The sequence below is a fragment of the Bos javanicus genome, chromosome 3 (genome assembly GCF_032452875.1).
Source record: "Bos javanicus breed banteng chromosome 3, ARS-OSU_banteng_1.0, whole genome shotgun sequence".
Classification (NCBI taxonomy): domain Eukaryota; kingdom Metazoa; phylum Chordata; class Mammalia; order Artiodactyla; family Bovidae; genus Bos; species Bos javanicus.
Window position 1 is genome coordinate 267,469 of NC_083870.1, and position 62,114 is coordinate 329,582.

The 62,114-nt window shown below is 40.2% G+C and overlaps 1 protein-coding gene across 5 annotated transcripts; it reads right to left on the bottom strand.

The window, feature by feature from the left end:
* Nucleotides 1-3,641: 3,641 nt before the first annotated feature.
* Nucleotides 3,642-35,063, bottom strand: TBX19 (T-box transcription factor 19). Of its 5 annotated transcripts, XM_061399290.1 has the most exons (10): nt 29,604-35,063; nt 21,950-22,214; nt 20,212-20,346; nt 17,210-17,271; nt 15,758-15,819; nt 10,227-10,460; nt 7,875-8,010; nt 4,819-4,963; nt 4,338-4,458; nt 3,642-3,922 (listed from the first exon to the last, which is right to left on the bottom strand). In XM_061399290.1, exons 1-9 carry the CDS (start codon nt 29,798-29,800, stop codon nt 4,384-4,386), a joined length of 1,311 nt encoding a protein of 436 aa, XP_061255274.1. In that variant the 5' UTR covers nt 29,801-35,063; the 3' UTR covers nt 3,642-3,922; nt 4,338-4,383. The 5 variants fall into 5 exon arrangements, with proteins under 5 accessions (XP_061255274.1, XP_061255266.1, XP_061255255.1 ...); XM_061399282.1 differs by having other exon boundaries at nt 3,642-4,458; XM_061399271.1 differs by having other exon boundaries at nt 3,642-4,963; nt 10,227-10,418.
* Nucleotides 35,064-62,114: the final 27,051 nt, after the last annotated feature.

The following is a 62,114-nucleotide window of genomic DNA, read 5'->3' on the forward strand; positions in this document are numbered from 1 at the left end:
AAAGAAGAGGTGGCAAGAATACACAGAAGAACTGTACAAAAAAAATCTTCATGACCCAGATAATGAAGGTGTGATCACTCACCTAGAACCAGACATCCTGGAATGTGAAGTCAAGTGGGCCTTAGGAAGCATCACTACGAACAAAGCTAGTGGAGGTTATGGAATTCCAGTTGAGCTATTTCAAATCCTAAAAGATGATGCTGTGAAAGTGCTGCACTCAATATGCCAGCAAATTGGGAAAACTCAGCAGTGGCCACAGGACTGGAAAAGGTCAGTTTTCATTCCAATCCCTAAGAAAGGCAATGCCAAAGAATGCTCAGACTACCGCACAATTGCACTCATCTCACACGCTAGTAAAGTAATGCTCAAAATTCTTCAAGCCAGGCTTCAGCAATAACATGAACCATGAACTTCCAGATGTTCAAGCTGGATTTAAAAAAGGCAGAGGAACCAGAGATCAAATTGCCAATATCCACTGGATCATGGAAAAAGCAAGAGAGTTCCAGAAAAACATCTATTTCTGCTTTATTGACTATGCCAAAGCCTTTGACTGTGTGGATCACAATAAACTGTGGAAAATTCTGAAAGAAATGGGAATACCAGACCACCTGACCTGCCTCTTGAGAAACCTGTATGCAGGTCAGGAAGCAATAGTTAGAACTGGACATGGAACAACAGACTGGTTCCCAATTGGGAAAGGACTACATCAAAGCTGTATATTGTCACCCTGCTTATTTAACTTACATGCAGAGTACATCATGTGAAATGCCAGGCTGGATATAGCACAAGCTAGAATCAAGATTGCCAGGAGAAATATCAATAACCTCAGGTATGCAGACGACACCACACTTATGGCAGAAAGGGAAGAAGAACTAATGAGCCTCTTGATGAAAGTGAAAGAGGAGAGTGAAAAAGTTGGCTTAAAGCTCAACATTCAGAAAACGAAGATCATGGTATCTAGTCCCATCACCTCATGGCAAATAGATGGGAACAGTGGAAACAGTGAGAGACTTTATTTTGGGGGGCTCCAAAATCACTGAAGTTGGTGATTTCAGCCATGAAATTAAAAGACGCTTACACCTTGGAAAGAAAGTTATGACCAACCTAGATAGCATATTAAAAAGCAGAGACATTACTTTGCCAACAAAGGTCCGTCTAGTCAAGGCTATGGTTTTTCCAGTGGTCATGTATATATAGAAAGCTGAGCACTGAAGAATTGATGCTTTTGAACTGTGGTGTTGGAGAAGACTCTTGAGAGTCCCTTGGACTGCAAGGAGATCCAACCAGTCCATCCTAAAGGAGATCAGTCCTGAGTGTTCATTGGAAGGACTGATGTTGAAGCTGAAACTCCAATACTTTGGCCACCTGATGTGAAGAGCTGACTCATTGGAAAAGACCCTGATGCTGGGAAACATTGAGGGCAGGAGGAGAAGGGGATGACAGAGGATGAGATGGTTGGATGGCATCACTGACTCAATGGAGTTGGCGATGGACAGGGAGGCCTGGCGTGCTGCGGTTCATGGGGTCACAAAGAGTCGGACAGAACTGAGCGACTGAACTGAACTGACTGAAGGTCACCACGTGTTTGGAGTGGCATCACTGCCAGAGATCCAGGTCCAAAAATGGAATGGCACCAGAAAACAGGCTAACTACAACATGTTAAAAGATCCTTCTCTGTAGAAAGAGCCAAGGACTCACAGTGCTGTGTTTGGATGCCCCAGGCTAAGAGTTGGCATGGGTGGGTTTTTATGGGCTCTACTGATGGAACTGTGAGAGTGATCTTGGTACCCAGCAGTGAGTGGTGACATGAAGTGAGAACTTAATTTCCTGCCCAGGAATTGAACCTGGATAGCCTGGGTGAAAACTAGAAGACTGAGCCACCAGATCAGCAAGGGCTAGAGGCTAGAAGCTATTTTTCTGGGCTCTTTCCTCCAGTGAAAAATGCATTTATTATGGAGGCAAAAACTGTAAATGCAGGTTCAAAGTTTATTATTAGAGGCACAGCACAACAACAAGTGGGGCAGCACACAGAGGAATGGTTTCTTAAGGTGGAAGCAAGGGAGAAATGCATATTCAAAGAGAAAGGGTATAGGTGTACCCCCTAGAGAGGGGGAGCACAATAAAGAAGTGGTTAAATCATTTATATATGACAGTTCTTCAGATCTTTGTTTATCTTCTGCCAATTATCTGGCTTCTTTTTCCACACCTGACCTACCCCAGAACCCTTCCCAACATGCACACACAACTGTTTTCCAAGATGGATTTCCAGTTGAGAGGCCTATGGAATCACATATTAACATCACATATTATGGGGCAGTACACCATTCTTTTGGAGAAGGCAATGGCACCCCACTCCAGTACTCTTGCCTGGAAAATCCCATGGACGGAAGAGCCTGGTAGGCTGCAGTCCATGGGGTCACTAAGAGTCGGACACGATTGAGTGACTTCACTTTCACTTTTCACTTTCATGCATTGGAGAAGGAAATGGCAACCCACTCCAGTGTTCTTGCCTGGAGAATCCCAGGGACGGGGAGCCTGGTGGGCTGCCATCTCTGGGGTTGCACAGAGTCGGACATGACTGAAGCGACTTAGCAGCAGCAGCACACCATTCTTTTTGACCCCAAGGAGCCTTTCTGCACATGTGAAATGTCTCTCTTGCCCCAAGGATGGTAAATATATAACCTCTTGATTTTTCACTCAAACAGGTTTAGCTCCTCTATGTTCCTGCCATAACTGTTACCTTAGGGTGTCCACAGGAGACAAAACTTGGCTTTTTATCCTGTTTCAGTTGTTAGTTCCATTTAGAAGAGCAAACAGGAGGCTGGTTGTAGATATCTAACCTGGAGCCCACCTATTGTCTATTTCGAGAAATGCAAACAGGTGGCTAGCTGTAAGTGTCTGGCCTGAAGCCCATCTTTTTCTTGCCTCAAGAAATGTAAACAGGAGACCAGTTATAAATGCCTGTCTCCTGCCTCAGTGGGAACAGCTGAGCCATGGCCAGGTTCCAAATGGACTCTCAGAGTCCCTCAGGAATGACCCAAGAAAGCTGCCCAGTCCATGCAGCATGCTATCGATGCTGGGAGAGCCACCTTTCATCCAGGTCTGGAGACCTCACTCCTGTAGTGATCAGCACATCCAGTAGTGGGTAGAAAAGGAAAACCAATGAAACATGATTCTGCTCATTGGCTATGGCAACGGTCTAGAATGGTGCAGAGGTTGAAACCCTTATCTGATGAGATCCCGGGAGTATTTATCATTCTGTTTCTCTGTTCCAGGCAAGTCATTTTCAAATTTGGCTCTGAGACCATTGTCTGGAACACTTGTATGAAATGCAGATTCCTGGACTCCACCTCCAAAGATTCTGATTCAAGAGTTGTGGAGTGTGCCAAAGAATTTATTTCTCAGTGTTCCATGTGGTTCAGAGGAGGGGCTCCAAGGACCAGTGTCTGGGAACAATCACCCTAGCCCACACCATCTCCTTATACAACCAATCACTGAGAAAGGGCTGCACTGCAAATGTAACACCCAGAGTGTCCCCCATCTCCCGCTTTGACCTGCTGCCCATTATGGGACATATATCTCTGAGCTCTGCCCTCCGTGAGCTCCATAGCTGTCCTTTTCACATATGCACTTCACATCCATTCAGTTCAGCCAGTGTTTATTGGGTGCTTCCTATAGGATAGGCACAGAACCAGGTGCTGCTGTGGGGAACAGAGAAGAGAAGGCTGGGCCTCACCCTCAAGGGGCTCACAGTCTAGTGGAAGAGACACAGGTACTAAAAATACAAGGGAGCATGAGATGAACTCTGTAACAGAGGCAAAACCAGTGGGAAGGCAGGGAACCCAGGCAGATCAAATGCTTGGTGCAGCAGGTGATGCTCTGGTCAGTCCATGGGAGATAAGCAGGATTCGCACAGGTGGAACTGAGCAGAGAAGGAAATTTCAGGCAGGAGAGAAGGTACAGAGGTGGGAAAGAACACTGAATGTTTAAAAGATAGAGGAAGAATGTATGCCTTGACTGAAATAGAGGATACTAATGGGGTAACAGGGAGCTAAAGCTGGAGAAATGTTTTGAGGGCAGATGGCAGAGGAGATCAACTTTGATCTGTAGGTGATGGTAAGTCACCCAAGGTTTCTGAGCCAAGGAGCAACATGATTTCATTTCCTCAATTCTCAGTGCTATAACATGTAATTAACTCTACTTCTGTTAACTTCACTCCATGGCCTTACACCCTCTCTTGGTCTCAAAGCAGAAGCTCTGTGGCTACACATACCTTTAGGACTGTACAAAGTTATGATGCAGTAGCCTTAGGCTAGGTAAATTTTTAGCTCACTTACCAGCTTTACACTATGTCCACAGAACAGGAGGGGCAGCCTTCTAGAATCATTTGAGAGTAAGGGTCAGGGCACAAGGAAGGTACTCAACGAACTTTTGTTGCCTAAGCATGGCATGGATAAGCTGCGGAAAAAAATGGGAGCACAAAGAGAAAATGGTAGAGAGATGCAGGTGACAAAATTAGTGTCATCTAAACCAAACCGTTTCCTAGGAGGCTTCTGCTACAACCCACTTCATTGGGTGGGGAGACTCTGCAGTCTGACTCACTGGGGTCAGTAGGTGGTTCTTCTAAGAGCTCTACATCTAGCAGATTCTCTACTGACACCTTCACTAGGATCCTGCTTAACTATGCAGTGAGGAGGGAGAATGGTGCCCACCCCTACCTGGGCTACCCCAGCCTGTAAAGGAATGTGAAGCCACTGCTGTCCAGGTGGACATGGCGATGCTGGTCAGCGAGGGCTCCCCCAGAACCTCCACACTAACCGAAGTGGGTGTGTGGGTGGAGACAGGTGAAGTCACAGCTGGGTTACCCAGGAGAAACGCTCCCGGGGAGTTGGCATGCACCTCTGAGCCCGACCCGGCAGGTCCCCCGCCACTGTTGTTGATGGTCCACAGGCATGGGTGTGGGCTGCAGAAACACAGAGAGAGAGAGAGAGAATGGTGATGACACTCCTAGACAGGAGTGCAGTCTGAGAGGGACGCGAGTTAGAAACAGAGTATCTAATCAGGGCTTTATTTCCAGCTCTGACACACACTGGTCCCATTTCCGCAGAGAAGCAGCAAGATGTAGTAGAATAAGCATACAATTAGGTGTCCTGAGACCTGCATTTTGATGCTGGCCCTGCCTCTAGCAAGTTGTTCAGTTTTAACACAGCATTTTATTTCTCTAGGCTTCCTTTGCCGTCTGTGTAAATGGGCAGGGGAGTTGAAAGGATATTTGGGCAGTATCATCTGTGAGTAAGATCTCTCACTGGCCAAGAGAAGTGATGTGGCCTAATAACCAGGACAGAAATCTAGGTTTAAATCCTAGCATTACAGCTTATTAGCTCTGTGACTGTAAACAAATTATTTAATAGATAAGCCTCAGTTTCCTTATCTTCAAGATTTGGAGTGATAATTAAACATATCTTACCAAATATTTTTATGAGGATTGAATAAGAAAATGACTACATGAAATCCAAAATATAGCACTCAGTAAATGGTGGTTGTATAATTAATTCTTCCATTCCAGGTTTCTACCTGTCAATTCTGGTCCCTGGTAGAAAGGCAGGGAACTGGACCACTTTCTTAGACTTTTCTATCCTACATCACTGGGTCACGAACTTGACTGTACATTGAAATCACTTAGCAAATTAAAAACATTTCTGACACTTAGGTTCTACCCCAAGAGATCTGATGTAATTAGTCTGGCATGAAGTATCAGAATTTTTTAAAGCTTTCCTATTGACTGTGATGTGCAGCCAATTTTGCACCTTAACATAGAACCTGGATTAAAATGACTGCAGTCAACAGGCAAAATAACTTCCAGTATTTTCATCATCACTTTTCAGAGTCCCTACTTTGCTTGACAATAGGCTCATTACCCAATGACAGTACTGAACACATTTTGCTTTTCTCTAGCAAAATATTTAGTCAGCAATGAGTTAAACATGCCACCGATGAAACTAGAGGTAGAAATGCACTCTGCCATATTTCAGATTCCACAGACCTCATTGGACCATATGAAGCCTGCAGAAACCTAGATAGGCCATGGGGGTTGTTGGTTTTTTTAGCCAGCTCAGCTTGCTGGGATTCTGACCCCAATTACCCAGTTTTCAAAAGAAATTCTTCTACAATAACAGTCAGAGCCCCTTTCTGAGGCTTCCTGGGCTGATTAAAAAACCATGGGCTCTGAGTTACTTTATTTACTGTCTTAGCTTCAGGCAGTTCTTAATGCCTCTGAGATTTAGTTTCTCCATCAGGAAAATAGGAATTTCAAAAGCAGCCTCATGGATGTCTTTGAATCCTATAAATGACTTACATAAAGGATCTAGTACAGAACTTGGCACATAGTAATTTGTCTAATAGCTTCAAGGACACTCTTTCCCTCACTTCCAATACAGCACCAATAAATGCATTTCCCTGAGGTCCTCTACTCAAGCACTGCCAACAGAAATAAAATGTGAGCCACAAATATGAGGCTAAATTTTCAAGAAGCCACACTTGAGGAAAGAATAAAAAGAAACAAATGAACTTATTATTAATACTATTTTATGTAACTGAAAATATTTAAAATATTATCATTTTTACATGCATCAGTATAAAAAATTATTAAGCATTTATTCTTTATTATCTACTGTCTTTAACATTCTGTGTGTTACAGCCCATCTAGTTTGGACCAGTTGCATTGCAAGAGTCCAGGAGCCAAAGCAGTTGGGGGCTGTTGCCTTAAGAGCACAGCACTAGATCCTCAAGGGCCATAGCAACATCAACATCAAAATCAAGATCACAGTTTACAGCAACATCAGCAACACCTGGAAGCTTGTTAAAAATGCAGAATCTTGGGCCCTAACCCAGACCTATTAATCAGATTGTGCATTTGAGCAACATCCCAGGTGATTCTAATGCACATTAAAGAGTGAGCAGCATTGATGTGAATCAACGTTCTATGACCCTCAAACTTTTTTAGATCTGCAACTCATAAGTCATCTAACATCTACCCCCAAAAAAGATAGGACATCTTTTAATTTTGAATTGCTTTTTGGACCTTCTCAAAACTCTGCCTAATTATGTTGAACTTAACAAGACATATATATATTGATACAATGTTATTGCTTACAGTACATATTATGCTCTTTTTAATTTTGGTGTTCACCATAACTCTACAGAGTAGCTCATATTATTGCCATGTTACAGATAAGAAAGTTTAAGCTTAGTGAGGCTAAGAAAATTTCCTAAAGTCACAGAGTCAATAAGAAGTGAAACCAGGACTGAAGGCCACATTTGTCAGATTCCAGGCCCCTTTCCTTTCTACTCATCACACCGATTTCCAACAGTCAGAACTGAATGCTGGTCTCTGGTATAAGAGTTATGCCATGGGTCCTACAAGATCCTCTCAGCCCTATTGCCTGGGTTGAGGCCGGGGGGCCCAAAATCTGCCTACCTGTTAGAATGAGTAGCTTGTGAGGATATAGACAATCAAGGGTCTTGAGGTTTCAGTGCATATTTACACTTTTCCCTTTAAATTCCCTGATGCTACCACCATTGTTCACAGTACTTCTTCCTGACTTGAGACAAACAATCCCAGGCCACAATATCTTTTCCCTCTTAAAAAAATACCAAAGTTACAAATAAAAAGAGTACAGGACTGAGTAGGTGCTTTCTCATCACACTTTTTCCAGAGGCGAAGAGTTGACCTTGTTATTTTCACTTCTTAGTGGCTTAGAAGTCAGGACAAAAGCTTAGACCAAGGCATTCCAGGAAAAATATATGAATTCGAGGTCCCATGCCAAAAAGTAAACCTCCAAGAACAATGAGCAAGTTGATTGTGTTGGTCTTACCTAGGCCCTGGATTGACTGGTCCGCTGGTGTGGGGTACAGACAGGATGCTGGCGTGGGGTGTGGAGGATAAGGAAGTCCAATTGTCAGCTCCAGAGAAAACTTGCAGATTATTGCTGGAGCTTTCTATCAAATTCACTTTGGGGAAATAACAACAGTTCAATTTATGAAGCATGGAAAATATAAAGATGGTGACCAATGACATTATCCTAGGTCAAAATACAACCATGGCTTGTGCCACATGTGCCAACAGTGTGTTGATACTTTCTGAAGGAAACATGAGGGAGGAACTTAGGTTTATTGAAGTTTATTGAACGTCAACCATATGTCATGTACTGAAAGTGAAAGTTTCTCAGTCATGTCCAACTCTTTGCGACCCAATGAACTATACAGTCCATGGAATTCTCCAGGCCAAAATACTGGAGTGGCTAGTGTTTCCCTTCTCCAGGGGATCTTCCCAACCCAGGAGTCAAACTCAGGTCTCCTGTATTGCAGGCAAATTCTTTACCAGCTGGGTCATGTACTGTTCATCTTTTAATCTTTATAACAACTTCTCACCTCCATTTTATAGATGAGGCTCAGACAAGTGGAATGATTTTCCCTTTTTGACACAGATCTAACTCAGGTCACCATGCTTACATCCCCTTTAAAATGGGCCATGTCATCATCCCCTCAAAACAAGCCTAAGGCCACCAGTGCTTCAGATGAAATTCTGAGGATCAGGACCTATTTTTCTCAGCAACCCCAGGGAGATTTAAACATTTCAGGAATAGTGTCTTCTATGTATTTGAATCTTCATTTGCACAAATAGTGCATATATAATAGAGAGGAAGAAGGGAAAGAAGATGGGAAGGAAGGAGGGGAAAGATAGGAAGAGGATTTCATGTACATCCCTGGCCAAGTCACTCCTTTTCATGGTGTGGCCTTCAGCCTCAACTCCTGCATCCACCATATTGCCTCCCTCCTTCTCCACTCTTCCCAAACCATTCCCAGGTAACCTAGGTTCTCTCCTCCTTCTGTACCTTTGCTCATACCACTGTCTCACATGGAATGCCCTTCATTTCTGCCTGTATCCCATGTCATCCTTTGGATGTGTCATGCCCACTCCAACCTTTATCCTTTTCTATTCATTCTTCAAATCTCAACTTAAGCATTAAGCCCTCTGGTAAATCTAGCTGCCCTTTTCTTTCATTCCCATAGCACCATGGCTTGTGTGCTTTATAGAATGTTTCTCTAACTTTAATGTGCATAAGAATCACCTGGGGATTTTGTTAAACTGCAAACTCTTTCAGAAGGAGAACCTGAGAGTCTACATTTCTAACAAGTTCCTAGGGAATGCTACAGGTCTGAGGACCACATTAGAGTTCTCACTATACTGTATTAGGATTAATTATATATATTTGCATAACCCTAAGATCCTCCAGGGAATAAATTAAACCTTAATCACCTTCCTTACCCCCCTGCTTAGAAGAGTGCCTGGTGCATAGCAAATACTCAGATGTGTTTTGTGTGCTGACCCCAGGAAAGAATCAAGAAGTAAATGAGAACCCTGCTCAGTTTATGATATCATTAAGCTCCATTTTCTCCCTTCCTGGAAGCAGCTTGCTTCAAGGCTCCTGGGAGTAGCCAGCTATGGGGCACAGGGACAGGTAGCTGATGATCAGCAAAGTCATCTGCAGGTACAGAGCTCAGGATGTCCCTGAGGCTGGTATCCTAACACACTCCTCTATCTCCCATACCATGAACTTTACTTGTTTCCTTTAGTGTTAGTGTCCCCATATGAGAATAGAATCTCTGTGAGATGATTGGTTCTGTAATCTATTTTGTTCATGGACAAAACCTGGCACAAAGTCAACCCTTGATAAATATTTGCCAAATCAGACCAAAGCCTGGATGTAGAGTGAGCTAGCTTCCCAAAACTTCCTAATGGCTCTCCAATACTGGGCCCAATATTTTCTGGACTGAGCCATGTACTACAACTGTAGAAAAGAGTCATGTGAGGGCAATGAGCTGAGCGTCTCAGAACTCCATGACTTAACTTGGCTTTTAGAGATGCAGCCTGAAACTGCTTAGTACACCAGTGCCCTGGGAGGAGGACTTTCACACCCATTAGAAATTGGGAGACTGGTTGTCTCCCAGCTTTCATAATTATTTGAAATAATTATAAAACACTAATAATGCTATAATGATATAGTCAACTATTAGTATATAAAACATCAAAATTTTAATATATAACAATATTACATATATTAGATAAAATGGATTCTATCTTCAGATATTTACTTCTACTAGTTGTTTATCTACTTCTTACCACCATCCACACCCCCAAGGGTATTGTTAGCAGAATCACACACCTGAGGGAGGATGATTTCTATGCATGTATGCAGAAGGGTAGGGAGCCTGCCGGTGGTGTCCTCGGATGCCAGGATAGTGCTCACAGCCATGGTGGGTGTGGGGAGCAGACAGAGGCAAAGGAGTAGTATACTGGTAATTGGTGTTTCCTGCTGTGCACACTCCATCCGGATTGGAAAAGATCCAGCCTCCCACTGGAAGAGATAAGAGGAAGACACAGAGGAAGACTCTGTGAACTTCCACACCGAAAGTCAGGTTACCAGCCACTTCGCATAGTTATATTTCTGAGTGAATGGCAATGTCTACCTGTGTGGAGTTAGATACTACCACCTCCGCTGCTACTTCCCTTCCATGTTAGCAGCAAAGTTGGCTTCTTTGGAGATGGATGACAGGTCCTATCAAGTTTGGAAAATCTCTTAAGAAATGCTGGAATCACAGCTATATAAAATATTATTTGAATGTATAAGTTAATAGAAAATACAAAAGTTAAGTTGCTTCTGACTTAATTGGATTAAAAGTCAGTCCACGAAGGAGATGTCAGATGATATATTAATCATTGATTAATAGCTACTAGGGAATGTTTAATTTGGTTACCCAGAAAGAATGGAGCCCTCCCTGTTTCTGCCAAATGATAAATTATCTTTAGTTCTCACTCCAAGCAAGAGGAGACATGATGCCTCCCATCACCACCCAACAAAGAGGATTCTGAAGGCAAAGAGAGAGGGAGATGGCTAGCACAACTTGATAAGAATCTTGCAAAACATTTTGGAAAACTGCAAAATATTTCACAGAAATGTGTTTGTGAAAGACCATCTCAATTGATGCAGAAAAACCATATGACAAAATTTAACACCCTATCATAATAAAAGCGTTCAATAAAGAATACAGGAAAATTGCCTCAACATAATAAAGGCCATATAGAACAAGCCCACAGTTAACACCATGCTGCTGCTGCTGCTGCTGCTAAGTCGCTTCAGTCCTGTCTGACTCTGTGCGACCCCATAGATGGCAGCCCACCAGACTCCCCTATCCCTGGGATTCTCCAGGCAAGAACCCTGGAGTGGGTTGCCATTTCACCACCATACTCAATGGTAAAAAACTGAAAGCTTTTCCTCCAAGATCATGAGCAGAACAAGAATATCCACTCTTACCACTTCCATTCAGCATCGTACTAGAAGTCCTAGTCAGAGCAATTAGGAATAAAGAAAAAGAAAGAAAGAAAAGGCATCCAAATTGGAAACAAAGAAAATTATCTCTGTTCATAGATGACACAATCTTATATGTAGAAAATTCTAAATATTCCACAAAAAACTTTTATAATAAACAAATTCAGCAGTTGCAGGATACAAAATCAACACACAAAAATCAGTTGCATTTCTATACACTAACAATGAACAATCCAAAAAGTAACTAAGAAAACAATCCAATTTAGAATAGCACCACAATTAATAAAGCACTTTGGAACAAAATATACCTACAGGGAAAAGACTCGTACACTGAAAACTATAAAATATAGATGAAAGAAATTAAAGAAGATATAAATAAATGGAAAGACATCCTATGTTCATGGATTGAAAGGCTTAATATTATTAAAATGTCATACTACCAAAAGAAATCTCTATCAAAATCCATAAGACACTTCTGTCAGAAATGTAAAGCAATACTAAAATTCATATAGATTCTCAAAGAACTCCAAATAGAACAATCTTGAGAAATAAAAATAAAGCTGGAGGCCTCACAGTTCCTGATTTCAAAACACATTACAAACCTACAATACTGTAAATAGTATGTGCTCAGTTGCCCATTTGTGTCTGATTCTTTGCAACCCCATGGACTGTAGCCTGCCAGGCTCCTCTGTCCATGGAATTTTCCAGGCAAGAATACTGGAGTCGGTTGCCATTTCCTACTTCAGGGGATCTTCCTGACGAGGGATCGAACCCAGTCTCCTGTGTCTCCTGCACTGGCAGGCAGATAGCTTACCACTGAACTACCTGGGAAGCCCCCTAATTAGTATGGTGCTGGTATAAAGACATATAGACCAATGGAAGAAAAGAGAGCCTATAGATAAACACCACTTATATAGTCAAATAATCTTCAACAAGGGTGCCAAGAAAGGATAGTCTCTTCAACGAACAGTATTAGGAAAACTGGATATCCACATGCAAAAGCAATAAATTAAACTCATATTACACCATATAAAAATTTTGACTTTAAATGAATAAATGTAAGACCTATAAAACTCCTAGAAGAAATGCAGGGGAAAACTTCATGAAATTGGATTTGGCGATGATTTCTTAGATACGACACCAAAAGCATGGACAAGAAAAGCAAAAATAGACAAACTATTTCAAACTTTAAAACTTGTGCACAGCAAAAGAAACACTAACAGAGTGAAAGGGAAATCTATAGGATGGAAGAGAACATTGGCAAACTATAAAACTATAAAAGGGATTAGCATCTAGAATATGTAAAGATCTCTTATAACTCAACAATAAAACAACAAAAATCCTAATTAAAACAAGCAAAGGACTTGAACAGACATTTCTTCAAAGATATACAAAAAGCCAATATGTATATGAAAAGATGTTCAACATCACTATTCATTAGCAAAATGCAAAACACAAATCGAAACAAGATATCACCTCGTACTATTAGGATGGCCATTATCCAAAAAAGATTAGGAAATAATAAGCGTTGGCGAGAATGTGGAGAAATTAGAACCCTTGTGAACTGTTCATGGGGATGTAAAATGGTGCAACTGGCATGGAAAACACTATGGAGTTTCCTTAAAAAATTAAAAATAGAAGTACTGCATGATCCACCAATTCCATTTCTGGCTATATACCCAGGAGAATTAAAGACATTTGCAGATTCATATTCATTGCAGCATTATTCGCAGTTGCCAAGAGGTGTAAGTAAGCTAAATGACCATCAGCAGATTATGGGATAGGCAAATTTGGTATATACATGCAAGTGAATATTATTTCAGCCTTAAAAAGAAGGAAATCCTATCGTATGGTACTATATGGGTGAGCCTTGAGGAACATTAGGATAAACAGAAGCAGCCAGTCATAAAATATATATATATATATTGCATTATTCCTCATACTAGGTATCTAAAGGCTATGGATATAGAGGTATAGAGTAGAACGGTGGTGGCCAAGGGTTTTGTTGGGAGGGAGGTGTGAAGAGATGAAGTTTGGTGAGTATATGTAGTTTTAACATGCAGGAATTGGGGTGGAGGGGGCAAGCAGGTGGTTCTGGGAATCTTTTGCACCAAAATGTGCATGTGATTTGACAATATTGTACTATACATACAACTCTAGTGAAGGTGCATTTTATATTGTGGTTTTAAGCCACAATAAAAAATGTAGTTAGTATTATGAGGAAAAGGCTTTACTTCAAGTGAATTCACGGGAAAGGACAGAGAGGCCGTAGAACAAGAAACACATTCTTTCGCCAACCAGCTCTCAACTGAGGGGCCCACAGATAAAGATTCAGACAGGACCAGAAATGTTCCTTAAGAATATTGACTAGGGATTGTCACCAGGGCTTTTGTGATATGGAACTAGAACTTTTATTAAAACCATTTGCTTAATACTTCTTAAGTATAAGTAAACAAATTATACAGAATTCATATTACAAAATGTAGGTCAGTCATTCTTAATAAATCATTTTGTTATCTTCATTTTCTCTTTGTTGTATAGACATGTGGCTCAAGGGATCACTATCTGAATGACAGAATCAAGATTCAGGTGCTCAGTAAGCAAAGCCAGGAAGAACTAGACTTCTGTTGTGAAGTTTGCCACATATAAGGATGTTTACCGAGAAGGTTGCAACACATGAACTTGAAACAGTGTGGTTCCACATGTGATCCCATCCTATACAAAATAGCTTTTCATTCCAGGTCAGTTAAAAAGTGCTTTTCTTGGATAAATTGTTAGAAATGTACCATCTCCCACAACTGAATCAGGAAGAAATAGAAAATATGAACAAATTGATTACCAATAATGAAATTTAATCAGTAATCAAAAAACTCCCAACAAACAAAAGTTGAATTCTACCAAATGTTTTAAGAAGTAAACATCTATCCTTCTCAAACTATCCCAAAAACTGAAGAGAAAGGAATGCTTCTGAATGCATTCTATGAGGCCAGCATCACCGTGATACCAAAACCAGACAACAGCACCACAAAAAGAAAGTCACAAAACAAAACAAAAGATAACATTGCACCACTATTTACAATAGCCAAGGAAATGAAGCAAATCAAGTGACCACCAAGAGATAAATGAATAAATAAGGTGTGTGTATGTGTATATATATATATATATGTATACACACACACACACACACACACACACACACACAGTGGAATATTATTCAGCCATAAAAAATAATCATGCCATTTTCAAAATCACGGATGGACTTAGAGGGTATTATACTAAGTGAAATAAGTCAGGTAAAAAAGATAAATACCATATGATTTCACTTATATATGGAATCTAAAAAACAAGCCACATGAACAAATATAACAAAACAGAACAGACTCATAGAGAACAAACAAGTAGTTACCAGACGGTGGGGAGGAAATAAATAGGTGAGGGAGATTAAGAGGTACAAAATTCCAGTCACAAATGAGTCATGAGGATGAAATGTGCAGTATGGGGAATATAGTCAATAAGATTGTAATAACTTTTTATGGTGACAGATGGTAACTAGACAAAGAAAAAAAAGACTCCTAAGAAAAGGGTTTTTTTAAGTTATTTTCTGAGAGTTGTTTCTCTTTATGTGGCTATACTGCCACTTCTGCAATGAAAAATGCATCGAACTTTAGGGGAAGGAGGGAGTAAAGAATTTCATAGCTGGAAAACTGTAGAAGGGATCTTAGCAAACCATTATACTCTGAATTAAAGGGTATCTCAGACACTGATGCTACTGACCTTGGATTACTGCTGCAGCTTTAGAGGGCTTGCTCCACTGTGGAGCCTCCTCTCTGTTCTGAGACATGGAAAGGGTGGCACCCTATCAGGTACATCCAGTCTACCTGCAGAATTCCAGGTATATGACTCCACTAATACTGTAGTTTTCCAGTCAACAAATACAGAAGTTTCCTCATGTGCAAAGCTGTGGCCTTCCTGAGGCGTGGCAATGGTGATAAACTCAAAAACCAGAAAGTACTAAGAACAAGGAAACCCCAAAGCAGGAGTGGAGTGTCAGGGTAGAACCTATAGCCAGAATGCACTTTTATGAGCTCTTTAGCCTCCCTGACACAAAAATGCGAGTCAAAGAAATTCACTATTTCCATTTTTGTCTCCTGCCTTGGATTTGTGTACACTCCCCCAGGAGCAGTGGTTCTCTCTGGGAGTTCTTGAAAGGGCATATACTTGTCTTGAGTGGGAGAAATAACCGTTGGGTCTTGATAGAATATTGGGAACAAGCCTGAAGCAGTCATGACAGGTAAAAACTCTCAGTGTGGTGGAGATGCTCCTAGTGTAGCCCCAGGCCCCTCCTATCCAGGGTTCACCCAACTCACAGTGAGAATAGGTCACATGCTGGCTCTCAGACATAGCTTCTGGAATATCCTTGAGGTGGTTCCTGAAAGAGCAATGAAAGTGCACCATAGCTGTCCAGCTTACCATTCATATCCAGCATCAAGTACACCCAAGATTGTCTTTGGAGAGCAATAAATTTCTCAAAATAAGAAAATCAAACACTTTTTTCCCCTCAGACTACTATCTTTGTCCCATTCTCCTTCTCCTACTTTATGTTCTTATGCAATTGCTCTTTGAATTGCAACTTTATAGTCAATCCAATTTACCTTATTTACACCTATCACTATGTAGCTTGATCTTACTGATTTGTGGTCAGTGTTTCTGCTTGTTAAAATTCAAGCAATGATTACAGCAGCTAAGATTTGCATAGGACTTCAGGGCACATTCGCATCTGTGATATGCTAGGTCCACCAATTATCCTGTGATAGAATATTACTACATGCTTTCGCAGATTTAGAAAGTGGGTCCCAGAAAAGCAAATTGACTTATGCAAGTCAGGAAATGGTAAAGCTAGGACTCAAAGCCAGGATCTCTCTCTCTCAAAGTCCTAAATATTTTTATTATATGACTTTTCTTATCTGAAAAAAGGTATTTCTTCTACATCATCAAAATTAAGTCAAATATTGACAGGACAGACCCCTGTGACACACTATTATAAATACCTGTCCATTAGTCTAGAGCCTTTATGATGAAAAAGAAAGATTAGACAGTTATAGGAATTAGTGTAAAGATCTGAAACAGAAACAACAAAATCTCATCACTTCAAAGGAAATCATTCACAACCCCCAGAAGTCTTTGACTTAAAGACATGAGCCTCTCACCTTTATGAATTACTCACCTTTCCTAGGTGAAATCTAGCTTTAAAAAATTTATTGAAATTGTACTACTCAGATAACTGTGGTAAAGGAAGATTGAATTATTTAAAATTTAAATCACTTAGTTTTTTTTTTAATATGATTATATTAGTTTTAAGAATCTACCATAAGATAGGGCAGATAAAACATGGCCAGTTCCAGGTCCTCCTGTTGTTTAGCTGCTAAGTCGTGTCCAACTCCTTGTGACCCCATGGACTGTAGCCCACGAGGCTCCTCTGTGCATGGGATTTCCCAGGCAAGAATACTGGAGTTGGTTGTCATTTCCTTCTCCAAGGGATCTTCCTGACTCAGGGATCAAATCACATTTCCTGCATTGGCAGGCGAATTATTTAACACTGAGCCACCTGGGAAGCCCCAGGTTCTCCTGGACCCCTATTATAAAGGACAAGTAATTATAAATTTGTTTTATCTTGCTGATTTTGTTGGACACTGAATTAAATATTAAAAACATGTTTCTATCAAAGGTAATGCAAATGCCACTAGTTAGTTCCTTCCAAGATTATTATAAACTTCATATTTGCAAAGATCATAAGATTTCCCTGAAATTTCTCTACTCACCTTTCCTTGGCATCCAAGAAGGCCTTGGCAAAAGGGTTGTACTTGATTTTGAGAGCTGTTATCTTGCATTTACAAAGACAAGTAGTGTTAGTGAAAGGAGAATATGCGTGGGGAACAGAACACTTTATCTTCACCTGTGAATTTCTGTAAAACCAGAATAATTCTCCTCTTTTTTTCTCCTCTCCATGTTTCTTTGCTTCCTTCTGCACAAAATCACTATTGCACTGTCCAACAAGCAACGTTTTATTGTCACATATGGTGAAAATGGCAAATGCAGTATAAAGTGAGCAAAGAAACGACAAAGCAACAAAATTGCACAAACCTGATGTGCTAAATCTAGCATTTATTCTATTATTCATTTTTTTCAACAGTAATTGAACACCCACCATCTGTCAGTTACTTTTCTTGTCACTGGGACACAAAGGAGAGGATACTGATGAACACCTGTCTCTAGACTCTCGAGTACAGACTAGAATCAACTCCCTGACCTCTTAAATAATCACTTACCCTTTGGGCCATGTTTACACACACGCACACACACACACAAACTATCAATTCAACCTATTGTCACCCTTTATCTCCCCTGGGCTTAGCCTGCTTCATTTTCCTTAGAGCCATCTGACCAAATATATATTTATCATTTTTATCTCTTCTCACCAGGATATAAGTGCCTCGAGTACAGTGCAGTATTACCAGCATGTAGGAAAACATCCAGCCTGTAGTAATACCCAACAAATATTTGCTGAATAAAAGAAGATTTTTGGCTCCCTCATCCACCCTTGTACCCATTCTCAGGGTGAATTTACATTGGCAGAGATACGTTGTCAGGAGACAGAGGCTCCGAGGTTAGAGTTTCCCAGGTTTGATTCCCTTGGGGCATGTCCAAGACCAGAATTACAGCATCAGGCTAGTAGCCTGTTGAAAACATAGCCTTAGCCTTGCTACTAGTTCAGAGGGAAACCTCCAGCATGTGTCCAGGAAAATCTGAGCACTTAGACAGAGGGCAACCAGATGACAGGTTCCACCTGCCATGGACTAAGAGAGCAGGCAGCATGTCAGTGGATAAGGGACATTGTCCAGAGAACAGAGGAGGTCAGGATGTAGCCCCCAACTCCTCCCCACTTTCTGAAGTTGCAAAAGCCCACTCAACCTTCATAAACCCAGAGGCCATCCTACAGAGAGTAAAAGGGGATGAAAGGCAATCTGCCTATAAAAACAGAACAGTTTTTGAGGGCCTGTTTAAATTTTCAGATATTTGGTTAATTTTTCTTTCCACTGACCTGCTAAAGGGCTCGGCTGAGAGGCCAGATTAGTTATAGAAAAGAAATTACATTTCCCTGCACATCATCTGTAGGCACTAAGGCAGTAGTTTCCAAACCTGGATGATCATCAGAATCCTTTAAGAAGGCTCTTAAAACCAGATTCTGGGTATTCTCCCTGGAGATTCTGACTCAGTTAGCTGGATGGGAGCCTAAAAATCTTAAGCTTCCAAATAAAGAAATGCAAATTAAAGCCACAGTAAGTTACCATTTTTTCTACCCTGTTGAATTATCAAAGCTGAAAATGTAGGTAATCACCAATGTTGAGATTGGTGTGGGAATTATAAATGGATATGCTCTTTGGAGGGAGGCAATGGGGCTTTGTCTATCACAGTTCTAAACATACACTCTCCTTAACAGAAAAATTCCATTTCTGAGTGCTTAATATTCTTTGCAGTGTTATTTATCATAGAAAATAAAACAACTGGAAATGACCTAAACATCATTTAGGAGGGAAACTGATTGCCTGAAATACAGTGTATCCTCTGCAATAATTTCAGAAAAGGAGATAAATCCTAATCCAATTTACATAGAAAGATATTCATAATGTACTCTTAAACACAGGGGGTGGGGAGAAATTTCATACTAATATGAACATGAGCCAATTTGTGTGAGGAAATCTATACACTGTGCATATTTATAAATGAACAGACTATGCGTGGGAAAAAAGCACACTCTAAGCTATTATTTGTAGTGTCCCTGGGGTGTAGGATTCACAAAATAGGGAAAGAGTAAATTTTTACCTCTAACTTTTCATTTCATTGTATATACTTCCATACTAGTTGTTTATCATGTGAAGTTTTTTTAAATAAACATGTATAATTACCATTAAAAAATTTTTTTAAGGGTGGAAGAGGGATGAACTGGGAATTTAGGCTTAAATGCAAACTATTAAATACATAGAATAGAAAAACACCAAGATCCTTCTGTATAGAATGGGGAACTATATTCAATATTCTGAGATAAACCATAAAAAAAGAACATAAAAAAAGAATACATATATATCTATGTATAACTGAATCACTTTGCTGTACAGCAGAAAATAAAAACATTGTAAATCAACTATACTTCAATTTTTAATCTTTCAAAGTTTAAGCAAAAAGAATCCAACCGATCAGGTATCCTGGTGACCAGCAGTCCTGGAAACTCCTATAGTATGTGGATGAACCAAAAAAATTTTGCTCCCACAGAGTTTACGGAGGCCAAATGCTGGCTCCTCAGCTGTAACCATCAGAGTGGCCCAAGTTAGGCAGGAAAAGATCTACATATGGCCCCAAAAGAGCTAACAAGTGGGACAGATAGTATAACACAAACCCAAAGAGGGTGCACGATTGGATCAATTCCCACAGACTTGCTTTAGAGCAGGAGAGATGCCTAGCTCTGTCAGGTCAAGGGCCTGGAAACAAAGATCCTGCATTTCTGCTGGTTTTATTACAACGCACCACTGTGCCTTACTGGCACCAGGAGAAGAAACACTGGTGGAGCTTTGGCAAGCAGGGAGAAGGAGGTGGAAAGTGATTACCACACTGTTCAACTTTGTCTCTACCGAGTCTTTCTGAGTATATTGAATGTTAGCAAACCTACCTTTCATCCAAGTTTGGTCATAGCAATAAAAGCACCACTCCCTAGTCCCACTACACTCCCCCAGGTGACATTTACACATACATACACACACACACTCACCTCCTCGTTCTGATAGGCAGTCACAGCTATGAACTGGGTTTCAGGGAAGGAGCAGTTCATCACCATTCGATGGGCATCTCCAACACGCACTATGTGAACCTGGGGTTCATATTTATGCAGAGAATTCAACATTATCTGTTTAGGTGGAAGAAGAGAGAGGACACACAAAGCCTGAGGCATCACAGGTTACAGATGACCCAGCACCTCTGATTAGTCCTAAGGTTAACATTTAGGGCCACACACATTGATCCCCAGTCATCTGAGCTGCCACTGTCTCTCTGAGAAATTATTGAAGGGAGATTTTTTAGAAACTCTTAAGGAGAATAACTTTGGAGCTGCTTATATGAGCGTGACTAAGTACATACACACATAAGAGGGTGAAGAGTGGGTTGCCAGAGAAGAGCTGGTCTAAAGAGTATTCAGTTTTCTGCCAAAATCCTGGCTTCCTTTTTTTTTTTCCTCCTATTTTCAGCACAACGGGATGAATTTTGCTCTGTTAAAACATACTGTTTTTCTTCCTATGAGAAAGTGTGTTAGTGTTAGTAGCTCAGTCATGTCTGAATCTTTGCAACCAATCTAGCCCACCAACCTCCTCTGTCCATGGAATTCTCCAGGCAATAATACTGGAAAGGGTTGTCATTCCCTTCTCCAGGGGATCTTCCTGATCCAGGGATCAAACCTGGGTCTTCTGAATCACAGGCAGATTCTTTACCATCTGAGCCACCAGGGAAGCCCTCTAGTAAGAAATCCTAATTGTCTCAAAATCCTGACAAAGGGCTGAATTACCTAAAAAGTAATGATAGCTGACATCTGCTGGTTGTATAACATCCACTCTTTGTGGTTCAAAGCAAAGGTTTATTCAAAGTCTCCTGTTGTGAAAACTGGGAGAGAATAATAGTTTACTTTTCAATTTCCTGATTCAATAAAGAACTGGAAACTTCTGAATATTGCAGAGACTTAGGAAGATGACTTACCATTCTTAAAACAAGAACCCCTACATCCCAGCTGGATTAGCACAGAGATCAGAGAAGGGGTAAAATGTCTAAGGGCTTATGAGACTGACCAAAGTGAAATCTGGGGGAATAAGACCTCTTCCCCCAACTGGGTCTAATCCCCCCAAACAGTCTACATTTTATAAAGCAAATAACAACCTTGCACAGCACACGAGTATGCACAATCCTACCAGAGAAAACAAAAGAGTAAAAAGCCTCAAAATCTTGTTTACTCTAATTGGAGACCTTAAATAAAACCCTCCTTATTTAAGGTTTGTTTGGATTCTTTTTCTGAAAACCCAAAGCTGATTCAATATTCTATTGATAATTATCATAATGCCCAAGTGGAGGGAGCAATTATTTCATTTAGGAGCAGCTTTTTATCAAGATGCCACTTACACCAGAAAAAAAAAAGGGAGAGGGAATAACAAAACCCTGGTACCCACAAACATCTCCCTCCTCCCAGGCTTGGTAAAAAGCACCACACACAAGGCAAAACTCTGAAAGGCCCCTGATGATTAAGTAAACTACTGCACTCTCTCACTCTCTCTTAACATCAGGAAGTCCATTAAAAACTGAAAGCACCAATTAAGAGCTGTTTATTCCTGTTCACATTTGGACTCCGGGGAATAATTGGCTTCTGTGAGAGAAGAGGTCGGTGAGGACCCCCTAATTGCCTAAATGCACCCTCGATATTTCTTGATGAGTGTTGTGGGGCAGCCGGGTGGCCAGGCTACCGAGCATACCTGCCCACCTCCGTTGAGCTTATTGGTCAGCTTCACTTTGCTGAAGGAGATGGGTGCCTTCATCCAGTGGGCACCGAAGTTGGGGGAGTCTGGGTGGATGTAGACACAGCTGTGGCTGGAGACCTCTGGCTTGCCTGCAGGCACCCATTCTCCATTGACGTACTTCCAGCGATGACTGTCCGTTGGGACAAAGTCCAGAAGGAGTGAGTACATGGCACTGGGGTCCAGGCCTGTGATGCTAATCTTTAGGACCGGGAACATCCGTCTACAAGAAAAGGCAGAAATTGAGCCACAAGAAGGTTATTAGAATGTTAGGAACATTCTAATATGTCCAGTCCTCTCTCTGCTCAGAGGAGACTGTCCTTGGACGGCTCTGGTGATGCAGAAAATGCACAGGGGAAGCCAAATAAAGAGGGGCCAGGCCAGCAGCCTCAAACTCAGTCAAGCCTCTTTTTACCAATGTATTTTATATTGAGGTTTTACTTTTAAATGTTATGCTCTGTTTTCAAGTCTGAAAATCACTGATCTAGTCATTCGACTAGAATGAAATTCCTCCTGAAACTTGAGGTATTATAGACAGGCGGGTGCCAGGTCTTCACAGAGCTTCCTTCAAAGGTTTTTTCTCAGCATACATCAGGTTTTCACACTATTGCCACAGAGCAGACCTTCTCTGTAACAGAAAACAGTTCTAAATAATAGTAACAGTGTTAATACAGAAAACATGGTTTGTGGTAAAGGCAGTGAAGCGGACCCTTAACTCTACATATTTAGACCAGTTCCTTCCCTGCAGGAGCTGTTAGAGGCTTTAATGCACCTGTGTGCACTTTGAGAGGGGTGAGGGATTCCGCATTCTGCACTTGTGTACCAGGGCAACCATCTTCTCACTGAGCATCTTGTGGGAATTTGTGTTCAAGAAATACACTTTGAGGACTTCCCTGGTGGTCCAGTGGTTAAGAATCTGCCTGCCAATGCAGGGGACATGGGTTCAGTCCCTGGTCTGGGAAGATTCCACATGCTATAGGGCAACTAGGCCCATGAGCCACAATTACTGAAGCCTGCATGCTATAGAGCCCTCAAACCGCAACCAGAGAGTAGCCCCAACTCACCACAACTAGAGAAAATGTGCACCCAGCAACAAAGACCCAGTGCAGCCAAAAACAAATGAATACTTTTTTTTTAAAGGAAGATGTATACATTAGGACATGATGATCTGGATTTCTTGGTCCTTCTCCCACCCTCTGGGGTGTTCCCAGGTGGTTCAGTGGTGAAGAATCTGCCTGCCAATGCAGGAGACGTGGGTTTGATCCCTGGGTTGGGAAGATCCCCTGGAGAAGAAAATGGCAACCTACTCCAATATTCTTGCCTGGGAAATCCCATGGCCAGAGGAGCCTAGTTGGCTACAGTCCACAGGGCCCTAAAAGAGTCGGACACGATGTAGAGATTAAACAGCTGCAGCAGCAGCTCCTACGCTCTAAGAAAATACCAGCAAGCTTACTGTCACAAATATGTGGAGAAGCCATCTTACCTGGCTTCTGATTCTCTTTAGCTTATTTTTCCTTCACCAAGCTTTCTAAGTTGCTCAAATCTCCTCAAAAGACCTAGTTTCCATACAGACACCCCTACCACCTCCTGATTGCCCCAGAAGCTATCTTTTTTGTCAATACATCTTTGAAAATCTGAGTCCCCAAGTTGAGAAGCTAACAAATTAGGGTCCAAAAACTTGCTACTCAAAGTGGTTCATGACTCAGCAGCAGAAGTAATCAGAAATGCGGCAGCTCAGACCTAACTCCAGACATACACAATCAAAATCTGTGCTTTTCAAAATCTCCAGTTAAGTCACCAGAACTTTAAAGCTTAAAATGTACTGGTCTAGGGTATCTTTAGCTTTTAAGATAGCAACTAAGGAGACATCCAAGGGAGTAAAGGGAGTCACTTGGAGGATTTGTGCTTCTATTAAGGTTGGGAAGAGAATAAAAAGGGGAAAACTGAGTATGTCCATTGCTAAAAGAAGGAGTCCAAGGATGCCAGGTATGGAAACATTAAAAGCATAATGGGTATAGATGAGGGACTGGAGGGTCACCAAGAGAATCCTCCTGTACCCAGTAGTGCCTAGTTTTGAAATAACGTACAATAAGAACTGTCACATATGGAAAGTGAAGAAATTGAGCAACAGATAATAAGGGCTGGATCTAGAGATGGACTCAAGCCATCCAGGCTCCTCAGTCTTCTGAGCTTAAATTGCATGGGCTCCCTGAATACTCTGGACAGACAGGATATTTTTCCCCTTGGCTCGTCCACCTCATCAATACTTCCTTCCAACTCTTTGCTGGGTCCTTTTCCAACTTAGTCCTCCAGCTGTGTATGAATAACGGGGATCTGTTTTCAGCAGCCGCTCTTTTCTAAATGCCCTGCCTTAGAGACTACTTCAAAACTTATGACAGAAGACAAAGAACCTGGGGGAGTTTACACCAACCAAGGTTTATACCCTGGAATGGCTCCTAGCAAGCATTTAATAGATAGTAAATAGATAGTACCTTTGAGTACTAGAGGCTGGGTGAGTGAGATAATGAAAATGAAGCTTGGTAAGTTTAAATAAACCAACTTAAGTCCATGTATTCAGGAAGAGTGCAAGTTAACACCTAACAAACTGAACTATAACCTACATTTGAAATCATTCCTCATACTCACTAGATGGCTATAATAATAATAATAATAATAAAAGGTGAATAACAGCAAGCATAGAGAAATTGGAACGCTCATACATTGCTGGTGGAATACACAATGGACCAGCCACTCTGGAAAAAAAGTGAGTCTTGTAATTCCTCTAACAAATTAAAATACAGAGTTACCATATGACCCTGTAATTCCATGCCTAGGTGTTATGTGCATGAGTAATGAAAACATACACCCATGTAAAAACTTATATACAGACATTCATAGTGGCATTATTCATTACAGTTGAAAATCGGGAACAACCCACATGTCCAATATGAGTGAATAAATAAAATGAAGTATATTTATACAGTGAAATGCTACTTGTCAATAAAAATGCTACAACACAGATGAAACATGAAGACATTATGGTATACTTTAAACAAGTTTTTTGGATTGTACAGTATGTAAATTATCAAAATAAAGCTGTTAACAAAAAAAGTAAATAAAGAAAAAGAAGTAAAGAAGCATCCTGGTTCTTAGAAGAACACATGTAAAACATGGTAGGACCATTTGTTGCTTTAATCTCTAATACTTCATTTGCTGAGAATTTTATCATTATTTTTCTTTTTTATCACTACAGAAATGAACTGAGATGCTATGTATTTTTATCTTCTTTATACCAATGATGTCATAAATGTCACCAATGTGAATAAATGTCAACTTGCCCAAAGTCTTATAACTAGCACCCTGCCTCCAAGCCAAGTTCAGCACCTCCTGCTCTCCTCTGCCTCTTTCTCTAGCCTCGCAAGGACTGGGATGTGCTATCTCTTTACTTGGGGGCAACACTCATGACCAGGCTGTTTTCAGGGATGAGCTGCACTTCTTTGATCTTTTCTCCCTTTTCTTCCAAGGGAAATCTTTTCTCCCTTTTATTCCATCTCTGTGGCTAACCACAGAGACGGCCAAGAATCTTTGAGAAGCTGAGAAATATGTAAACCAATCCGTATATCAGAGAGAGAGAAGCAAATGTAGTAGGGAATACAAGCACTACCCAAAACCATGCTTGAGGAACCACACATGCTTAGGCTTGGCCATGAACTCTGTATTGTTTAGCTATGAGGCTAGTTTCTCAGTTTTTATTTCTCTTACAGGGGATCTTGAGAGCCAGCACTGCTGAAAGAGGCTGTGAGGACTGAGATCTATCGGAAGAAAGAGGGCAGACAAGGCAGATTTCCTAGGTGGGGAAACAGCAGAGATGGTTAAAGGCAAAAATCAGGAAGTAAACCCCTTCTCTTTCCCACCACAGAATTTTAATAATCATAAAGCATTCATCAGCGTTTTGGAGCGTGTGTGTATGCAGACACATGGGGCATGGATGTTTAGACTTATATGAAGATGAGAGAAGGAGCAAGAAATCAAAGTAGCCTGGTTAGAGGCTGCTAAGTCTCTTCAGTCGTGTCCAACTCTGTGCGACCCTAGAGACGGCAGCCCACGAGGCTCCCCCGTCCCTGGGATTCTCCAGGCAAGAACACTGGAGTGGGTTGCCATTTCCTTCTCCAATGCAGGAAAGTGAAAAGTGAGAGTGAAGTCGCTCAGTCGTGTCTGACCCTTAGCAACCCCATGGACTGCAGCCCACCAGGCTCCTCCGTCCATGGGATTTTCCAGGCAAGAGTACTGGAGTGGGTTGCCATTGCCTTCTCCATGGTTAGAGGCAGATCACACAAAAACATATGATCCTCATAAACTGCAATTGTAAGCTTCAGAGAAAAATCTCCATAGACTACAGGGACATGGAAAATTTTTTCCTGATGTACAACATTGGTTTTCTCTGTTCTTGCACCACTATACCTTCAGGGCCCTCGTTGCATCCCACTATGAGCATTAGCTCATCGTACCAACATCTCTAAATCACTGGGAAGTTCAATTTAGTGATCCTAACATTTTATGATAACAAATAGATACACCAATTACATCAGAAATTCTTCCAATTTATTAAAATCTTCTCAAGGCAAATTTAATCTGAATGAAATCAAATTATTCAACTTCATGGAAATACACATGAAATGTAGCTTTTCCCCCTAAGGCAAATATGTTACTGTAGAGAAAACAAAAGTTACAAGAGATTTCACTTATTTGCCACTGAAATCTGAAATAAATCTTTTTGTGCAACCTAAAATACAAGTTCCTAGCTTAAAGGATGGAGATGAAAGGAAGTATTTACAAGCCGATGCACTAGAGATGATTCAAATGATTCTAAGGAGGTATTATAATTGTTATTGTTATGTCTGAAAGGCTATTGAATATCAATAACTAAGCATTTTCAATAAAAAAGGAGGGGAAGAAAAGAGAGCAGAGAGAAAAGAAACGGTAAAACAGCATGAGGAAGGGACAGGAGAAGGAGAATGAAGAACCATCATAATCCCAGTTTCTGAGGCTAATTCACTGTTTTTCAGGGAAAATCTCTACTACTTCTGATCAATGTCAGAAGCAAGCCTCCTATTTATGCATATAAATAGATGTCCATTTGAAAATGAGTCCTTTAATTCATCATCCCATCTATGCTATTTTAAAACTTGCTATTACACAGGACAATTATGCTCAGGAGTACAGGAGATATCTGATTAACCCCATCAAAGATTTAGAAAAGTCAGAAAGTTAACTGACTACAGGGACAGGAGGGTAACATGAATGAAAAGGGCCAAGACTAGGTATTAACTACCAGGAATGTTCTCTCCAGGGAAGGGCCACAGTTCCATCTGCCTTAGGCTCAGGAGTTGGTATGAAAGGTAAGGATGGGGCATCTGGAGGAGACATTTGGGTCTACTGACAGAGGAAAATAGGTCGAAAGCAGTGATACAAGGTTAGGAGAAAAAAGAGGGAACAGAGAGATGAAGAGGAGAATAAAGAAGACAGCAAAACAAGAAAGATGTGCCTACATCAAGAACAGGAAAGTGTTGCTAACAGTTTATTCTGAGAAACTAAACAGACTGCAAGTAATTCCAGATCACACTCATTCGTTACCAACTGCATTAATTTCTTAGAGATTTGTCTTCCCTTCTTTATCTGAAATACAAAGGGAACTATCTCCTGGCAAAATCTTGACCACGAGGGGTTCAGAGATCCTAAGAAAAGATTTAAGTCACTGAGGAGGTAAAATGTCAGCAGGACCTCCACAGAAAATAAGAATAATCACATTGACCATAATTAGACTTTTTCTACAGAGAATAATTTTCACATAGTTAATGAGTTTAAATACGTGAAGACTTCTCAACTTTAAATATGGAGAAAATTATATAGGTGCAAAAAAGCAAGAGAAAGCTCTTCTAAAATTGTAAAAGAACATATCAATATGACATAGTATTAAGTTGAATTTTATAATGGTTTTCAAAATTTTTATTTATTCCTCATTCAAATATATGGACTATATTTTTACTTGATTATTATACTTATTTTAATATCATATATGACCACTTTGACAGCCAAATAAATAGTATGAGGCTAAGTATTAGTGTAACTAAAAGAATAATAAACAGAATGGTCTACCTGTCATCAGATATCATAAAACTTTTAAAATTGTATCATCACTCATCTTTAAAAGGAAAGAAAGTATATCCAGTTTTAGGAATTAGGGATAATTCTTTGAAATTACAAACATGTTTTCTATTTCTTTTTACAGAATATAATGTGTCAATACAGATCAAAAGTAAGAATAGGTGAAATTATAATTAAAATTATTTAAAATAACAAATTCTATATATGAAATAAATATGGGACCCATTTAGAGAGAGAAAATATAAGTATCAAGCAAGATTGATATTCCTGCTACTATTAGTAATCACAATTTATTGAAAGGCCATTATCTCTAGAACAATTTTTATTTACAAAGCACTGTAATGTCACACAACAACACTCTAGTTCATAATTTTACCAGATAGAATGGTTCATTCTCTATGCCATGCATTTTATTCAGAAATGGAAAAGTGAGAAGTCAGGAATGAAAGTGTTTTTCACAAGGACAAAAGCCTGCCAGAATTTCAGCTAGCTTGGATTTTTCTCTCATTGGAAAACAGAATTTCTCTCAAAGGTCACAATCTTTGAGATTGTGCTGAAGCTAACCATATTGAAAATACCTTTCAATGTACTTTTTTGACCATGTGAACAGAAAGATCAGTATCACATTAATATTGGGAGCTGTTTGGCAAAGCTTGGGAGCAATACTTTCTAAATATTTTTATCTCCTTTACTAAACAGAAACCCCTAATATTACCTTAGAGAGTCACTTGGCAGAAATAGATTTAATATAATCCAAGAAATGCCAACAGAGACTCCATTTCAGTTAATCCCTAATTTGTTGCAATGAAAACACAGAAGGCATCTTCTCTTTTCTCAGTCAGTATATTATGGTTTCATTAACTATTACTGCAATGGCTTTCATACTGTCACAGACACACACAGTTTCAAATGAACACTCACCACAAACACACAGGAAGAAGCAAGTGTAGTAATAGGAAGTGAGATTAAATTTGCCTTTTAGCCTCTGAATCTTCAGCTTGTCAGAAATGTCTCGCAAGTTTGCTATACTTCAGACAAAATCACCCAGCTTCCAGATAAAGTTGCCTTTTATTTTATCTTATCTGAATGGAATTGGGGTTCAAAGAATAGTTATCTGCTCCAGGATGTACAGTCAAAAATTAACATTATTTTCTGACATTTGAGTGCATTTCCCAAACCCACGGGACATGCCCCCCTTTACAGTAATTTCAAAGTATTTCTTCATTTAAAATGCAGGCAAAACAGGTGGCTTCATCCTCCACTTCTCTAACGATCTCAGAGAAATTAATTAAGTTGGCTGGGGGAAAGCCGTAGGAGACTGTCCTCGGGAGTGTTTAATCAGACCCCGCTACCTCTGAGTGAAGAGCTGTAGCCTTTTCTATGTTCGAGGGGCCTTGCCTCCCTTGCCAAGCCCCGCCAGCCCAAGTAGAGCCACAGATAATCTCACCTGCCGTTCTTGGTCACGATCATTTCGTTAGTGACTTCCTTGAACCTCTGCCAGAGAGGGGCATCCTCCAGAATGATCTGAAGTTGCTTCTCTGTAGGGTCGCCTTTTTCCCTCCCTGCCTGAAGCTCACTTTCCACCACATTGAGCAGACGAGAAACAGTTCCATCACAGGTCTTCTGAGTGTCCAACTCACTCATGGCCACAGGCCCCTCTCAAACTTTGCTGAGAAACGGTAGTTACTTGCCGGCTTCCACCTCTTTCCTCCTGTCACTTGCCTGCTTTTCAAATCCAGCTGGACAGTGCCTGGGAAGCTGGGGAAGAGATGCCTAGTCTCTTGCCTAAGCTCCTAGCATGACACCCTGAAAGTCTACAAATTATACCACCAACCTGTTAAGCTTTAGTTGGGGGTGGGTGGGAGGGGAGAGGTGGGGAAGAAAAAGCCCTCTCTTGATTACTCACAGGATCAGGTGGGAGAAAACCTGGCTTTCCCATTGGCTGCTGTGTATAGAGTAGATATTTAAGAAGGGTACTCCATCCAAATTATCAGGCTTTTATCTTGCTGTACCTGAAGAGGTCTAATCGGTGTATTGAGGACCATTTTCCAGTTAATTAAAATTGTTGTGGGCCCAGACTGTAACAATCAGGCAAATCACATTTGTGTATAAATCATGGCTTGTGGTATCTATAGGGAAAAAGAAGGATCGAAAACCTTGATGCCAATACAGGATTTCCTGACACAGTTGAGAACCAAACCACTGGCTCTGAATAGAATAGAATATATGGAAGGCCAAGGGCATTGTGCCAAGGAATATGACAACTGTACCACAGAAGAAAGGAAGATGCTCTGTGTGCCATCCACTCCAGGGTCAGAAATCAGGAGAAAAGAGCTAAGGACTTCATTCTCCCAGGATATCCCCTACTGGCCATCTCTCTCCTGAAGGATCCTACAGACCTCTCAAGGTATAGTCTCCTGCTCATCTCAAGGTCCCTCATTGCCTCCCACAAGCAGAAGAGCTCTGAACCTTGCTCCTCCTCCCTAGTATCCACAGCCTGAATATTTCTGATTTCCAATCCTAGCCAGGAGGAGAAAAAATCCTTCTAGCACCATATTAATCTAAGGAAACACTCTGTCCCCAGTGATTGAAAAATAAGCTTTTTACCTTATTGTGCAGTTGTAATCTTAAATCCAGAAAGGCATTCTGGCTTTCCCCTTCAATGGTTTGTGGCCTATCTGGCATTCTGAGGTGAATCCTCACTTTCCCTGAGGAGATACTACTGGTAGAAAACATTTCTTTTACCCACGACACACAGTGCACACAGTATACATGGGGAGGGCAGAGACAGCGCCACCTCCCCACCTGCGAGTAGATCCTGACACTTGTGGGTTTTCCTCTTGCTACAACAGAAAGCTGTAGAAAATGAAAATAAAAGAAAAATAAAAGCAAAAACATAAGATAAAGTCAGAGTAAGGATGGTATTCAAACAGTATGCTGTGCCTACTAAGTGCCAGATACTGATGAAGCCTTACATCCAACAATGAATGAAACAGAAATGGCCCTGCCTTCATGGAATTAAAAGTCTGACAGAGAAGATGAATAATATAAACAATTGAGACATTTACTCCTTGGCAGAAAATTTATGACCAACCTAGACAGATTATTAAAAAGCAGAGACATTACTTTGCCAACAAAGATCCATATAATCAAGATTGTGGTTTTTCCAGTAGTCGTGTATGGATGTGACAGTTGGAATATAAAGAAAGCTGAGCACTGAAGAATTGATGCTTTTGAATTGTAGTGTTGGAGAAGACTCTTGAGAGTCCCTTGGACTGCAAGGAGATCCACCCAGTCCATCCTAAAGGAAATCAGTCCTGAATATTCATTGGAAGGATTGATGCTGAAGCTGAAACTCCAATACTTTGGCCACCTGATGCGAAGAACTGACTCATTTGAAAAGACCCTGAGGCTGGGAAAGATTGAAGGCAGGAAGAGAAGGGGACGACAGAGGATGAGATGGTTGGATGGCATCACCAACTCAATGGACATGAGTTTGAGTAAACTCTGGCAGTTGCTAATGGACAGGGAGGCCTGGTGTGCTGCAGTCTGTGGGGTCACAAAGAGTTGGACACGACTGAGCAACTGAACGGAACTGAACTGAGTAATTACCAGTAGTGGTAAGTATATGAAGACTATGTAAAGGGGTGAGATGGTCAAGAAAAATGTGTATAAGGCAGGGTGGGGAGGATCCTAATTAGGTGGGGTTGTATGGAGAGTCTCCTCTGAGGAGGAGACATTTCAGGTAAGAACAAAAAAGATGACAAGGATTTAGTTAGAGAAGAGTTGGAGGAAGAGTTTCAGGCAGAGGAGGCATATATGAGAAGTGGAGCTTGGGCCAGTTAAAGAACAATGAGGAGGCCAGTATGGCTAGAACATGGTGGTACAGAGATCAGAGTGAGATGTGCTTTAAGAGGGGCCTTATAAATCTTAAAAAGGAATTTGGATTTTATTCCACATGAGATACAAAACTATTAGTGTGTATTAAAGCAGGAAGATACTATGTTTTGCTTTGTCCTTTTTTTAAATCTGGACAACTTATAGAGAATAGAGTAGTAAAAGTCAAGAATTGAAGAAAAGAGGAAAATTAGAGGGTTGTTATAGTGGTTCAGGCAAGAGATGGTGGTGGCTTATCCTAGGGTGGTGGCAGTGGCCACAAAGACAGGTGGTTGGACTCTAGGTTCATTTTAGAAATAGATACGGCAGAACCTCAGAGGGACTGGGTGTGGGGTGAGGGAGGGAGGGAGTGAGGAATCAAGTGTCTGTGGTGAACAGCTAGTAGGTAAGAGGGCCATTTACTGAGATGGGGAAGGATGCAGGGAGAGGAGTCTGCAGAGGTACGGCTTTAGTTTGAGGAATCAAAATTTTCATTTTCATGTAATTAATATTGAGAAAATTGTGAATAATAATTGTGAATAAGTCTGAATAATATGCCCATGCCCTAACCCCCAGAACCTGTGAATATGGTACCTCACATATGATAAAAAAGAACTTTGCTGCTCAACATTGTATGTCATCATGGAAAAGCAGGTTAAACCAATAACAAGTTACCATTATGTGCGCATTAGCAGGAACAAAACACTGACAACATCAAAGGCTAATGAGGTGGCTGAGCAATAGGAGTTCTCGTTCATTGCTGGTGGGTATGCAAAATGATACAGCCACTTCAGAAGACAGTTTGATGGTTGCTTACAAAACTGGACATACTCTTACCACATGATCTAACAATCCATGGTGCTACGCAAATAAGTTGAAAACTTACGTCCACAAAAAAAACCTGCACACAGATGTTAACAGCAGCTTTGTTTATAATTGACAAAACTTGGAAGCAACCAGGAAGTTTTTCTATAATTGAAAGGGTTAATAAATGGTACACCCAACAATGATTATTCAGCGCTAAAAAGAAATGAGCTATCAAGCCATGAAAATACATGGAGGAAATTTAAATGTATATTGTTAAGTGAAAAAAGCCAATCCCAAAAGGCTACATATTGTGTAATTCCAACTATATGACATTCTGAAAAACACAAAACTATGGAGACAATTGGAGAAGGTAATGGCACCCCACTCCAGTACTCTTGCCTGGAAAATCCCATGGATGGAGGAGCCTGGTAGGCTGCAGTCCATGGGGTCGCTAGAGTCGGACACAACTGAGCGACTTCAGTTTCACTTTTCATTTTCATGCATTGGAGAAGGAAATGGCAACCCACTCCAGTGTTCTTGCCTGGAGAATCCCAGGGACAGTGGAGCCGGATGGGCTGCCGTCTATGGGGTCTCACGGAGTCAGACACGACTGAAGTGACTTAGCAGCAGCAGCAGCAGCATGGAGACAATAAAAAAAAACAGTTGTTGCCAGGGACTGGGAGAAAGAGGGATGAATAGACAGAACATAGAGGAATTTTATTTTTTTTAAGTTCTTTTTTTTTTAAACTTTACAATATTGTGTTGGTTTTGCCATACATTGACATGAATCCTCCATGGGTGTACACGTGTTCCCCATCCTAAATCCCACCTCCCACCTCCCTCCCCATCCCATCCCTCTGGGTCATCCCAGTGCACCAGCCCTGAGCATCCTGTATCCTGCATTGAATCTGGACTGGTGATTCATTTCACATATGATAATATACATGTTTCAATGCCATTCTTCCAAATCATCCCACCCTCGTCCTCTTCCACAGAGTCCAAAAGACTGTTCTATACATCTGTGTCTCTTTTGCTGTCTTGCATACAGGGTTATCATTACCATCTCATAAAGGAATTTTAAAGCAGTGAAAACACTCTGTATGATTTCATAGTAATGAACACCTGTCATTATATACTTATCCAAACCCATAGGACATACATCACCAAAAGGGTACAATACCAGAATGTAAATGATGGACTTTGGGTGATAACGATTTGTCAGCATAGGTTCATCAGTGTGACTCTGGCCCAGAATATTGACAGCTGGGGAGGCTATGCATGTATAAAGTTAGAAAGTATATGAGAAATCTCAGTACTTTCTGCTCAGTATTCCTATAAGCCTAAAACTGTTCTAAAAACTAATTGGTGGGGGGAGGAGGCTTTACAGATATGACTCAGTTAAAAATTTGAGATGGGGGGATTATCCTGGATTATCTAGGTAGGTTCAAGGTAATCACAAGGGTCTTCATAAGAAGGAGACAAAAGGATCAGAGTCAGAGAAAAAATATGTAGGCACAGAAGCAGAGGTCAGAGAGAAGGGTATCTTACTGAGCTGCTGGCTTTGAAAATGGAGGCAGGGGTCACAAGCCAAGCAAGTTGTAAAAAGAAAAGGAAATGGATTTTCCCCATTTCCCCAACAGCCTCCAGAAAGAACTCTCACCAATACCTGGATTTTAGTCTAGTGAAGCTGATTTAAGACTCCTGACCTCCAAAACTGTAAGATAATAAATTTGTGTTACTTTAAGTCATTAAGTATATGGTAACTGTTATAGCAGCAATAAGAAACTAGTTCAAAAACGACAAGACTTCTAAGCAAAGATTTCAAGAAGAAACTATTTAAAACTATGGCACAAGTGTGGCTCCAATCTTCCTAGCAGCCAGTACAAGCAGGGGGAAATACAATCTGACATACATTGCACTGTGTTCCTAAAATAAAAAACAAGCCATTTGCCCAAGGGAAACTTCTCCTATGAGTTTTTAGAAGAAAACCCTGTGTGATATGCTGAATAACGTTTCCTCAAAAGGTCCATAAATGCCAGTAGGATGAGGATCCCTACCGTCAAAGTATGTAACAATCTAAAAGAGAGAAAAGGCATGTTGTTGTTCTGTCACCCCATTGTGTCCAACTCTTTCTGACCCCATGGACTGCAGCACACAGTTTTCCCTGTCCTTCACCATCTCCTGGAGCTTGCCCAAACTCATGTGCATTGAGTCGGTGATGCCATCCAGCCATCTCATCCCCTTCTCCTCCTGCCTTCAATCTTTCCCAGCATCAGGATCTTTTCAAATGAGTCAGCTCTTCACATCAGGTGGCCAAAGTATTGGAATTTCAGCTTCACCTTCAGTCCTTCCAATGAACACTCAGGACTGATTTCCTCTGGGATGGACTGGGTGGATCTCCTTGCAGTCCAAGGGACTCTCAAAAGTCTTCTCCAACACCACAGTTTGAAAGCATCAATTCTTTGATGCTCGGCCTTCTTTATGATCCAACTCTCACATCCATACATGACTACTGGAAAAACCATAGCTTTGACTATTACAGACCTGTGTTGGCAAAGGAATGTCTCTGCTTTTTAATATGCTGTCTAGGTTTTTCATAGCTTTTCTTCCAAGGAGCAAACATCTTTTAATTTCATGACTGCAGTCATATGCCCTGGGAATTACAATACAGAGATGTATGAAGTATACCCACAAGGAAGAAAAGAAATAAAGAGTGTTATTTTTCTTATCCATTACATCCAAATCAGTGTGCTCCTAAAAACTAGGTTAACACACAAATATCTTCAACCAGTATGCCCAGTAAAGAATGATCCTTGGAAAACAGTACATGCAGTGGTTATGGGGTGAAACTAGCAGTCAAAAATGGTTTACACTCTCTTGGCTTTGAGTCTAGCCTATCTAGACAATGACTCCATTTTCCAGACTATCACCTCTAAGGTCTGTGTTATATTAGACAGTTTAGATTGAACCACATGAAACTGCTGCTATTCAACCTTTGTTTTATTTGAAAAAAAAAAAAAAGTTTCATATAGTTCAACTAATTATTGGATTTGAAACTAATATAAAATGCTTTCCCTGAAACAGCTATATATTGGGCTGTCCAAAAAGTTTGTTTGGGTTTTCCCATGCCATCTTATGCAAAAATCCAAATGAACTTTTTGGCCAACCCAATAATATCATTTTACTTGAATGATCTTTCTTTAGTTACTAAGTATCTTGCTACAGATAATTTTGAAAAATTAAGTAAAGAAAAACTATCTATAATTGCAGCACCAAGAGATGACCTCTGCTAACAAGTTTGATGAAGACACTTTTATTTATAATACATGCATACTTCTTTTAAAATGGAATTTTTAAAGGCTCTTGATTAAGCATGGCAGATTAAACACATTCTTTTATATATGCTCCTCAAACCGCTCTAAAATGGCACTAAGGTAATATGAAATGTAAACCCACAAAGTTGAGGAGTGCAACAGAGCAAACAACAGCAGAAAAGAGATGCCACCAAGATTTTGGGAACTGCCGAAAAAAATGGCTGAGTTACTGATGAGGCAGATCAGAGAAAGTTGAAATATAAAAAGCTTCAGGGGAAGAGACAAGAAGCAAGCCAGTTGTACCACAGAACCCTGAAATGCCTCAGGGATTTGATACACCATACACCTCTGAAAAGAAGTTGTTCAGTTGCTCAGTCATGTCCAACCTTTTGTGATCCCATGGACCACAGCAAGCCATGTCCTTCCCTATCCTTCACTATCCTTCCCTGTCCTTCACTATCTCCCAGAGTTTGCTCAAGCTCATGTCCATTGAGTCAGTGATGTCATCCAACCAACTCATCCTCTGTCAATCTTTCCCAGCATCTTTTCCAGTGCATCAGCTCTTTGCATCAGGTGGCCAAAGTATTAGAGCTTCAGCTTTAGCATCAGTCCTTCCAATGAATATTCAGGGTTGATTTCCTCTAGGATTGACTGATTTGATCTCCTTGCAGTCCAAGGGACTCTCAAGACTCTTCTCTAGCACCACAGTTCAAAAGCATCAAGGCGCTCAGTCTTGTTTATGGCCCAACTCTGTTTCTGGCTAGGATCAAATAGGAAAATATCTTGAAATTTTGTTTACAAAAACCATTAATTTTTTTTTTAGCTTTCTCAAACTGAAGTTTTATTTACAGATTATTATTGTTTTTCAGCTGTTCTTGGAGTACACAATTTGCTCAACAATCCCAAATTTGATGAAGAAACGACTAACATGAAAGGTGGCAAAGGGCCTTTGAGAAGTAAGTTGACATGAAATCTGTGGTAAAAAAAAACCATTAACTTTTGAGATCTTCATTTCTCAGCCAGACAACTGTACCTCCCCGTTGCAGGAGAAAACAAGAGAATGACTTTCAGAAGAGAGGGGATTTGGAAGGATTTGTACTCAGAGACAACAATTGCTGGTGGAGGCAGGGGTGAGGAACATTCTGAAAACAGAGTGTTATGACACACTCCTTAGGTAATAGACTTAGTGATTCCTCAGTGAAATGACCCATCCTCAATTATCACCAACCTCAATCAAATGGGAAAACCAAACTTTGCAAAACTGCCCATGAACATAGGAATTGCATCAGCATTGACAGGCATACTTCAGTGGTTCAGTTCCAAACCCCCAAACAAAATGAATACTGTGATAAAATGAGTCACATAAATGTTTTTTGTTTCTCAGTGCATATGAAAATTATTGTTATGCTGTACTATAGCCTATTAAGTATGCAACAGCATTGTGTCTAGAAACATAATGTACATACCTTAATTAACTTATATGCAGAGTACATCATGAGAAATGCTGGGCTGGAGGAAGCACAAACTGGAATCAAGATTGCCAGGAGAAATATCAATAACCTGAGATATGCAGATGACACCACACTTATGACAGAAAGGGAAGAAGAACTAAAGAGCTTCTTGATAAAAGTGAAAGAGGAGAGTGAAAAAGTTGGCTTAAAGCTCAACATTCAGAAAACAAAGATCATGGCATCTGGTCCCATCACTTCATGGCAAGTCAATGGGGAAACAGTGGCTGACTTTATTTTTCTGGGCTCCAAAATCACTGCAGATGGTGATTGCAGCCATGATATTAAAAGACACTTACTCCTGGGAAGGAAAGTTATGACCAACCTAGATAGCATATTCAAAAGCAGAGACATTTGCCAACAAAGGTCCATCTAGTCAAGGCTATGGTTTTTCCAGTGGTCATGTATGGATGTGAGAGTTGGACTGTGAAGAAAACTGAGCACCGAAGAATTGATGCTTTTGAACTGTGGTGTTGGAGAAGAGTCTTGAGAGTCTCTTGGACTGCAAGGAGATCCAAACAGTCCATCCTAAAGGAGATCAGTCCTAGATGTTCATTGGAAGGACTAATGTTGAAGCTGAAGCTCCAATACTTTGGCCACCTGATGTGAAGAGCTGACTCATTGGAAAAGACCCTGATGCTGGGAAACATTGAGGGCAGGAGAAGAAGGGGACGACAGAGGATGAGATGGTTGGATGGCATCACTGACTCGATGGACATGGGTTTGGGTGGACTCCGGGAGTTGGTGATGGACAGGGAGGCCTGGCATGCTGCAGTTCATGGGGTCGCAAAGAGTTGGACACGACTGAGCGACTGAACTGTACTGAACCGAACAATATTTTATTGCTGAAAATGCTAATCATCATCTGAACCTTCAGAAAGTTATAATCCTTTTATGATAGTTACAACATCAAAGAACACTGATCAGAGATCACCATAAAAAATATAATAATAATGTAAAAGCTTGAAATACTATGAGAATGACCAAAATGTAATGCAGAGACATGAAGTGAGCAAATGCTTTTGGAAAAATGGCACTGATAGTCTTCCTCAATGCTGATTTGCCACAAACCTTCAATTTGTAGAAAACACTATTTCTGTGAAGCACAATAAAGTTAAGTGCCTGTATGTGCCTCAAAATAAGAGATTATCAGACATCAGACAGGGAAGTCAGAGATCAAAGCAAAAAGTACATTTAAAAAGGAATTCTGAGTAAACAGAGACCATGTAGGGAGCAAAATATAACAAAAGAAAACTATTTTCCACCTAAACATAAGATAAAATATTGCATTCATAAAATAAGACAAGGAAATGGAAGGAAGGAAGGAAGAAAAGAAGGAGATAGGAATCACAATAAGAGAGGAGGGGAGGAGGAAACAAAGGAATAAAGATAAAGGGGATGCAGAAAGGAAGAGAAGGAAGAACTGGAGGACAACATAGAGGTCTTGGGAATTAAAGACATCAAAATGTATATTTAAAATTCAATAAGAGCTTGGAAGGCAGAGTTTGTGAAATTTCTAAGAAAGTAAAAGAGTGACAATGAATTCCAAAAAGAAAGAACAGTGAACATAAAAGTGCAGAAATTCTTCAAGAAATAATACAGGAGATGTTCTTAGAATTGAAGAACATAAGTTTCCATATTGAAAAGTCCATGAAGGGCACAGAATAATGAATAAAAAATATTTATCTGCTCCAAGACACATACATCATCACGAAATCTTCTAGAGAAAAAGCAATTTGTTACAATAAATAACAAATTATAATGCTATCAACCTTCTCAATAACAACCTGAAAGCTACAAGAAAATTAAACAATGCTCTAAGGACTGTGATGGAAAATTACTATTCATTCAGAATTCTATACCCATTCAAAATACGTGGTTTGAGAGTAAAGACATTTCAGACCTACAAGGTATTTAAAATTTTACCTACCATGCACTTTTTCTCAGAAGTTGCTAGAGAACGTCCTTAAGTGAAACAAAAGAGTAAAATAAGAAAAGAGAGCAAAATACGAAAACTGGGAAACAGGAGACCCAACACAAGATAAAAACAAAGGAAAGCCCCTGGAATGATAAGTGTATAGACAAACAACAATTTACAGACAAATGTCAGTGGTAGGCTAGGCTTTATGAAGAGATCAGAAACTGAGAACATTTGGATAAATCAAAGTTTGTTTGCCTAACAGTTATGGAAGACAGTGAGCACACAGAGCAGAGAAGTCAGCAACATTCCCCAGGGTACACAGAATGCAAATTTTCTGTGTCCTAAAAAGTCCTCACCAGTAAACATATTGTTGACTGATGAATTTGAGTAAGTATGCCGACACACCTGCTCCCAAGACTAAATGCTCCCACATATACATCTATATTTTCTTCCAGTAGTCATGTATGGATGTGAGAGTTAAACTATAAAGAAAGCTGAGGGCCAAAGAATTGATGTTTTTGTACTATGGCATTGGAGAAGACTCTTGAGAGTCACTTGGACTGCAAGGAGATCCAACCAGTCCATCCTAGAGGAAAACAGTCCTGAATATTCATTGGAAAGACTGATGCTGGAGTTGAAACTCCGATACTTTGGCCACCTGATGAGAAAAACTGACTCATTTGAAAAGACCCTGATGCTGGGAAAGATTGAAGACAGGAGGAGAAGAGGACAACAGAGGATGAGATGGTTGGATGGCATCACCGACTCCATGGATATGAGTTTGAGTAAGCTCCAGGAGTTGGTGATGGACAGGGAAGCCAGGCATCCATCGGATCACAAAGAGTCGAACATGACTGAGCTACTGAACTGAACTGATACATCTAAATTTGAAAAAGTGCTACGCATGTATCAAGAACCGCCTCTTGGGGCCAGTAACCCCAGAATTCTTTAAGTTGTGCAATATTACAATAGCCAATGAGAAGTATAGCTCGTATTTGAGCCTAAGGACAGGTTATAATCTTAACCATTATGTTTTACTGACCGTTTATTATGGACCAGGCACTGTATTATGTTTTTATATACATGATTCATATCATAGTCATAACTTTGTAAAGAATCATTGCCACTCTCTTTTTTTAAAATGAGGCAGGTACTCCAATTCCGAGAGATTATGAATCCTCCCGATGTCACATAATAAGTAAATGGAAAAGTCATTTCAGTCTAGGTCATTCTCATTTTGAGTACAATTTATAGTCCAAATAGATAGACTTCATTTTAGCCCATCTATCTCCAGGAATTCATTCATTCAGCAATTTAATGATCAAATCAGGAGATGATAATTATCTCCATATTATAGGTGAAAAAACTCGGTAAGGGAGGAAAAATTATTTATCCAATCAGAAATGAACCAGGGAAAGAGTTAGAAAAGAAATGACCCTCCCACCCCCAAAATACAGTGCAAAAATAAGTGCATTTTTCAGGATCCAGAAAGAAAGACCTCATGAGTGGTCCTATATCCCCTTGCTGGGCTGAAAGGTTACCAGGGAACTAGCAGGTAGGATTCCCCACTTCACCCTCCCCTTGCTCCACTGAACATCCTTCAATCACAAAAATTCTTTTTCTACACTGGGTTGCCATGGAACTTCTTGTTTTAAAGAAAGGTGAGAAAAATGGTCTCATAACACAATTTGTAAAGTTTAAAAATAAAATAAAATTTAAAATAAAAAAAAAATACATTTCAAAATCCCTGGTATAAATGATGCCAAAGGTGTTTCCCAGCTCTAGCAATCTAGCATTCCTTTGATATATATTGGTGGTACTACTATAATTGTTGCTATTTTACCTACTAGCAAGGGACCAATTGGTTCATGAATTAAAAAAAAAAGGGGGGGGGGATCAAAAATCCCTCATGGAAATCTTGTCTTCCTCAGATATAATATACTATTCTGACTTTCCATGGCAGTGTGTTACCACTTTCTGATGTTCTAAGGGCCTCACACTGGGGTCCTTGGCACATTTTATAAGTAGAGATGTTAATCAAGCTTCTTAAAAAACAAATCATTCATTTTATTCTCCCTTCAGTTGTCTTAACAGCACAATGCCTTCCTAAAGTACAGAGTTAAATCTTATATAATATGTAATTCACTATCAAATTTTCAATAGTTCAAATAGACCTTCATATCTACATTTTAGGATTAAATTGCTAAGTTTTTTTGCCTCCAATATCATGTCTTACCACCTTTATCCATAAAGTTAGTAGCCAGCCCATAGTAGATCCTCTATACTTACTGTTTGATTTATTGATAAGGTCAGGTTGCAATAAGGTAAAAATTCATATTTATTAAGAAAAACCATTGTGTTTATTTAATAACAAACTTTAAGGGGAATCACAATATATTTTTTATTAAAGTATCAGTTCAGTTCAGTCACTCAGTCATGTCCGACTCTTTGCGACCCCAGGGACTGCAGCACGCCAGGCCTCCTTGTCCATCACCAACTCCTGGAGTTCACCCAAACCCATGTCCATCGAGTTGGTGATGCCATCCAGCCATCTCATCCTCTATCATCCTCTTCTCTTCCCGCCTTCAATCTTCCCCAGCCTCAGGATCTTTTCAAATGAGTCAGCTCTTCACATGAGGTAGCCAAAGTATCCAGGTTCGATGCACGATACTGGATGCTTGGGGCTAGTGCACTGGGACGGCCCAGAGGAATGGTATGGGGAGGGAGGAGGGTGGAAGGTTCAGGATGGGGAACACATGTATACCTGTGGTGGATTCATTTTGATATTTGGCAAAACTAATACAGTTTTGTAAAGTTTAAAAATAAAATAAAATTTTAAAAAAAAGTATTGGAGTTTCAGCTTCAACATCAGTCCTTTCAATGAACACTCAGAACTGATTTCCTCTAGAATGGATGGGTTGGATCTCCTTGCAGTCCAAGGGACTCTCAAGAGTCTTCTCCAATGCCACAGTTCAAAAGCATCAATTCTTTGGCACTCAGCTTTATTTATAGTCCAACTCTCACATCCATACATGACTACTGGAAAAATCATAGCTTTGACTAGATGGACTTTGGTTGGCAAAGGAATGTCTCTGCTTTTTAATATGCTGTCTAAGTTCATCATAATTTTCCTTCTAAGGAGCAAGCATCTTTAAATTTCATGGCTGCAATCACCATCTGCAGTGATTCTGGAGCCCAAGAAAATAAAGTCTGACATTGTTTCCACTGTTTCCCCATCTATTTGCCATGAAGTGATGGGACTGGATGCCATGATCTTTGTTTTCTGAATATTGAGCTTTAAGCCAACTTTTTCACTTTTCCTCTTTCACTTTCATCAACAGTCTCTTTAGTTCGTCTTCCCTTTCTTCCATAAGGGTGGTGTTATCTGCATATCTGAGGTTATTGCTACTTCTCCCAGCAATCTTGATTCCAGCTTGTGCTTCATCCAGCCCAGAATTTTGCATGATGTACTCTGCATAGAATTTAAATAAGCAGGGTGACAATATAAGCAAGGTGACATACTCCTTTTCCTATTTGGAACCAGTCTGTTGGTCCATGTCAAGTTCTCACTGTTGCTTCCTGACCTGCATACGGGTTTCTCAAGAGGCAGGTCAGGTGGTCTAGTATTCCCATCTCTTTCAGAATTTTCCAGTTTATTGTGATCCACACAGTCAAAGGATTTGGCATAGTCAATAAAGCAGAAATAGATATTATATTAAAGTGTAGTTGATTTTAAATATTTTATTAATGTCAAGTGAACAGCATAGTGATTCAGTATTTTTATAGATTGTATTCCATTAAGAGTTATTGCAAGATAATAGATATACTTCCCAATTTTATGCAATATATCTTTGTGATGCTAGTGGTAAAGAACCTGCCTGCTAATGCAAGAGACATAAGAGATACAGGTTTGGTCCCTGCATTGGGGAGATCTTCTGGAGGAGGACATGGCAACCCACTCCAGTATCCTTTCCTAGAGAATTCCATGGGCAGAAGAGCCTGGCAGGGTACAGTCCAAAGAGTCACAAAAAGTCGGACACAACTGAAGCAACTTAGCACAGCACACGCAGCACAGTCTGTATTTCTTACTCCCATCCCCATAACATGCCTCTCCCCCTCCCCCCCACCCAATAGAAACCACCTGTTTGTTTTTTTAATTTATCTACTTTTAAATTGAAAGATAATTTCTTTACAGTATTGTGTTGGTTCCTACAAAACATCAACATGAATCAGTCATACGTTTACCTATGTCTCCTCCTACTTGAACCTCCCTCCCATCACCTGCCCCATCCCACCCCTCTAAGTTGTTACAGAGCCACTTGGTGTTCCCTGAGTCATACAGCAAATTCCCATCGGTTAGCAGTTTTACATATGCTATTGTAAGTTTCCATGTTACTCTCTCCATGCATTTCACCCTCTCCTTCCTCCCACCATCCCATGTCCATAAGTCTGTTTTCTATGTCTATGTCTCCACTGCTGCCCTGCAAATAATTTCATTAGTACCATCTTTCTAGGTTCCATATATATGCATTAGCATACGATATTTATCTTTCTCTTTCTGACTTACTTCACGTGATATATATATAATAGGCTCTAGGTTCATCCATCTCATTAGAACTGACTCAAATGCATTCCTTTTTATGGCTGAGTAATATTTCATGTAAATATGCACCACAGCCTCTTTATCCACTCATCTGTCAATGGACATCTAGATTTCTTCCATGTTCTAGCTATTGTAAATAATGCTGCAGTGAACATTGGGGTACCTGTGTCTCTTTCAATTTTGGTTTCCTCAGGGTATATGTCTAGTGGGATTTCTGGGTCAAATGGTGTCTTTATTCCTAGTTTTTTAAGGAAACTCCATACCGTCTTCCATAGTGGCTATATGAATTTATCTTCCCACCAACACTGCAAGAGAGTTCCCTTTTCTCCACACCCTCTCCACCATTTGTTTGTAGACTTTTTGATGATGGCCATTCTGTCTGGTGTAAGGTGTTATCTCATAGTTTTGATTTGCATTTCTCTAATAATGAATGATGTTGAGCATCTTTTCATATATTTGTTAGCCATCTGTATGTCTTCTTTGGAAAAATGGCTGTATAGGTCTTTTCCCCATTTTTTGATTGGATTGTTTGTTTTTCTGGTATTGACTTGCATGAGCTGCTTGAATATTTTGGAAATTAATCCTTTGTCAGTTGTTTCATTTGCTATTATGAGGGTTGTTTTTTCACCTTGTTTACAGTTTCCTTTGATGTGTAAAAGCTTTTAAGTTTAATTAGGTCCCACTTGTTTATTTTTATTTTTATTTCCATAACCCTAGGAGGTGGGTCATAGAGGATCTTGCTTTAATTTATATCATCAAGTGTTCTGCCTATGTTTGCCTCTGAAGTTTTATAGTTTCGGGTCTTACATTTAGGTCTTTAATCAATTTTGAGTTTATCATTGTGTGTGGTTTTAGAAAGTGTACCAATTTCATTCTTTTACATGTAGCTGTTCAGTTTTCCTAGCAGCACTTATATTGAAGAGGATATTTTTACCCCAATGTATATTCTTGCCTCCTTTGTCAAAAATAAGTTACCCATAGCTTTGTGGGTTTATCTCTGGGCTTTCTATCTTGTTCCAATGGTCTATATTTCTGTTTTTGTGCCAGTTCCATGCTGTCTTGATGACTGTAGCTCTGTAGTATAGTTTGAAGTCAAGAAGATTGATTCCTCCAGCTTCATTCTTTTTTTCTCAAGATTCCTTTGGTTATTTGGGGTCTTTTGTGTTTCCATATGAATTGTGAAATTTTCACTCTAGTCCTGTGAAAAATGCCACTGGTAGTTTGATAGGGTGGAGAAGGAAATGGCAACCCGCTCCAGTGTTCTTGCCTGGAGAATCCCAGGGACAGAGGAGCCTGGTGGGCTGCCGTCTATGGGGTCGCACAGAGTCAGACATGACTGAAGCGACTTAGCAGCAGCAGCAGCAGCAGTTTGATAGGGATCACATTGAACTTGTAGATTGCATTTGGTAGTATAGTCATTTTCACAATATTGATTCTTCCAACCCAAGAACATAGAATATCTCTCCATCTGTTTGTGTCATCTTTGATTTCTTTCATCAGTGTCTTATAATTTTCTGCATACAGTTCTTTTGTCTCCTTAGGTAGGTTTATTCCTAGATATTTTATTCTTTTTGTTGCAATGGTGAATGGAATTGATTCCTTAATCTCTCTTTCTCATTTTTCATTGTTAGTATATAGGAATGCAAGTGACTTCTGTGTATTGATTTTGTATTCTGTGACTTAGCTAAATTCAATGATTAGCTCTAGTAATTTTCTGATAGTATCTTTAGGGTTTTCTATATATAGTATCATGGCATCTGCAAACAGTGAGAGCTTTACTTCTTTTCCAAACTGGATTCCTTTTATTTCTTTTTCTTCTCTGACTGCCGTAGCTAGGACTTCCAAAACTGTGCTGAATAACAGTGATAAGAGTAGGCACTCTTGTCTTGTTCCTGATCTTAGAGGTAATGCTTTCAGTTTTCAACCATTGAGACTAAGGTTTGCTATGGGTTTATCTTATATGGCCTTTACTATGTTAAGGTAGGTTCCTTCTATGTCCATTTTTTGAAGAGTTTTTGTCATAAATAGATGCTGAATTTTGTCAAAGGCTTTTTCTGCATGTGTAGAGATTACCATATGGTTTTTCATTTTCAATTTGTTAATATGGTGTATCACACTGATTGATTTGCATATATTGAAGAATCCTTGCTTCTCTAGGGTAAACCCAATTTAATCATGGTGTATGAGCTTTTTTAATGTGTTGTTGAATTCTGTTTGTTAGAATTTTGTTGAGGATTTTTGCAACTACGTTCATCAGGGATATTGGTCTGTAATTTTCCTTTTTTGTGTGTTGTCTTTGCCTGGTTTTAGTATCAGGATGATGGTGGCCTCATAGAATGAGTTTGGAAGCATTCCTTCCTCTGCAATTTTTTGAGAGTTTTAGAAGGATAGGAATTAGCTCTTCACTAAATGTTTGACAGAATTCTTCTGTGAAGCCACCTGGCCTTAGGCTTTTGTTTTTTGGGGGAGATTTTTTTTATCACAGCCTCAATTTCAGTGCTTGTAATTGGGTTGTTCATAATTTCTATTTCTTCACGGTTCAGTCATGGGAGGTTGAACTTTTCTAAGAATCTGTCCATTTCTTCCAGGTTGTCCATATTATTCCCGTATAGTTGCTCAAAATAGTCTGTTATAATCCTTGTGGCTTCCCTCATAGTTCAGTCAGTAAAGAATCTGCCTGCAATGCAGGAGAACTCGGTTTGATTCTTGGGTTGGGAAGATCCCCTGGAGAAGGAAATGGCAACCCACTCCAGTATTCTTGCCTGGAGAATCCCATGGAGAGAGAAGCCTGGCAGGCTACAGTCTATGAGGTCACAAGAGTCATGCACGACTGACCAATTAAGCACACATACACACACATACACAAATCTTTGTATTTCTGCATTGTCTGTTGTAACCTCTCCTTTTTTCATTTCTAATTTTGATGATTTGACTCTTCTCTCTTTTTTCTAGATGAGGCTGGCTAAAGGTTTGCCAATTTTGTTTATCTTTTCAAAGAACTAGCTTTTCATTTTATTATTGTTTCTTTCATTTCTTTTTCATTTATTTCTGCTCTTATTTTTATGATTCTTTGCTTCTGCTAACTTTGGCAGGGAGGGGGAGGGGTTGTTCTTCTTTTTCCAGTCATAGTAGGTGTAAAGTTAGACTATTTATTCAATGTTTTTCTTGTTTCTTGAGGTAGAATTGTATTGCTATATAATTCCCTCTTAGAACAGCTTTTTCTGCATTCCATAGATTTTGAGTTATCATGTTTTCATGGTCATTTGTTTCTAGGATTTTTTTTTCCCTTTTGATTTCTTCAGTAACCTGTTCATTATTTAGAAATGGATTGTTTAATATCCATGTGTTTGTGTTTTTACAGTTTTTTTCTTATAATTGATATCTAGTCTCTCAGTGTTGCAGTCAGAAAAGATGCTTGATACAATTTCAATTTTCTTAAATTTACCGAGATTTGATTTGTGACCCAAGATGTGGTCTATCCTGGAGAACGTTCCATGTGCACTTGAGAAAAACGTGTATTCTTCTGCACTAGGATGGAATGTCCTGAAAATATCAATGAGATTCATCTGGTCTGTGTCATTTAAGGCTTGTGTTTCCTTATTAATTTTCTGTTTTGATGATCTGTCCATTGGTGTAAGTGGGGTGTTAAAAGTCCTCTACTATTATTGTGTTATTGTCAATTTCTCCTTTACTGTATGTTAAGTGTTTGTCTTATGTATTCAGGTACTTCTGTGTTGGATACATAAATATTTACAATTGCTATGTCTTTCCCTTGGATTGATCCCCTTGATCATTATGTAGTGTCCTTCCTTATCTCTTGTAATATTCTTTAAGGCCTATTTTGTCTGATTTGAGAATTGATACTCCAGCTTTCTTTTGCTTTCCATTTGCATGGAATATATTTTTCCATCCTCTCACTTTCAGCCTGTACATGTGTTTAGGTTTGAAGTGGGTTTCCTTTTTTTTTTTTTTTTAATTTTAGTTGGAGGCTAATTATTTTATAATATTGTAGTGGTTTTGCCATACATTGACATGAATCAGCCATAGGTGTACATCTGTCCCCATCCTGAAACCCCACCCACCTCCCTCCCCATCTCATCCCTCTGGGTCATCCCAGTGCACCAGCCCTGAGAACCCTGTCCCATGCATCAAACCTGGACTGGTGATCTGTTTCATATATGATAATATACATGTTTCAATGCTATTCTCTCAGATCATGCCACCCTCGCCTTCTCTCACAGAGTCCAAAAGACTGTTCTATACATCTGTGTCTCTTTTGCTGTCTCGCATATAGGGTTATCTTTACCATCTTTCTAAATTCCATATATATGCATTAGTATACTGTATTGGTGTTTTTCCTTCTGGCTTACTTCACTCTGTATAACAGGCTCCAGTTTCATCCACCTCATTAGAACTGATTCAAATGTGTTCTTTTTAATGACTGAGTAATATTCCATTGTATATATGTACCACTGCTTTCTTATCCATTCACCTACTGATGGACATCTAGGTTGCTTCCATGTCCTGGCTATTGTAAACAGTGCTGCGATGAACATTGGGGTACATGTGTCTCTTTCAATTCTGGTTTCCTCAGTGTGCATGCCCAGCAGTGGGATTGCTGGGTCGTATGGCAGTTCTATTTCCAGTTTTTTAAGGAATCTCCACACTGTTCTGCATAGTGGCTGTACTAGTTTGCATTCCCACCAATAGTGTAAGAGGGTTCTGTTTTCTCCATACCCTCTCTAGCATTTGTTGTTTGTAGATTTTTGGATCGCAGCCATTCTGACTGTGTGAGATGGAACTTCATTGTGGTTTTGATTCGCATTTCTCTGATAATAAGTGATGTTGAGCATCTTTTCATGTGCTTGTTAGCCATCTGTATGTCTCCTTTGGAGAACTGTCTGTTTATTTCTTTGGCCCATTTTTTGATTGCGTCATTTGTTTTTCTGGAATTGAGCTGCAGGAGTTGCTTGTATATTTTTGAGATTAATTCTTTGTCCATTGCTTCGTTTGCTATTATTTTCTCCCATTCTGAAGGCTGTCTTTTCACCTTGCTTATAGTTTCCATTGTTGTGCAAAAGCTTTTAACTTTAATCAGGTCCCATTTGTTTATTTTTGCTTTTATTTCCAATACACTGGGAGGTGGGTCATAGAGGATCCTGCTTTGATTTATGTCAGAGAGTGTTTTGCCTATGTTTTCCTCTAGGAGTTTTACAGTTTCTGGTCTTATGTTTAGATCTTTAATCCATTTTGAGTTTATTTTTGTGTATGGTGTTAGAAAGTGTTCTAGTTTCATTCTTTTACAAGTGGTTGACCAGTTTTTCCAAGTACTGCATTTCGGACTCTGTTTTTGACCATGATGGCTACTCCATTTCTTCTAAGGGATTCCTGCCCACAGTAGTAGATATAATGGTCATCTGAATTAAATTCACCCATTCCAGTCCATTTTAGTTCGCTGATTCCTAGAATGCCGACGTTCACTCTTGCCATCTCCTGTTTGACCACTTCCAATTTGCCTTGATTCATGGACCTGACATTCCAGGTTCCTATGCAATATTACTCTTTACAGCATTGGACCTTGCTTCTATCACCAGTCACATCCACGACTGGGGATTGTTTTTGCTTTGGCTCCATCCCATCATTCTTTCTGGAGTTATTTCTCCACTGATCTCCAATAGCATATTGGGCACCTACTGACCCGGGAGTTCCCCTTTCAGTATCCTATCACTTTGCCTTTTCATACTGTTCATGGGGTTCTCAAGGCAAGAATACTGAAGTGGTTTGCCATTCCCTTCTCCAGTGGACCACATTCTGTCAGACCTCTCCACCATGACCCTCCCATCTTGGGTGGCCCCACACAGCATGGCTTAGTTTCATTGAGTTAGACAAGACTGTGATCCGTGTGATCAGATTGGTTAGTTTTCTGTGATTATGGTTTCTGTGCGTCTGCCCTCTGATGCCCTCTTGCAACACCTATCATCTTACTTGGGTTTCTCCTAACCTGGACATGGGGTATCTCTTCACGGCTGCTCCAGCAAAGCACAGCCGCTGCTCCTTACCTTGGATGATGGGTATCTCTTCACAGCTGCCACTCCTGACCTTGAAGGTGGAGTAGCTCCTCTAGGCCCTCCTGCACCCATGCAGCCGCCTCTCCCTGGACGCGGGGTACCTCCTCTTGGCAGCCGCCCTCACACGCTAGTAAAGTAATCTCAAAATTCTCCAAGCCAGTCTTCAGCAGTACGTGAACTGTGAACTTCCAGATGTTTAAGCTGGTTTTAGAAAAGGCAGAGGAACCAGAGATCAAATTGCCAACATCCGCTGAATCATCAAAAAAGCAAGAGATTTACAGAAACACATCTATTTCTGCTTTATTGACTATGCCAAAGTCTTTGACTGTGTGGATCACAATAAACTGTGGAAAATTCTGAAAGAGATGGGAATACCAGACCACCTGACCTGCCTCTTGAGAAACCTATATGCAGGTCAGGAAGCAACAGTTAAAACAGGACATGGAACAACAGACTGGTTCCAAATAGGAAAAGGAGTACGTCAAGGCTGTATATTGTCACCCTGCTTATTTAACTTCTATGCAGAGTACATCATGAGAAACGCTGGGCTGGAAGAAGCACAAGCTGGAATCAAGATTGCCAGGAGAAATCTCAATAACCTCAGATATGCAGATGATGCCACCCTTATGACAGAAAGTGAAGAAGAAATAAAAAGCCTCTTGATGAAAGTGAAAGAGGAGAGTAAAAAGTTGGCTTAAAGCTCAACATTCGGAAAATTAAGATCATGGGATCTGGTCCCATCACTTCATGGGAAATAGATGGGGAAATAGTGGAAACAGTGTCGGATTTTTTTTTGGGGGGGGGGGGCTCCAAAATCACTGCGGATGGTGATTGCAGCCATGAAATTAAAAGACGCTTACTCCTTGGAAGAAAAGTTATGACCAACCTAGATATCATATTGAAAAGCAAAGCTATTACTTTGCCAACAAAGGTCCGTCTAGTCAAGACTATGGTTTTTCCAGTGGTCATGTATGGATGTAAGAGTTGGACTGTGAAGAAAGCTGAGCACCAAAGAATTGATGGTTTTGAACTGTGGTGTTGGAGAAGACCCTTGAGAGTCCCTTGGCCTGCAAGGAGATCCAACCAGTCCATTCTAAAGGAGATAAGTCCTGGGTGTTCATTGGAAGGACTGATGCTGAAGCTGAAACTCCCAATACTTTGGCCACCTCATGCAAAGAGTTGACTCATTGGAAAAGACCCTGAGGCTTGGAGGGATTGGGGGCAGGAGGAGAAGGGGACAACAGATGATGAGATGACTGGATGGCATCACCGACTTGATGAACATGAGTTTGAGTGAATTCCAGGAGTTGGTGATGGACAGGGAGGCCTGGTGTGCTGTGATTCATGGGGTCGCAAAGAGTCAGACACGACTGAATGACTGAACTGAACTGAACTGACCAGTTTTCCCAGCACCACTTGTTAAAGAGATTGTCTTTTCTCCATTGTATATTCTTGCCTCCTTTGTCAAAGATAAGGTGTCCATAGGTGTGTGGATTTATTTCTGGGCATTCTATTTTGTTCCATTTATCTATATTTCTGTCTTTGTGCCAGTACCATACAGTCTTGATGACTGTGGGTTTGTAGTAGAGCCTGAAGTCAGGCAGGTTAATTCCTCCAGTTCCATTCTTCTTTCTCAAGATTACTTTGGCTATTCGAGGTTTTTTGTATTTCCATACAAATTGTGAAATTATTTGTTCTAGTTCTGTGAAAAATACCATTGGTAGCTTGATAGTGATTGCATTGAATCTATAGATTGCATTGGGTGGTATACTCATTTTCACTATATTGATTCTTCCAATCCATGAACATGGTATATTTCTCCATCTATTTGTGTCCTCTTTTATTTCTTTCATCAGTGTTTTATAGTTTTCTATATATAGGTCTTTTGTTTCTTTAGGTAAATATATTCCTAAGTATTTTATTCTTTTCATTGCAATGGTGAATGGAATTGTTTCCTTAATTTCTCTTTCTGTTTTCTCATTGTTAGTGTATAGGAATGCAAGGGATTTCTGTGTGTTAATTTTATGTCCTGAAACTTTACTATATTCATTGATTCGTTCTAGTAATTTTCTGGTGGAGTCTTTAGTGTTTTCTATGTAGAGGGTAATGTCATCTGCAAACAATGAGAGTTTTACTGCTTCTTTTCAATCTGGATTCCTTTTCTTTTTCTGCTCTGATTGCTGTGGCCAAAACTTCCAAAACTATGTTGAATAGTAATGGTGAGAGTGGGCACCCTTGTCTTGTTCCTGACTTTAGGGAAATGCTTTCAGTTTTTCACCATTGAGGATAATGTTTGCTTTGGGTTTGTCATATATAGCTTTTATTATGTTGAGGTATGTTCCTTCTATTCCTGCTTTCTGGAGGGTTTTTATCATAAATGGATGTTGAATTTTGTCAAAGGCTTTCTCTGCATCTATTGAGATAATCATATGTTTTTTTATCTTTAATTTGTTAATGTGGTGTATAGTTTGATTGATTTGTGGATATTGAAGAATCCTTGCATCCCTGGGATAAAGCCCACTTGGTCATGATGTGTGATCTTTTTAGTATGTTGTTGGATTCTGCTTGCTAGAATTTTGTTAAGGATTTTTGCATCTCTCTTCATCAGTGATATTGGCCTGTAGTTTTCTTTTTTTATGGCATCTTTGTCTGGTTTTGGTATGAGGGTGATGGTGGCCTCATAGAATAAGTATAGAAGTTTACCTTCCTCTGCAATTTTCTCAAAGAGTTTGAGTAGGATAGGTGTTAGCTCTTGCCTAAATTTTTGGTAGAATTCAGCTGTGAAGCCATCTGGTCCTTGACTTTTGTTTGCTGGAAGATTTCTGATTACAGTTTCAATTTCCATGCTTGTGATGGGTCTGTTAAGATTTTCTATTTCTTCCTGGTTCAGTTTTGGAAAGTTATACTGTTCTAAGAATTTGTCTGTTTCTTCCAAGTTGTCCATTTTATTGGCATATAATTGCTGATAGTAGTCTCTTATGATCCTTTATATTTCTGTGTTATCTGTTGTGATTTCTCCATTTTCGTTTCTAATTTTGTTGATTTGATTCTTCTCTCTTTTTTTCTTGATGAGTCTGGCCAATGGTTTGTCAATTTTATTTATCTTCTCAAAGAACCAGTTTTTGGCTTTGTTGATTTTTGATATGGTCTCTTTTGTTTCCTTTGCATTTATTTCTGCCCTAATTTGTAAGATTTCTTTCCTTCTACTAACCATGGGCTTCTTCATTTCTTCCTTTTCTAGTTGCTTTAGGTGTAGAGTTAGGTTATTTATTTGACTTTTTTCTTGTTTCTTGGGGTAAGCCTGTATTGCTATGAACCTTCCCCTTACCACTGCTTTTACAGTGTCTCATAGGTTTTGGGTTGTTGTGTTTTCATTTTCATTCATTTCTATGCATATTTTTATTTCTTTTTTGATTTCTTCTGTGATTTGTTGGTTATTCAGAAGCGTGTTGTTTAGCCTCCATATGTTGGAATTTTTAATAGTTCTTTTCCTGTAACTTAGATCTAATCTTACTGTATTGTGGTCAGAATAGATGATTGGAATAATTTCAATATTTTTGAGTTTACTAAGGCTAGATTTATGGCCCAGGATGTGATCTATCCTGGAGAAGGTTCCGTGTGCACTTGAGAAAAAGGTGAAATTCATTATTTGGGGGTGAAATGTCCTATAGATATCAATTAGGTCTAGCTGGTCCATTGTGTCATTTAAAGTTTGTGTTTCCTTGTTAATTTTCTGTTTAGTTGATCTATCCATAGGTGTGAGTGGGGTATTAAAGTCTCCCACTATTATTGTATTATTATTAATTTTCCTTTTCATACTTATTAGCATTTGCCTTACATATTGTGGTGCTCCTATGTTGGGTGCATATATATTTATAATTGTTATATCTTCTTCTTGGACTGATCCTTTGATCATTATGTAATATCCTTCTTTGTCTCTTTTCACAGACTTTATTTTAAAGTCTATTTTATCTGATATGAGTATTGCTACTCCTGCTTTTTCTTGGTCTCCATTTGCCTGAAATATCTTTTTCCAGCCCTTCACTTTCAGTCTGTGTGTGTCCCCTGTTTTGAGGTGAGTCTCTTGTAGACAGCATATATAGGGGTCTTGTTTTTGTATCCATTCAGCCAGTCTTTGTCTTTTGGTTGGGGCATTCAACCTATTTACATTTAAAGTAATTATTGATAAGTATGGTCCCGTTGCCATTTACTTTGTTGTTTTGAGTTCAAGTTTATACACTCTTTCTGTGTTTCCTGTCTAGAGAAGATCCTTCAGTATTTGTTGAAGAGCTGGTTTGGTGGTGCTGAATTCTCTCAGCTTTTGCTTGTCTGTAAATCTTTTGAATTATCCTTCATATCTGAATGGGATCCTTGCTGGGTACAGTAATCTGGGTTGTAGGTTTTTCTCTTTTATCACTTTAAGTATGTCCTGCCATTCCCTTCTGGCCTGAAGAGTTTCTATTGAAAGATAAGCTGTTATCCTTGTGGGAATTCCCTTGTGGGTTATTTGTTGTTTTCCCCTTGCTGCTCTTAATATTTGTTCTTCGTGTTTGATTTTTGTTAATTTGATTAATATGTGCCTTAGGGTGTTTCTACTTGGGTTTATCCTGTTTGGGACTCTCTGGGTTTCTTGGACTTGTGTGACTATTTCCTTCCCCATTTTAGGGACGTTTTCAACTATTATCTCCTCGAGTATTTTCTCATGGCCTTTCTTTTTGTCTTCTTCTTCTGGGACTCCTATGATTTGAATGTTGGGGTATTTCACATTGTCCCAGAGGTCCCTGAGGTTGTCCTCATTTCTTTTAATTCTTTTTTCTTTTTCTTTTTCTTTTATTTTTTTTTTTTTTTTTTTTTGCTCTCTGCTTCATTTATTTCTACCATTCTATCTTCTACCTCACTTATCCTATCTTCTGCCTCCATTATTCTACTGTTGGTTCCCTTCAGAGTGTTTTTGATCTCATTTATTGCATTATTCATTATTAATTGACTCTTTTTTATTTCTTCTAGGTCCTTGTTAAACATTTCTTGCATCTTCTCAATCCTTGTCTCCAGGCTATTTATCTGTAACTCATTTGTTTTGAAGATTTTGGATCATTTTTATTATCATTATTCTAAATTATTTTTCAGGTAGACTCTCTATCTCTTCCTCTTTTGTTTGGTTTGGTTGGCATTTATCTTGTTCCTTTACCTGCTGAGTATTTCTCTCCCTTTTCGTCTTGTTTAGATTGCTATGTTTGGGGTGGCCTTTCTGTATTCTGGCAGTTTGTGGTTCCTCTTTATTGTGGAGGTTCCTTCCTGTGTGTGGGGTGGGACGAGTGTCAAGGTTTTCTGGTTAGGGAAGCTTGTGTTGGTGGGTGGAGCTGGATTTCTTCTCTCTGGAGTGCAATGAAGTGTCCAGTAGTGAATTTTGAGATGTCTATATATAGACAGCCTGTATATTGAAGAGCAGCCTGTATATTGAAGGGCAGCCTGTATATTGAAGCTCAGGGCTATCATTGCTGGAGAATTTGAGTGGTATGTCTTTCTCTGGAACTTATTGGCTCTTGGGTGGTGCTTGGTTTCAGTGTAGGTATGGAGGCTTTTGGATGATCTCTTATCAATTAATGTTCCCTGAAGTCAGGAGTTCTCTGGTGTTCTCAGGTTTGGGGCTTAAGCCTCATGCCTCTGGTTTTCAGTCTTATTCTTACAGTAGCCTCAAGACTTCTCCATCCATACAGCACTGATAATAAAACTTCTAAGTTAATGGTGAAAAGATTCTCCACAATGAGGGACACCCTGAGAGGTTCACAGAGAAGAGGTTTTACATGTAGAAGAGAAAAGGGAGGAGGGAGATAGAGGTGACCAGGAGGAGAAGAGGGGGAATCAAAAGGGTAGAGATAGATCTAGGCAGTGCTGTTTCTTAAGTGATCTCCACAGCCCAGAACACCCACAGAGATTCACAGAGTTGGGTTGAGAAGAGAAGGGAGAGGGAGGAGATAGAGGTGACCTCCTTTTGAAGACAATGGGCTGCTTTTCTCAGTGCCTGATGTCCTCTGCCAGCGTTCAGAAGTTGTTTTGTGGAGTTTGCTCAGCGTTCAAATGTTCTTTCGATGAATCTGTGGAGGAGAAAGTGGTCTCCCTGACCTAATTCTCTGCCATCTTCCCATCCCCCTGAAGTGGGTATCTTATAGACAGCATATATTTGGGTCTTGTTTTTGTATCCATTTAGCCAGTCTATTGGAGCATTTAATCCATTTACATTTAAAGTAATGATTGATATAAATCTTACTATTGCCATTTTCTTTTTTTAATTTTATTTTATTTTATTTAACTTTACAATATTGTATTGGTTTTGCCATATATCAAAATGAATCTGCCACAGGTATACATGTGTTCCCCATCCTGAACCCTCCTCCCTCCCCATACCATCCCCTCAGGTCGTCCCAGTGCACCAGCCCCAAGCATCCAGTATTGTGCATTGAACCTGGACTGGCGACTCGTTTCATATATGATATTATGCATATTTCAATGCCATTCTCCCAAATCATCCCACCCTCTCCCTCTCCCACAGAGTCCAAAAGACTGTTCTATACATCAGTGCCATTTTCTTAATTGTTTGGGGTTTGTTTCTGTAGGCTTTTTTCCTATTGCATTTCCTGACTACATAAGTCCCTTTAACATTTGTTGTAAAGCTGGTTTGGTGGTACTAAATTCTCTTAACTTTTGCTTGTCTGTAAAGCTTTTGATTTCTCCATCAATTTTGAAGGAGATCTTTGCTGGGTATAGTAATCTTGGTTGTAGATTGTTCCCCTTCAGTATTTTAAATATATCCTGTCATTCACTTCTGGCCTGCAGAGTTTCTGCTGAAAGATCAGCTGTTAAATATATGGGGTTTTCCTTATATGTTACTTGTTGCTTTTCCCTTCCTGCTTTTAATATTCTTTCTTTGTGTTTAATCTTTGTTCAAACTGATTTTAGAAAAGGCAGAGGAACCAGAGATCAAATTGCCAACATCTGCTGGATCATCGAAAAAGCAACAGAGTTCCAGAAATACACCTATTTCTGCTTTATTGACTATGCCAAAACCTTTGACTGTGTGGATCACAATAAACTAGAAAATTCTGAAAGAGATGGGAATACCAGACCACCTGACCTGCTTCTTGAGAAACCTATATGCAGGTGAGGAGGCGATAGTTAGAACTGGACATGGAACAACAGACTGGTTCCAAATAGGAAAAGGAGTACACCAAGGCTGTATATTGTCACCCTATTCATTTAACTTACATGCAGAGTACATCATGAGAAACGCTGGGCTGGAAGAAGCACAAGCTGGAATTAAGATTGCCAGGAGAAGTAACAATAACCTCAGATATGCAAATGACACCACCCTTATGGCAGAAAGTGAAGAGGAACTAAAAAGCCTCTTGATGAAAGTGAAAGAGGAGAGTAAGAAGTTGGCTTAAAGCTCAACATTCAGAAAACTAAGATCATGGCATCTGGCCCCATCACTTCATGGGAAATAGATGGGGAAACAGTGGAAATAGTGTCAGATTTTATTTGGGCGGGGGGGGGGGGGGGCGGGCTCCAAAATCACTGCGGATGGTGATTGCAGCCATGAAATTAAAAGACGCTTACTCCTTGGAAGGAAAGTTATGACCAACCTAGATGGTATATTCAAAAGCAGAGACATTACTTTGCCAATAAAGTTTCATCTAGTCAAGGTTATGGTTTTTCCAGTGGTCATGTATGGATGTGAGAGTTGGACTGTGAAGAAAGCTGAGCGCCAAATCGAAGAATTGATGCTTTTGAACTATGGTGTTGGAGAAGACTCTTGAGTGTTCCTTGGACTGCAAGGAGATCCAACCAGTCCATTCTAAATGAGATCAGTCCTGGGTGTTCTTTGGAAGGAATGATGCTAAAGCTGAAACTCCAGTACTCTGGCCACCTCATGCAAAGAGTTGACTCATTGGAAAAGACCCTGATGCTGGGAGGGATTGGGTGCAGGAGGAGAAGGGGACGACAGAGGATGAGATGGCTGGATGGCATCACCGACTCGACGGACGTGAGTTTGAGTGAACTCTGGGAGTTGGTGATGGACAGGGAGGCCTGGTGTGCTGCAATTCATGGGGTTGCAAAGATCAGACACAACTGAGAGACTGTTTGATTAGCATGCGTCATGGCACGTTTCTCCTTGGGTTGATCCTTTATGGGACTCTCTGTTCTTTTAGGGTTGATTGACTATTTCTTTTCCCATGTAGGGGAAATTTTCAACAATAATCTCTTCAAAAAATTTCTCACACCTTTTCTTTTTTTCTTCTTCTTCTGGGACCCCTATAATTTGATGTTGTTGTGTTTAATACTGTCCCAGATATCCTTGAGACTATCCTCAGTTCTTTCCATTCTTTTTCTTTTATTCTGCTCTTCAGAAGTTATTTCCACCATCTAGCTTCCAGCTCGCTTATCCATTCTTCTGCCTCAGATTCTGCTATTGATTCCTTCTAGAATATTTTTAATTTCAGTAATTGCCTTGTCTCTGTTTGTTTGTTCTTTATGTCTTCTAGGACTTTGTTAATTGACTCTTGTATTTTCTCCATTCTAGTTTTGAAGTTTTGAATCATCTTTATTATCATTATTCTGAATTCTTTTTCAGGTAGTTTGCCTATGTCATCTTCATTTACTTGGATTTGTCTGTTTCTAGATTGTTCCTTCACTTGTGCAGTATTTCCATGACTTTTCATTTTCTTTTTAACTTATTGTGTTTGAGGTCTTCTATTCCAGGGCTTCCCTGATAGCTCAGTTGATAAAGAATCCATCTGTAACGTGAGAGACCTGTGTTCAATCCCTGGTCTGGTTAGGGAGATCCCCTGGAGAAGGGAACAGCTAACCACTCCAGTATTCTGGCCTAGAGAATTTCATGGACTGTATAGTCCATTGGGTCACAAAGAGTCGGACACAACTGAGCAACTTTCACTTCACTTTTCACTTCACTCTAAGGCTTTGAGGTTGAATTATTTCTTCCTTTTGGCTTCTGCCCTCATAAATTTGGTCCAGTGCATTGTGTAAGCTGTATAGGTGTGACTTGTGCTTGAGATCTGATGGGAAAAGGTGAGTTTGTTTTTGGTTTTTGTTTTTCTTTTTTCCTCTGATGGGCAGGGCTCTGTGAGGTGGTAATCCTGTCTTCTGATGATTGGGTTTATTTTGTCTTGTTTGTTGTTTGGATGAGGCGTCCTGCACATGGTGCTGCTGGCAGTTGGATGATGTCAGGTCTTGTGTACAAGTGGTTGCCTTTATGGGACTTGTCTTCTATTGATTCTCCCTAGGGTTTAGGAGTTCTCTGGTAGCCTAGGGTCTTGGAGTCAGGGCTCCCACACCAAAGCCTCAGGGATTGCTCTCTGGCCAGAGAATGGAGATTCCACAGGTGGTTTTTTTATGGTATTAAAACAAATACACAAATATGAGAAACAAATGATGCACCCCAGACAAATGGCAATTACAGAATCAGGCCAATAATAACTAAAATAATGGACTATACACATATACATATACACCCATAAACCAAACCAAAACAGACAAAAAAATAATAATAACATACAATAGATTGACCTGGTGAACAAAGGAAACCAAAAATGATGTCCACCAGTTAAAAACAAAACTAACTACAGCACAAATTGGAAAACAAAACTAAAGCAAGATGCGACCTGGGGGATAAAGCAATGAAAACAAAACAAACTAACAAACACGGTGAGGAAAAGAGAAAAAAGAAAGAATAGAAACACAAAGTTAAATAGAGGTATATAAAGAAGATATACATACATTAAAGATTAATTACAATGGAAAAAGAACAGAAGGAAAAGCAAACAAAAAATAAATGTAGAAAAAGTAATAGATTTTTAAAATGCAAAAATTAAAATTTAAAAAAAGAAGAAGAAAAAAAGGAAGGAAAACCCCACAGAACCACAAAAGGCCCAACATAGAGACAGAAGTATATAAAAGAAACAGAAGGTGTGATTTTTTTAAAAAATTCTCAAAAACTTAAATATATTTAATAGTACTAATAAAATCAACAACTGCAACAACATAGAGGGAAAAGGGGGAGGAGGGAAAGAAAAAGAAAAAAATCCAGAGGCAACTATAGAACATGTCAAAATATAATAATAATAAACGTCTTTCTTGAGTCTCTGCTGTCAGCATCCTTCCCCTCGCTGGGAGTCACAGTTTACCTCGCTTCCCTAGGATACCCTCCAACACTGGGCTGGTCTCTGGACCTGCTGTGGGGGCAGCTCAGACTCCAATCTGGTCCTACTCTTGGGTGTTCTTGCCTCCAAGGTCCACACTGTCAGAACTAGTGCATTTTCTTTTGTGGGAACTCTCATTGTCCTTTAATATATTCCATAGACACAGAGTCTGCCTAATTGATTATGTGGATTTAATCTGTAGCTTGTACAGCTGGTCGGGAAGGTTTTGGGTACTCTTCCTTAAGCATACTGCCCCTAGGTTTCAACTGTGGTTTTATCTCCTCTTCTGTGAGTCATCCACAGGGATTTGTTCCCGAGGCTGCCCTGGAGGCCTTGGGTGTGCACCCCAGTGAGGGCCAGGTGTGGAAGTGCCACAGCTGCCTGGGTCGCAGAAGCCCTGGCAGCACCAGGTATTCAGGGGAGCTGGTGGCAAGGGCAGCGGGAAATATGGTGCTCTAGAAGGGTACAGCAACCCACTCCGCTATTCTTGCCTGGAGAATCCCATGCACAGAGAAGCCTGGCAGGCCACAGTCCACAGGGTCACAAAGGGTCAGAAATGCCTGAAGCAACACTACACGCACAAGTGCAGGATTTTTTCTAGCCTCTGGCAGCTCTGTCCCTCTGGGGATCATGCATAGAAGTGGTGTGGTTACTTGGATCACAGACTCTGGCAACACCAGCTACACAGGAGTGCCGGTGACTATTGTCACAGGATATATGGTGCTATTAGGGCTTTTTCTAGCCTGTGCAGCTCTGCCCCAGTGAGGGTTAAACATGAAGGTGGTGCAGCTGCTTGGGTCGTGGAGACTCTGGCAGTGCCACATGTGCAGGGACACCAACTACCTCAGCTGCAGGAGCTATAGCCCTAACAGAATCTTTCTAGCCTCTGGCAGCTGGAGATCAGAAGGCCTTTTTGGCTGGTCCTTCTCTGTTGCTCAGTACATCAGGCACTTAAAGAGGCCCCTGGCTGGGGTCCTACTCTGTTGCTTGGAGGTCAGGTGCTTAAAGGGCCAGCCTCTCTATTGTTCAGCTATCAGTGCTGGCATGTGGGGAGAGAGAGGTTGCAGTGATGACTCCATCCCCTACACGTGCCTCAGCAGTATCGCCTTGCTTCCGTGGCTGCCTGGTTTTCCTCCACAGGCATTGCCCACCACAGTCCCCTCTCTCATAGTCCCTTGGGCCATCTCCTCACAGTCAGCAGCAGACCTCATCCTGGGATTCTTCCACAATCCCTACACTCCAGCTCCCAGCCACTGTGCCTTCTAGGGGACCCGTGTCCCTGTCCATGGTATGTCTGGTGGTGGCAAGGATTGTCTGTGTGATTCTCATTCCATTAGGATTGTTGCAGCTCACCTGCTTCACTCTCAGCCTCAAATGTTTCTCCTCTGTCCCAAACAATTGCCCCAATGGGGGGATCAGACTCTGCTTCAGTTCCCCTATCTGCCAAGGGCAGGTCCAGTCCTACTAACTCTCCTCTTTTTCCCCCTACTTCCTTCATTCTACCAAGTTTTGTGTGGTTCTATATATTCTTTTCTGGTGATCAGGTACTCCTGCCTGCTCTCAGCAGGTATTCTGCAAACTCTTTTGTTTCTGAAGGTGTATTCCTGATTATCCATGGAGAGAGATGTATTCCACATCCACCTACAC

What these genes read in the sequence shown, in the direction of transcription:
- TBX19 (XM_061399261.1), bottom strand. Translation starts at nt 29,800, where the DNA reads ATGAGTGAGTTGGACACTCAGAAGACCTGTGATGGAACTGTTTCTCGT. An exon ending in CTGCCTATCAGAACGAGGAG is followed by an intron (nt 17,272 to 20,211) that starts GTGAGTGTGTGT and finishes TGTAAATGCAAG; the next exon opens with ATAACAGCTCTCAAAATCAA. An exon ending in TTCTTGGATGCCAAGGAAAG is followed by an intron (nt 15,820 to 17,209) that starts GTGAGTAGAGAA and finishes TTGCTCTTTCAG; the next exon opens with GAACCACCTCAAGGATATTC.